The sequence below is a fragment of the Anarrhichthys ocellatus genome, unplaced genomic scaffold (assembly GCF_004355925.1).
Source record: "Anarrhichthys ocellatus isolate YVR2014 unplaced genomic scaffold, GSC_Weel_1.0 scaffold2, whole genome shotgun sequence".
Classification (NCBI taxonomy): Eukaryota; Metazoa; Chordata; class Actinopteri; order Perciformes; family Anarhichadidae; genus Anarrhichthys; species Anarrhichthys ocellatus.
In genome coordinates this window covers 1,785,166-1,838,175 of record NW_022280032.1, presented here as the reverse complement: position 1 = coordinate 1,838,175, position 53,010 = coordinate 1,785,166, and the positions used below count along the sequence as shown (strand labels likewise).

General features: G+C 41.1%; 1 protein-coding gene across 1 annotated transcript; it reads right to left on the bottom strand.

Annotated features, from left to right (window-relative positions):
* Window positions 1-1,121: 1,121 nt before the first annotated feature.
* Window positions 1,122-34,032, bottom strand: kitlga (kit ligand a). The gene is made up of 10 exons (XM_031861200.1): window positions 33,738-34,032; window positions 14,237-14,347; window positions 13,395-13,451; window positions 12,813-12,965; window positions 11,296-11,476; window positions 8,073-8,129; window positions 6,991-7,082; window positions 6,636-6,745; window positions 5,708-5,776; window positions 1,122-5,601 (listed from the first exon to the last, which is right to left on the bottom strand). The coding sequence occupies exons 1-9, from the start codon at window positions 33,750-33,752 to the stop codon at window positions 5,746-5,748; spliced, it is 807 nt and encodes a 268-aa protein (XP_031717060.1). The 5' UTR covers window positions 33,753-34,032; the 3' UTR covers window positions 1,122-5,601; window positions 5,708-5,745.
* Between the last annotated feature and the right edge of the window lie 18,978 nt (window positions 34,033-53,010).

Here is a 53,010-nt window from a genome sequence, read left to right as displayed (position 1 = left end):
ATATATACATATACATATATATATACATATACATATATATATACATACACATATATATATACATACACATATATATATACATACACATATATATATACATACACATATATATATACATACACATATATATATACATACACATACATATACATATACATATACATATACATATATATACATATACATACATATACATATACATACATACACATATATATACATACATATACATATACATACATACACATACACATATATATATATATATATATATATATACACACACATATATATACACACACATATATATACACACATATATAGTTATTCACATATATATTTATTTTTTTCCCAACACTACTAAGGCTTTCCTTTGTAGGGACTTCAACAGTTGATACTGTTGACGATCATGAGAAAAGGGAGATCTGTCAGTTTAGAACACTTTGGTTGTTATGTTGTTCAGACTGAACATGATGAAAGAAGGTCCATCATTACGCCCATTAGCTCTTTACGGACTTGTACAGAAACTTGCATTGCAATTGCATTTATGTAGTGCCTCTTTTGTGTTTTTCATGGACCCAGTTCAGACACACATTCACACATTGATGGCAGATAAGGTGCCAGCCTGCTGGTCAGGATCTAATCTCATCATTCACACACTCTCAGCCACACTCGTGCACAGTTTTCGGTTAAGTGTCTTGCTCAAGGACACTTCAACATGCGGACTGGAGGAGCCAGGGATCCAACTGCTGATCTTCCGCTCTACTTCCTCTACTCAAGAGAGCTTCATGAGAGTTCTGTGCAATGTGGCTCTACACCATCAAAGCAAGCAGTGTTGTTGATTTTTTCTAGTTTTTCTAAGAACGGCGTTGACAACCAAAGCCAGATGACAACTAAGATGCTGAAGCACAATTTACTCAGAATAAGATTTGGTGGATAGTTCAGATCGATTTAGAAAGTTTTATCAACGCACAAGCTATTTTTCTTAACTGCTTTGATACACGCTGCAGGCCGGTAGCTCCCGTGAATCACCACATTTGTTTTCATCTTTTTTCGTGTTTATCAGTAATGGCATATGACAGAATACATCCATCCACATCTGAAAACACAAAAACAATAAATAACAGTTGAATACGTGTACTTTATTCATATCTCATATATGTTTCTTTACATTTATACAAAAATACAGAAAACAGTAGAGTTTTCACCCAGAATACCAACCGGGCAATAATTACATTTGCTTTTTGTCACCCAGACGTATTTCCTGCCTAGAGCCATTTGATTCACCAACTGAAGTGGGACGGATCAGATCCCTTGAGCCCGAAAGCACTGTTCAGGATGTAGCTCTGCTCACTCTCAGACCACACAACAACCCACATAGGAACAGTATTTAAGGGCAGTCATTCTCTCGACTAATGCATGAAATTGCTTGGATTCTGGCTTCCATGCATCAGACATACGGACAGTTTGTGGCTCTCGCATAGACAGGAAAATGGGAGACCATGTCGTTTTTGTTTTTTGTTTTTTTGTTCACAGCTTAGACCTGTTGTAGCTCATGATATTCATATACTATGTATAAAAAAAGCAAATTTTGACCGAGTATACCTTTGTTTGTTAGTTAGTTTGGTTGTGGCTCGACTAGCCTGTGTTTCTGTCAGAATACTGGGGACTACGCGTAATAGTCTCCATGTAGAAAAGCCAAACCTAGAGCTGAACGAAGTGAAAGTCTCAGGTCTAGATTGCGATAGATAATATGTTCCAATATTGCTCAAAAATGCATTTTTGAATAGAAATAATTGTCTAAAAGCTTTTAAATTACAGTAAGTTACCACACCACTCATTTCAGAGATTCCTGCTAAAAGTGTCGTTGTGGACTATATTAACACCAATGTGGTATACTTTTTCTACCACAGAATCTAAACTGCCATAGAGAATATGGCACAGTTAATGTCGCCAATAGGGTGTTCCTCAAAAATGCATTTTTGATTGAATAAAATCATTTTGCAGTTCAAAACAACAAACAATACTTTACCTCATCAAAAACATCCCAGCTATTGATGCTGAAAGGTACTGTTGCTCTGAACTATATGAAAACCAATGTGGTATACTTTGTATCTTTTTCTTTTCAAACAGATTCAATTTTGCACAAAATACTCATCCTAAGACCCAAATACACATGAAACAAGCAGTTGAACTGTTTCCTAAAGGTTAAAAAGGGTAAAATGGAAAGAAATGTCACAACCACTGCAGTTTATTCTGCCGATAAGAGTTTTCACATATCCAAATCAGAACTGGGCACAGGTCAAGTCAACTAAACTGTTATGAGTTTTAAAAAGAAGAGAGAGAGAGAGAGAGAGAGATTGGGGAACATATCTGTTGGGGTATTTTAGTGAGATTATTCTAATCTGCCCTGTAATCACCTCACCACTTTCTGCTACCACACAGAAACAGAGGCTTTTTCTTTTACATCAACACACGGAGTCAATCACACTCAACAAGGCACAAAACCAAAAATGGATATGGTACAATGTAAGACCATAAACATGATAGAAATATTTAAACTAGATCTAGAAACAGATGTTTGTGTCCTGCCACTTTGTCGCGGTCATCTACCCGCAGCAGAGCGGCCTGATGGGAAAGGTCACAGCCAGCGTGCCCTGTACACACTCCTACCCCTTTACTGATCGTCACACGCCATATCTTAATACTTATACGCCATTGTTGGCCTACTTTACTTTGGGCATGGCTTTGTGGGAGTCAACCCGTTTGGTATGGCAAGCCGATTGAACATTTATTAGCTAGACTGGATGTTCATTGGTGATATCTGCAACGTCATTTTGCTTTGTCAAAGCTCTACTTCCAACACATCCTCGCACCAATGCCTCAAATAACGCAGCTTGGTCTGTGACACTGATCTTCAAACAACAATGTACATGCATTTTTCTTTTTTTGTTTTAATTAACTTTCGTCTTCACAGGAAGTTTAGGGTTAGGCAACAAAACCCCTTCGTTAAATCTAGGAACGAACAACTCTAACGGCTAATGAGTGACAATGACGGACGCGACATGTTAACTTTCATTTTAGTTTCGTAGGGGACTCTTAACAGCGCTCTCCTGAATGTAAGTCCTGTCTTTGTTGCAGACCTGCAACTGAATTTTGGAAGTATGTCCTGTTTTTTAAATCTTTTTATTTACTTGATTTGATTTGTATTACCCTGTGAAGCACATTGAATTGCCTCGTTGTATTTAATGTGTATACAAATAAAGTTGCCTTGCCAAGATGTAATTCAGATATCTACAATTTAATTCTGAGAAGTCATAATTCCAGTTTAAGACAACTTTAATTGCCCTCAATTCAGGGTATGTTATGTGATTGTAAGGGCTACTGAAGTGGAGATGCGTCGCTCAAAATCGGAGAAAAAACGAATTTATAGAAAATTGACTTTAAAGTTATGTATGCAAGATTCACAATGAGCCATTATCTAACTGTAACTTCAAGCGAATTTAGGATAAATCCACAGCGTGGATTTAAAATAAACACCTAAATGTGTATTTTCTATTTTTTTATTTCTACTACTCTAAAAGAAGAAGAAAAATAGCCCAAAACCTCAAATTTTACAAGTGCATGAAATGTGCAAAAATGTCTTTGCTCGTCTCCCTTTAAAAGCTGCCATGTTAAATCCGGAGACTCAAACTTAGATAATAAAAGTTTAAACGGCTTGCCATAGTTTCAATGTCTTTGAACCCGTTGCCTTTCACCTCACAGCTCTGATAAGATCTGTTATCACTGAGACAGAGAGCACCCTCAGATCTGAGAGTGCATAAAGCAACAGAGGCTGGGAGGGGCACATTGACTTCATATCGGAATGAGCCTGAAGGGTGTCTCAGTTCTTATCGCCAGATACTTGTGGATTGAACAACCTTACGGCAACGGTTTGGATTCGACTACCAGTCAGTTATTTCCTGCCCTTGGATCTCTGTGCACCGCAGAGAAACAGTGCACCTCCTTTAACAGTGTGTTATGGCGCAACTTTAAGGCAAAATTGATATTTAGGTCTGCACGGCATTCCCATGTGGGCGAGCTTTGTGGATTGTGAAAACAACTAAGGTTCATGTCTGTAACATTTCACAAACAGTGGTATCATCCTTCAGCACTTCATTAGCATTTGAATCTTGATGAATGCACTAACTAGCTTTGTCAGATTGTCTGTAATGTGTCATATTATGCAAGCACAACACTGATACTGGACAAAGGCAAAAGTAGTAAGAACAGATCAAACCAGACGAGTGAACAGTCCAAGCTAATGGGGTGGATTTGCGAGTATATTTGGTCATGGAGCGAACAGTCAGGAATTGATAGGTTTTAAAAATGTTATATTATATAGCATTTGTATAATCACTCTCATCACTCTTTTCGATTGAGTTTCTTTTTCTTTCATCGATGAATGGCCATCAAACATCTCTGTAACAGTTTTTTGCTTTGCAAGCATAAAAGGTGAGATAATTCAATAAAATAAAGGCATTATAGAGGTATCATTAACTATGGGAGGCCCGTCGTTGTCTTACATGCTTTCTGAAAAGAATGAAAAACAAATCCTGGATCCACAGAAGTCATCCCTGATACTCGTTAGCAGAATGTCATTGCAGATTTTAATGGTCTAAATGTAAGTTAGTCAAAGCAGCATATTTTCGTATATATGCGTTTGGTTCTCCATATTATCCATTCACACGACCTAAATCACCCGAGTCATATATACCATATATAACAGCAACAACATCGTACGAGGAAATGTAACTTGTTCAGGAATGTGGGGGGCTTTTTTGGGGGGGGAGGGGGGGTGGGGAATACGATGCGTTAGTATAAAGATTGTTCCTTAAATGTGACCCATTAGTAGAGGTGCTCTTAAATGATTGCTTGACACATCTCAGTTGTAATCAACAGCAGCAGCTCAGTGCTGCAACCAATAAATAAATACATCATACACCCCCGTGGGTACATGCCTAAACCAGACGACGTGAATGCAAGTTGGAACTACAATGTTTAACATTATATTCTTGAGGGGAAACCCCGGACTGAGAGGAAAGCGCAGAGCTGTTAAAGACCTGGGTCACTGGAGGTAGCAATTCATGCCTCAGTTCATACAGGAGATAACCAGTGTCAGTCACTCTCTGCACCGCTGGTTTGGAGATGAACCACAGCCCGACTGTTGCAAGGTGCTGAAGGAGTGTGTGGGTGGGGGTCCTCCCCCAAAGAGTTCATGGAGCAGCAGGTTCTGGTGGACGATTCTCAGGAGCCAGAGAGAGTCCAGTTGGGGAGTGGGGTGGGGGGGCGGGGGGGTTACGCTCTGCTTAAATCTTAGTCTTTGTCAGAAGCACGGGGTTAATGCAGTCTTACAAGAAAGGCAAGCTTATCCATATGGTAGCAGGCGTGGTTCCTCCAGATGAATCTTGGTCACGGCAACTGTGACCGTTAATCTGGAGAGCAGTCGAAAACAAGCCGTTTACCTTCTGCGTTCGCGCTATGGAATTCAGCTTCATTGTTTTTCTTTTGTGTTTTTCCTCATCACCCTCTGGACACCAACAGGGGGAAAAGAGTAGAGCCCTGTGAGAGAGAAACGTGTGTGGAGACAGGTTTCAGAGCTCAGCTGCCAGGTTAGGATTTAAGACAGATTTGCTTTTGATTTTCAAAATGGTACGTGAAATCTCACCAATTAACGCTGAAGGACATCAAAGGGTAGCAGCGTTATTACACTATTTCGATGACGTTCAACATGTTTCTGTAATTGGACAGAAAGAGAAATGTCAAGACAGTGAACTTCACTTCCCACACGGCTGATGAATCAGCAAAGACTCTTTAAAATCTCAGGGTCAGAAGCTCTCGTTTCTGTGCTTCATTGATCCGCTTGTGAATTCGTACAAAATAAAAGTTTAACTTGGCAAGGACACAATCAATAGAATGAAGAGTTCAGTTCTGTTCCTGCAGGTATCGATTAATCTCCAAAAACAGGTATATTATTATTATGTCAACAGCCAAAGCCAGAGTGATATATTGATACATTAAAGCCCCCGGCACTATAATGTGATGTGGGCCCCCTTTAAAGGGGTGCAACTGGAATTGAGTATGTAAGTTGCGGGAGTCAAAAGAGACAGAATACGAAAAAGGAGGGTCCAAATTGAAGCAGCAGAGGCCGAAATATCCTTAGTTCTGGTCCCTAGTATGGGTCAAGTTCGAAAGAAATGCAGGATTCATCAATTCCCATAATGCAGCCGAGTCCCATATTTCTTTAGGCTCCCTCCTGTCTGCTGAATGGCCTTTTCCCCCCAAATCTTCTCCTTTTTCTTTGTGGTGCAGTCTTTTTGTTAAAAATGTTATCAAGCTCAAATTTGATCAAGCCTCAAGCCCAAACACCCTGATGACATCCTCTGGGTTATTCTGGATATATCCACTGTTTGAAGAGTGCACAGTTTTACTGTTGAAATAAAGTCTACACTGCATATCCGTCATTTCATTCTTCTTCTGATCAAGCTGTCATGTGCTAGCTTTTAACTCCTGTTTTAATATTATTACATATTTATCTAAACATTAGTCTACAGGACCAATCGATCAATGTCAAAGAGAAAGAAAGAACAGCTCACTTTTCTGATATTTCAGCATCTAGTGGAGGTGCAGTCACTTCTGTTCCCGTGAAGAGTCCACCTTCTGCAGGATTCTGTTGCAGATCCTCCTCGTTCCTACATGATCGGACCTGTTTTAGGAAATAACTGTTAACGCCAAAGTTCCAAGTCTTGAAATCATTTCCGCTAAAATCAAGATAACTCGGCTCTACAAAGTCTGCACATCCTCGGCAGAAAGTTGAAAGGCTGACGCCGGCTCGTCATAAACTCAATGGAACAAAGCGGTATCTCCCGACAATAAAACAGGACACTAACAAACCAGGAGTGCCTCGGGAAAGGAAACGGCTTAGTGACGGGGGGTAAAAGGTCAGCTCACCTTCCACACAAGCAGGAATATCAGAGCTAGGAGTGGAATGAACAGTAAGGAGAGAAGGCTTCGCTCCACCACATCAGTCAGGGTTCCAGTATCTGGGACAAAAAAACAAAACAGGGGAAAAAAAACCATCACTTCCTCCCCTCCGACTCTTTAAACTGTTAGTAACAAATCATAATGCAAGAGACTTTGAAAATAGTTGTTATTCCTTCACAATAATTAGACCCAAACATGTAAGGTTGGAGATTTTGGGGTTGTTTTAACCTCATTCTAGTGTCACTTTCATTGTTCATCTAACTTTCAATGTCTATATTTCCACAATTGGTGTGAAGTTTTAATCAGCGGACTTTTCCACATCACAATTGTATAACGATTTTATTGTCAAGTATGTTAAACATACAGGGAAGCCAAATTCCTTGTACGTGTAACGCACTTGGCAATAAAACCGTTTCTGATTCCGATTGTGTTTCTATGAATCTCATGTTGGCATGATTGGCGTCAAAAAATGGTTCAGATGTCACAAAACCACGGCGGTGAGCACGCGTGTTAAGCTCAGATTTGGGTCGAGCGCGGAAAACCTTCAGCGCATCAACGTGAAAAAAGATTGTCAAGCTGTCAAAACCAAGTCACCAGACGGCCACAAAAAAATACAAGAATCATATCTTTCATCAGTCATCTTCCATTTCACGAGACAAAGTGCTCAGCTGAGCCACTAGTATGTTATTCTAACCGCTTCACAGTATTCTGAAATTTCATTAAGCATACAGTTTTTTGTTTCTATGTAAATAATTCACATTATTTAAAAGAAAAAATGTGGCAAATTGCAAGGGCCTCAACAAGGTGGGTCGAGGAAAGCCAGACAAGATAAGAAATGAGACATACAGTGATGAGGGATTGGCCCCGCAGAGCGCCATTACTCAAGTGACAGCAGCTCCGTGGGCAATGGGCTGACTTTGCTGTAGAATGTGGCAAAATACTGTCGCTGGCAAAAGCTGCCGCTTTGACACACCAGCTGGGCTGGCTTTGCCACCAGAACACAGACCTGACACTTGACTTGTCTGAAATGCTGAGAATTGCAAACTTACGTGATTTGCAGCTTGTTGTTTCACATTTTGTTTCTTCACTGCTGGACGGTGGTGATACTGGGGTGGGGGGGGAGAAAGAGATGGGTTAGTGATTGCCGTATGGTGAAAACATTTCATTGTCAGGTGCTAAAAAGTCGAGTCAACGCTGCCTTTTTAACCCCCCCCCCCCACCCCACACTCACTCACACACACACACAAAGCATCGAATCCGACCACTCGTTCCAAGCTCTTGGGAAGATTGCTCTGTAATCAACACGTACACAATCAGGTTTCGGCCCTTTTCTTCCCTCTTCACTTGCGCTACCTGGGGACACCTTCCCCTCAGTCCTGTGACTCAGCCGTGTCTCAATGGGCCGTCTAAGCACGGAGACCGTTTTCAGTTTTTATCTTGCAAAGTTCTTGTGAAGAGATAATGGTTCCTGTACTGAATGCTTCTCGGCGCGGCCACCAGAGATCTGTCCTAAATGGAGCCCGTTCACAATAGACCAAAGAGGGCGACGGGGTTTAACAGGGTGAGGTCAACTGGAATGTGGCTGGTTTGAATTTGTAGACCGGCTCATAAATAATGAGAGGGAAGTGTGACCTAAATAGTTAACTTGGACAATAAAACACTTGAAAGTTCCAGTGTGTAGAATTTAGCGGCAACTGGTGGTGGGGTTCCAACTGAACACACCTCCGCTCACTCCGTTAACGTGGTAACGCCGCGGCGTCTCTCAGGACTTTCACCTCGCCTACTTTAGACGCAATGCATTTCGGGGTGGCGGCTGGCGGCACCACGGTTTTGCATTCAGCAAACTCACGTTACCGCAGTTTCACAAGTGTGCCGGAGAACTGCTGCGGCCTTCGGGTAATGTAAATAAGCGTTTGGTTTGTCCATTCTGGGCTACTGTAGAAACATTGCGGTCCAACCAATGTCGATATAAACGGCTCATAACCAACGCAAACCCAACGATTCTTGGATTTGGATGATTATACACTAATGAAAACATATTACATTCCTACCAATAGTTCCCTCTTTGTCCTGCACGCTGGAACTTAAAACAATAAAATAGTTGGTTAACTCCAAAAAAACACATGTCATTAGCATCAGATTGCTGAGGTTTTGGCATATCCCCATCTGTCATGTGTCTCATCTCAGCTGTGTAAACACATTTTCTTGGAATGACTTTTCCAAAGAAAAGCTCCCTAAAAACCCGTTGACAGCGAGGTAATGGATACATAACTGTCAGCATAGACGCACCAATAATTAGTAACACAATGTGACAACATGTTACGCAAATGTTCCCAGAATTATTTATTTAACCTTTGCAGATCACATGTAGAATGTCTTGTTGGCAGCCATTCAAACGATCTCATCTTTCTCCTGACAGGTTCTTCATGGGCCAGTTCATTCCAACCCCATCTCAACTGTAAGTCACTGTCTCGCAGACATAGTCTTAGCAGATTGGTGAGATCATCATTTATGTGAAAAAAACACAGCAGTTCTTTCCCAAAACGGGGCTCCATCCCACTTATCGGCACCATGTAGATGCAATGTTGATGTTGAGTCTCCGCCCCTCCCATGCCACATGAGGAGAGAAATCCACACTCAAGAGTCTCTGCCAGAGAAAGCTTGGTCTGACTGTTATCTTTTACCAGTCTTGTTGTGTTATTGTAGCATCCCATGGCTTACATCAAACACCAGATGGGCTCAATGTACGGTTCATTGTGGGGATGAAACATGTCAAATAACTAGGTTAACGCCTGAGATTTGCCGGTTCGCAACAGGTTATGTCGGAGCTTTTCTCCGCAAGGGTCAGAAATCATAGCTGTGTCTTATTTTCTTTCTTTTAACCATAAGCTTGTCTCAGTCAACCTCCTCCCCTCCTTTGCTCAAATAAAACGTCTGAACAGTTTAGAGCTGACAATTTAAAACCAAAGGTGATCAAACGTGCAAACGAACGAGCATCTATAAATCCAAACTGGCAGGTTTTATAAATCACAGTTGGAAAATATGTATAAAAGTGCTGCGGTGTCCAAGTTACTTACTGCCCCTTTTATCTTTGCAAAGCACAACTGCTTGCTCAGCTTGACAGCTTCGACAGATTTTGCATCTAAACTAGCTACCGTACTATCTCTACACACGTCGGCTATCGGTCTGACGACGGGGTTCCGGTGTAGCCGGCGGATATCTGGGCCAAGACTTACTTTACCTGCATTCAACCAAAGCCTGCTAACATGTGATCGGTCAAAACTATACAGAAACCAAAATCTTTTCCACACACGAATGCAGAATCTGTTTATAGAGATAAGCTGCTGTTCATCGTATTGTCTCGTCACATGATCAAATAAGAGATTTGACATTGGACAACATCAACATACATATTACCCAGAAATCATCTTTGTGGTTGGGCGATATGGAGAAAATCAAAAATTACAATATCTTTCGATATTGTGGAGTTGACTACTATAAATAATAGGACAGCTAGAACAGGCTGGTAAATTAAGAATATTACATCCCTTTACTGTAGTGCAGCCTTTAAAACAAGGAAAAGACAACACTTATGTCATGTTACAATCCATATCCTAAAACATGATTTAAAAAAAGAAAAACTATGAGGGGGATAGGTCTGCCTTTTTGAGGCATTGATAGCAAATGGTGTAATTTTGAATTTGACGTGAGGTCTTTTTTGAAGACAGAGGTTTTTCTGAGTTGGTAATCCGAATCTCTCCCAAGGGCACTTTCTCTGTCCAGCACATTGTTGTGGGGCCCACTCTCTTTACAGGCCACCCACTCCAGGGGCTACCATTGCGGCACGTCTATATTTACTCCCCTGATTGATTATTTTACAATTTTTACAGTGAATATACCCAAAAGTATCTTGTCATAGTCATTAAAAGAAAAAATCATCATTTAATTCTCATGTTTCTTTCTTAAAAGTAACTGGATTGATTTATGACTAAATATTTGTTGTCTTGCATGCAGTGGCCAAATGGTAGAAAAAGCTGATTGCACAATGAAATTGAATATTAAATGATTGATCATCATTGATGTCATAACCAGATGCCTACCAAGAGACACACAAACCTGCTGTACTTCTTTGATGTCACACCTCAAGTTGAAGTTACTTTTTCTTTGTCAATTAAGTGCCACCGACATGCAAAGTCGCCAAACTACAAAGTCTGTTGACAAGCACAAAGAGCAGGCCAACTTATGTAAATACTGCATATAATAAACATTTACCAGTTAAATATCCTTCTGTTGTTGCTGTGTATGGTGTTGTGGGACAAGGAGAAGGATCACAGTCATCTGAATCTTCTTTATTCTGTGCAGCTATAAGGAAGTCTTTGACGAAGTCAAAGTACCGCACGGTCTGCCACCTCTCTTCCCTGTAGTGGCACTCAAAATCATACATGATCGGCTCCTGCAAAGACACAGGTCAAACAAAGAGACGTTTGAACATTAGTCACATCACCTACATATAATAACAAAAAATCAACAACAGGTTCTACAACTCTAGGGTCATCATTGTGTGTAAGGGCTGACATTATAGAAGTGTAAGGTATATGCAGGTATATAGGATAACAGTGTAACCAGCTATCAGCGAAAGAGCCTTTGGAATATACAGTATAGCAGACTATACTACTGGTAGTAGTAGTAGTACACTGACCTCACCAACAACCACTAAGCCAGCCATTTCTGTTACGCACTATGGGGAATGTTTGTCAGTCATGCTAGTTTCTCAGGCTCCATCAAAACTACTATGTTTCTGTTTTAAGATGCGTATCTTTTACTACATTTGTTCCTAGCATTCACTACTCCTGAATTAAAAAAAACAGAGGCATTTCAAAACGCTACCGACGCCGTGTTAGTTTGAAAACTCCGGGGTTGCGTCGTAGTGTGGACGGGCAGAAACGGGGACCTTTGAAAACGATGACGCCGACACCCGCGTTCGCTACTTGATTGGGTTTTAGCAGTCACGCCGTGTCCTTCCCTGATTCGTCACGCCGCCAGAAGAAAACAAACAGCCTTCATTACCGATCGACTACCAGTGCTTAATTCAACATGGACAACGGATTACAGGTGTTGTCGAGCTTGTTGTCTATACTAGCAGCTGTTGTGCAGTTATTATTGCATATTATAATGCTTTGCTTCTAGTGTCGACATGTGGAGGAAGTAAGCCATTAATGGCATGATTAGCGAGCAGTGTGTCTAGCGGTGTTATCAGCCCGACGGAGTGGACGTTTCAAGTCACGGTTTGCAGCTGTGAGAAGGGTGTTGGACACCAAACAGAGGACTTTCCTTTTCTTATAAATGCTTATTTTGTTCTGCACAACTATTGTGAAGTTCACACAGAAACTGTAAATGAACAAAAGCCTAAATGCTCTCACCTCAGAGCTACGAGTGAAAGGACAGACAACAACGAAACTGAGGAAACAAGTGAGAAACGTGTTGACCCATAATCTCGTAAAACTTTGATTCGTAGGAGTCTGTTTTAAAGTAAATTTGATGTGTGAGGGAGAAAGAGAGCAAACAGTAAGTCTGTGTGAGATATAGAGGGAGATTATAAGAGCTTAAGTATCAAGCACCACCTTTTATTATTAAAGAGTATACTATGAAAAGGACGACAATTTATGGATTTCAGCTTTTGATATTTTTCTCAAAGCACTCCAAATTTGTACTTTGCAACAACAAAAGACTATGTTTCCCCTCTGTTATTGGAGACGTTTAATAACGGTACGACCACAATATGAACTTACCACAGACCCCATGTTGAGCCGCAGTTCCTGGAACATTTGGATGAATATGCTAATATCTTTTCTGTTGGATGAAATGTTTCCAAACTTATGCGCTAAACCTTTCAAACTCTCTTCCAAGTAGAAGACGTTTAATTTTACCCAACACATCCCTCCCTGGAAGAAGAAGAGCAGAGATATTGCAATTATTGAGCAATTATTGTATCATCATTAAATACATACAGTGTGCTAATCAGGTTTACCAAAACACCAACAAGGAAGCTCTGAATAGACTGCATATCCAGCAAAGTCTAATAATCCTCCCAGTCACATGCTACTTTTACAGTTAAGACTCCACTTGGCAGATGACTCAATATTTACACTGTACATTCGTTATAAGGTCAGCCAGAGTTTGGCGTGAAGGTGTAGCTGAGGAAAAGGTAACCAGAGGTTTCTTGTGTGTAAAGTTTGTGTCAGCATGAATAATAAGGACATCTGCTCATTTGCAAATTCAAAGGTTTCTACTGTAAGTTAAAAAATTGGCAGTATGAAAATACTACATTTTGGAAATGTATTATTTCCCATGATTTACTGTGAGCGGATTACCTCTTCTTTTGGAACGTAGTGTACAGGAATTTTGTAATCTTTAGGAATATTTTGTCTCTGTAAAAAGAAAAAAAAAATAGAAAAACATTAAATTGCAGACAAATTGCATTTAATTTCTAAATAACAGCAGACCTGAGTTTGGAATTAAAAGAACTTCAAATAAATAATGATCTAAATTTAATACACCAGCAAGTCAATTGTGCAGCATGTGGACAAACAGTCACTTCTTCTTTGCCAGAACAGGACGAATACTTTAATTTGGAGAGCTAAATGCAAAGCAAGTTTGCTTCCCACTTTCTTGTTGGAGCTGTTTACATTTATTAAAAGGCAGAAGGATTAGGATTTTCCTAAAAAACAATGTATGAACTCACACAAAAATAATCCTTCTCGATCATCACTTATGACCCACTAGAAGTCCGGGACATTTCTGCACGCAACGACCTCTATACAAATAAAGCAAATAGGCGCCAGATTGTGAGCAAGTATCCAAGAGGAATCTACAAAAATCGCTCACACAGTGCCTCAGAAATGCAAAGCAGACAAAGCTAATTCCAATACGAGAGTAAATCTGGGGTTGGCAACCGACAAATCCTACTCAGTGTGCCTTTAAGTTGATTTTCTCTTCTTGTTGTCAAGATGTTTTTGAACTCCCTAACCTTTTGACCTTTATTCATGTAAACTTTGCCAATAAAGCAGATGGCAAGAATATGGATTTTAACATTAAATATCCTTCTAGATACAGAATTGATTTAATAGCAACAGACATGATTATGATCTGATAGTTACTCATTGTATGGTAAAGCGATAGTGAGTGTTATAATGAATTACAGCATTGTTCTTACCAAAACAGAGAGTCTAGAGATGTCATCTGTCACTGGGTTGACATCAAATTTACTTGAATGTACCCCAAGCGTGATGAACAGCAGTATATGGACACAGGCGCGTATCCAAATCTGCAGATTAAACACAAGACAAACACAAGATGTTTTGACAATTAGTCACATCCTCTATATAATAAAAACATATGACACGATTGCATCTCCTTTAGATGATAATCAACTCATTGTGCCGGCAATTCCTTTGAAGCAAGTTATCCAGCGTGCAAAGACAAAGCTATTCTTGCTTTTAGGGGCTCATTCTACACCATGTAGTCCGTCCTGACTGCAACGTAAACGCATACAGATCAATATGCTACACTCAGAGTAAGTGACAGAGTGTAAAAAGGGAGAAAGACAACTTATGGCGGGTGGGTCAAACAACACAGGACTTTCGACCGAGAGACATGTGTTCGTGTCCCAAAGTGTCAGTTTTTGGGACATGTTTCTTATGTTACGTTGTTTACATAGTTAGATTTAGGAAAAACATTAAAGTTGTGCTTAAAATAAGTTCGTAAACTATGTGCTTTTGTTGCCTTAACCCAACTGCAGCTGTTTCGCAGTAATGACGTGGCGTAAAATGACACGCGAAAAAGCATAAAATGCATTGTCATGACACTGGAAATTTCCCTAAAATGTCCTGCTACCTGTCCTGCTACCTGTACGCCTTTCTGATGAGATTAGGTCGAAATCACAGACAGAGCAGAAATTTGCAGATTTAGCAAGTGACGTTGCAACTCACCAACAGGTAAAACTCTCGACCACACCTAACAGCTTTTGGCCTTCCCAAACCACCTGACCACATTTACGGGATGACATTATACAGAATAGCAGCAGCGACTTGCACAGACATTATGAGGTGCTCTTGCACTAACCTGAAAAAAGAGGGAAACCATGTAATCTAGCATGATTCAACAGTCAAAACCTTAACGGTTGTAACTGAAGAGTTATCTTGCATGAAGCCTACTATGGTAAATGGACTTGTAGTGTAAAAGCGCTTTGAGTGGTCGGAAGGCGCTATACAAGTACATGTCATTCACACCCATTCATACACTGATGACAGGGGCGACCATGCAAGGTGCTACTGTCCATTAGGACTAACTGAGCACTCACACCCATTCACACACCATAGGCACAGCCCTCGGGGCAATTTTGGTGTCGAGTGTCTTGCCCAAGGACATGGACGAACCGTCGATGTATTTATTAAAGGATGACCCGCTCTATCACTAAGCCACAGTTAGCTGAGATTGATAGCATAATTTAAGGTAATATTGCACGACTTGATGCAAATGCAACAAACTTCTCATTGTTCTGAAGAATATGTGGAGATTTGTATTCATATCCCATTCATAGTTAATGATTTAAAAGGACTTTGAACGGAAAACGATAAAAGGATGTTATCGTGGTTGTGTTCCGCTGAGACATAACTTTTAAAGTAGCTTCGTTTGTCACGCAAGTCAGCAATAAACAGCAATTGTATAGCAACTTAGAGGAGTAGGCATTAAAAATAAATAAAAATAAAAGAAGCTCATTGTCTGATGAAGACACACTAGTATTTCACAAGCAAGCAGAATGTCATATCACACCAGCATTGTAAAAGAAGGCAAGTGACTTATTAGTATTGTCTTGGTATGGACTAACCTTCAGATCAGCGTCTGTCCTAAATTACTGTTAAAGATTAAAGGTCCTTAGCAAATAACAGACCATCTATCCATGTTTGTGCTCTCTTTTAGTGCATTGACACTTTAAACTGTAATGTGCACCAATGGAAGTTTTGAATGTGAAGACATAATAGCCTTTTTTTTCATTATTTGATTTTTACAGCAGACATTTTGACTTGACGGCAAGAAAAAAAAGCCAATTGTTACTATTAACATTAACAATAGCTTCATTGCACTCAAGTGTCCCAGTGAGGCAGCATGAACAACACCAGGATGCTGAAACGCAAGCAGCTAAATGGAATTCAGACATTATTTCTTGGATCAAACTTGTCCTTTGCTTGCTGTGACATGTCGAAATGCCCTCTGTTAAGGGCATTTGGTATTTTAAGTAGGAATTCTGAGCTGGGTAACAAATAGAGCTAAGTGCTTTTCCAGACTGGGTCTGTGAATAGACGGTATGAAGGCAGCTCCCATTCTGTTAAGTGGTCAGACCAGTAGTTTTTAAGCTGTGTTCAGCTGCTGTCATGCAGCTGGCTCCTCAGCAGACCTTTAGGCGTGAGAAAAGTAAACTTCAAATAACTGACATGTCATGTTGCAACACGGCGTTGTTGTGACACGCAAGTGATACAAAACTATTCAACTTCAAAAACACATTCAGGGACAGGTGGATGTTACTTGGAAAAATGATAAGATCAACATGATCTGGGTGTCACGGTCTGCATGTGCATTGTCGAGAAATCGGACACATTTGGCTCCACCGCCAGCACTGCCCGAAGACAGACGATGTAGTGATTTGTCTACAACTCATCAGATCTTAAGTCAAATCAGTTTGACAGTTACAGCATGATAACCCTTTTGTCATGTTACTAGTCGCCAGGTCTTAAAAGCGGTCAATAAGCAAATGAGTATTAAAGGAACAGTGAATTTCAGTTGGCATTTATAGACTTACAGGACTAAGGCCCGGTAGGTAGTGTGCTGTAATCCATCGCTGTGGTTACACTTGTCTTTTCAATGAGTCTTTTGTGCTTGGGTGCGTGTCCACGCTTGACACTTCAATGCAACCTGCCTGATCGGATATATTTCCTGGTCAAAGTAATGGCTGTAAAACCTTTTCCTATAAATTTTCACAATAAAACTCAGCATACTCTTCTTCCCTTCACTTGTTTTGTTGAACAACAGCCGCCAACAAAGCTCCGCTAATCCGGTAATAAACAAAGTTTCCGATCTTGTAAAGTGTAACCACGGCCTACGATAGTATCTTAGAGTGTCTTTGGTAGCCATCCTGTTCTGAAAGGTTAAAAGATGTGCAAGATGGATGGTACAGTTTTGAATGAAGCTGAATGAAAATGTTTAAAAAAAGAAAGTTATTCTGTGTAACCTTTGACCACTAGTAACACTATGAAGCAATGTTTTCACGAGTGGCAGTTGATGATGATGATGCAAATGTGGTAATGCACCAACAAAAGGCAGGGAGGAAGACTGCTGGATGTAAACAATGCACAGATTAAAAAGTGTTTTCAAAAATCAGCTTTGCCATCGTTCTATGAGGAAGAAAATGAAACTCAGCACAGTTAAATTTGTTGTACATAATGCCTTTAAAAGGAAACATGGAATGAAAACAAAACTTTTGTTTGTTCACGAGGAAACTGCAACTTTAAGATGAGGTATTTCACTGCCTAATGGGGCAGCATTGGCTTACCGTACATTAACAGGTGCCATTCAGTTGGCTGACCTCTTTCCTCTTCTCTGTCTGACCATATTACGCAATGGGACTGCAATTCTCCTCTAAATAGAGATTAGGGCCAGCCAGGGCCTGACCCAAAAACAATTCAGCAACCTTGAAAGTCAACCTCCTCGTTGGCGAACAAAGCTTTAGAGTGTTACACAAAGACGGATAACATGATAATAGTGAGCTGAGCCAGGTCTAAGCTTCAGGCACCTCAACCAGTCCAGCAGCATTTCATTCTGTAGTTTATTCAAGAAAGGTTTTATGACCATGCTTGTGCTTCTTGGAGCAGCTTGTTGCTTCTCATTCACAGTTACATTCCTACTTTATTTTTTAAGTCAACACTTTCCCTGCCAGTTTGGGCCATTTAGATCAGTCATTGTCAAATCTTCAAGGCAGTCTGCCACCCACCTTCCTCCTGCTACTGCACATTTGGTCAAACGAAGCCACAACAGGAAGAGAATGGAACAGTGATCCATCAACAGCAGGAAAAGGCCGAAGGAAAAAAGCGGCATTTAAAAGCACAGATGGGACGTAATTCAATTCCACCGAGCTTCTGCTGCTCACCAAAATGAATCGTCTCTCAATGGCAGACAGGGACAATGAGGGATTAGTAAAAGACAAATGCGTGGGGTATCTTGTAATTCATCAGATACGCGTCACCCTCCTGCATGTCATGAATCACATGAGTACAGGACACAATGGATAGAATCAGAGAAGCTCCAGATACAACAAGAGTAGGCCGCTTAAGGTCCAGGATATGTTATTAAGCAAAGCAAAACCACCAAAGATCTTTAACAAATTAGAACAGATTCCGGTACTTTGTCTGTTTTCAAAGAATAGGATATTTGTCTTCTCCAAAACATACTTTGAACTTATTGTAATTTAACGACTTCCAGACTCGAACAGTCACAAACAGTTCATGCCTCTTGATAGTTTCTCTGCCTCTGACCTGTTGTCGTGTCCTTTAAAGCCGACTGGTGCTTCCTCACTGCATCAGCAGTCAGGAACTGTGCAGTATCAAAGTGTCCAACATAGGGGAGCTTGTTACAGATCCATGGAAGCCTTATGGACAGATCTAATCCATGTGGTTTCTTCATGGGATCTCACACTCCAAATTTTCTGTCTCAATTCAGCGAGTTAAAATACTTTTTTTGTTTGCGTCTTAAGTTGGGTACAGGTTGACATTTTAGAAAAAGCCACCAGATAGAGACAAAGCACCAGACTGGATGCTTATTTCATAGCTAGAGTATCTGGTTTCACTGAATGGGAATTTCAATAAAACACTGGCATTACCTGGTTTCACCCCTGCAAAGTTTGTTTGAAGAATGATTCAGTCGGTGGTGGCCAACACAGACAACAAATTAAATGATATTCTATATAGACTGGCTGGAAAATCACTGCAAGAAAACAACAACAACCATGTAATTAGGTTTGGACAGAATCCAGTGCAGAAGGACTCCTGTGATCTTGAAACACGCCCAAACACCAACGAAGAAGAGCCGTAACTCAGAAAACCTGTTGTGTATGTGGTGAGCATCGCCACTCGCTTACAGTGTGATCCTGTTTACGACATTTCACGTGTGGGTCCCACACTGTCAGACATTGGTTCTCTTTCAATTTTATAGAAAACATGTTCAACAAAACCACATGTGCTGAGAGTATGGAGAGTAAAGCCAGTGAAGGGGGGTAACATGTTCTGCACACATGTGCACTCTTCATGCTGAGAGCAGCTGTAAGTAGCTAGTGCAGCTATTGGCGGCCATTATTCTTTTAAAACTCATGGTCATCCCTGTGGCTTTTCTTTTTTGAGAGAGCAAGTAGGGCCAAGTAAACACTGCAGTATACACAGCAGGACGTGATGTGTGAGTGACGACGGAGAGATCGGCCCACATTCCCCGGTTCTTTACTAGACAGATTCACAACCCATGAAACAAGCCAGCTGAACGCTACTAAAGTTAGAGGAGCTGCTGGTTCTGACGACAAGTCGGGGTGTTCAAAGTTCACCGGGGCTGTCAAGTTGTGAAGTGTCCTGTAACATGAAAAGATGTTCGGAAAATGTGGTGGGAAGATAGTTAGTTGGTTTAAAATCACATGATATTATGAAAGACCTGACTTCAAATGGATGAGAGGAAATGTTACGAACTGCATTATACCGGGTGCATCATTTTATGTTTTTCTACATTGTTGAATTTAACTATTAAAACACGCCAGGATGTATCATTTACACTTCACTGACGTAGTTGATTATGTCATTGATGCTGACCTAGGGTTATAGCTAAAAAATGTGTAATGGCAGGATTCCCAGATCTGGATTGCCAACACAGTATAATTAATGGTTTCTTTGCTCCAAGGCTGATTTGTACTCCAGGTTTTATGGAAATCCACTAATACATATCTGAGATGTTGACAGACGAACTGAGAGCCAGAACTATAAAGTGTTTATTGGATTTAACAAGTTATATTTACACTCAATGTACTCCTCAGAAAGTTGTTTGTCAATCTCCTTTAGTGTTTCTCACTGGAGGTTCAAGAGCAGACCTACCACCGAGGATCTTGCACTCAGCTGACTCAGCTCTTTCTTGCAAATAGACGGCTCGTGCTGGACTTCGCAAAACTTTTTTCTATCCTGTAAAACCACAGGCTGCATATAAGAAGCCGATGCAGTCACCGCAACATCACCCATATTGTTTTGTGGACTACAGATTTGAAACCTTGTGGTTGGTATTTTGGCCATCGCCATCTTGGTTTTTGGCTGGTGCTATTTTGGCTTTTTGCAAGAAGGTGGAGCCAAGTACGACCCAACATTGAACAGCCAGACAATACGTTAACTTTCATGATCTGAAAACGCACTGAAAGAATTAAAGTTGTAAGACGGAAACACGGACAACACCATGATAGCAAGCTGTCAATCACAAGATGGCCACAGCATACTAACATACTTTATAATCTATTTTGCTCCTTATTGGACCATCATTTACGAAATAAACATCATGCTGTTTCAAAGAAAACTTAAAGCTAGCGACTGAGACCATAAACTCATGTTCAACACAGTTTCCGCTTGTTATATGCATACAGTGTCTTTTCAAAATATACTTCTAATGTAGGCTTATGTAGTTTTTAGGTTTACTTACGCAACAAAAGGACTTGGTACGCTTGTTACGGAACTCGCGTAAATTACGTAGCAAAATTAAGGTAAAATAAACTGACTTGGTTTCACACGGGACACAAACAGCGGTCTCCTGGGTGAAAGTCTTGTGTTTGTTTGGTCTAGATAAAGATATGGACATTTTTTATGGTTCGTCATTGGATTATATTTGAATATTTCAAGGGAATAAACAATAGAAGCACATTGAGCTGTTAGTATTACAATCATATGCTTGCAATCGTTATTATATCCATCGAAATGTGTAGCTGTAAACTATTAGATTTGCATACCATGAATCCCTTCAGTCGTGGTTTTCGCAGAATATCCAATTAAATCAACTAAAGTGCGACTTTGCTTGTAATGATGGTGGTTTGCAAGCTACTGGAGGCATTTTGGTTTCTTGGCTAACATGCTACGAAGAAAGCAAATGTTCATGAGGAAATATTTGCCACCATGCATGACACTAAAAAACAGTACTCACGTATTATTGTATTCAATATATTTTCTGCTATTGTGCTAAGCTTAAAAGAAGAGTAAGAATATGTTAAAATGATGACATTGACGGCTTCAACAATTATATGTATGGATGTGTAGGAGTCTCTCCTACTCAGCAGTAAATGAAATTGGACACATTCTTAAAAATATCAATGTTTGTCACATACATATGTAGCTTGTAACTTATAGACCGTTTTTATTGTAGTAAATATTTCTTGAGGTTAACCCATATCCACACAACGCTTACAACATTATTACAATGTTCTGTGATGCAGTACGAAACCCAAGAACCCAACGAAAACCTAGATGCAAAATAGAGCAATAATTCCCATCTTATCGTGAGCCGCCTTATCTCAACAGGAATATATCGCTGTGAAATAATTCCTGTGCAAAAACAAACGGATCCAAAAAATGCTCATGAGCTCCCAACACACAACTTGGGCCAAACATATCAATAAACAGCAAGGCTCCAGTGTGAAAAGCGAGATGACTTCAACTCACTCATTTGAATGTTTCCCCCGACGCTCTCAAAGTGACCTTATGAGACTGAAGTCACAGCCGCACTGACAGGGAAAGAAATCATTTCCCATGCGGAAAAACGGGCCCCCAAAACAGGCCCCATCTGGAACACTGAAAGCGATGCTGCCCTCTGTGTCCTTAATAAAGCAAATCAACCATTTTTATGCTGCATTCACATGGAATCAGACGGAAGACAGACAACACCCTCTGGACAGCACAGAAAAAAAAACGTAAACGAGTGACGATATGTTGCCATGGCTATGGAATAAAATACATAAAGAAATATATATTTAGTGTCTACTATTTTATGGAATCATTCTGGAAATGCATGTCGCTATAAAATGCAGCAATCGCTTAATATTCTATTGCAAACTTGAACAACTCTCTGCAGTGAGGGGGAGCTGAGTAATATTCGGTTGTAAATGCAGTCTCTGCCGGACTCACCCTAACTTTCCCGTCCACCAACGTGATATCTGGTTTGCCTGTAGATGTAAATGCAGCATTATTCTTGCACCAGCTGATATCAAACCAAAAGAGTAGAACAATCAGGTGTAACCCTCCAAACGAAAGCCCTCTTATCCGTCATTGTCAGGTGCATTACAGCACTCAAGGCCGGCTCCCTCTCATCATATCGATGCTATGGATGATTACCGCCCCCCGGCCAATTTTCCTCCACACTCTGAGGCAGAGGTATCATTAGCTGAACAGGCTCTCCAGGCTGCAGGCCTCGTGGCCCTGTTAACCACATAATCTTATAAAAGCAGAACTCAGGTCCTTGCATGACATTAGTCCACAGCAGCATGCAGCCTGTTTTGTCAGAGATGGGTATTTTATCTAATCTTTTGCCGACATCATTGTTTTGAATTTGGCCATGTGACCTTAGTTCCCATGTGAGGATTAAAACGTGGCAGATGATAATGGCCGTGCGAATGAAATACCGGCTGGCTGTTGTCCAGATGTTCTAGAGTTGATCCACGCTAAGGTTAACCAAAGGTTTCAAATTCAGAGGTTTGTTTTTCATTGGGGTTTTTTTTTGGGGGCCAAAGTCTCTAAACATGACTTCGCTCTGCGCATAGAAGGATAAACCTTCAGTGTTTAGCATTCCCAGCCACACTATATCCCCCTGATTAATAAAATATTTACAATATTTATTGTGTATGACATTGTTTATATCATTCAGTCCTTTGTAAATGGTGCCAACATTAGATATTGCTTTATGCTGTTTACTGATTAGGAAAAAAAAAAAAAAAAAAAAAAAAAATCATGTTTCTCTCCCACACCGCACTGTAAAGACTCACCCGGTCACAGGCCATCAGGAAGAACCTTAGTCACATTCACATGTCAATATTTAACATCTTAATGGCTAAACTACACAGAAAAGAGGCCTCAGTATTCAAACATAAAGTGCATCATGGTGAGACTATAAAGACGGCTGCATTAGTGTTTCTCATCTTAATGTACTTTCAATCAGGGGAGACAAGTCAGATGAAGAAAAGATAATTGTTTATTATTAACAGAGGATATGTGATGATAAAGTCTTGACAGTCTTAGGCGCTTGGACTCTACAGGGAGATTTGTAATCAAGGGGCGTCTGCCCTGAGCAGCAGTAAGTAATCCACCCGTGGAGTCCAGACACTGGTGGTGGTGGTGGCTGATGAGGCTGATGGGTCTGCAAAGACTGGGCGAACATGGGGAGGTGGAGGGGCGCGTAACAGCAGCATGAACGTACTGAAGGTAGAGAGACAGTCATATTTAAAAGAGACAGCAGTAAGATGATAGGCTAGCGATGTAACTGTGTCGCTGTGCTATTGGATAGAAGAGACCAGCTGATCTCATGATTGACAGCCCCAAACAATGACAAGCAAGGAAGCAAGGAAATTATGAGTGAGCATGCGTGAGGAGGGAATGGCAGATGTACGCGAAATGAACTACAAATCCAAGCATACAAGAGTAGTCTTCTTGACTGAGCTTACGCTAGAGCTTCATTCTCTAGTTTAGCTTGCAATGACTCAGATTACTGGGGAACACCGACCTCGATAACGTATTAAAGTATGACTGGTTAAATGTCTTATCTTAGACCGCCAAACGACACAGCGAAGAGGCTACAACAGCAAAAGCCTCCACACAATAACTGGACTTATGCTGGATTTTCAAGCGACAGGAGCTCACTTACTTCACGCGTAAATCTAATTAGCATCTGAGAAACATTCAGGCTGCAGCTGCTGCCGTCTACCGAGGAAAGTACCGACAACAAGATGCACTTGAAGGTAATAGAGAGGAGCCTGATGTATCGGATCAAAGTGGTTGTGCAGCAGCTTAACAGGCACTTGTCTGACGAGTGCGGGGTGGTTCTTGGTTGTGAGGACTACTGCACACTGTGGTATTATCTCTGGATGAGGAACGCACAGCTCATTGCTAAATTTATATTTAAAAAAGTGGTGGTTTGTAGTAGTAATGGCGATTGCACACTTGTTTTCTCTGGATGAACATAGTGATTATTGCGTATTATAAAAACATGACATGACCTTTCAGATTGAGTCTGAAATTTAAAATTGACCCGTGAACGCTGATCACACTGACCAAAGAAATGTCTGTCAACATTAACAGCAATGCATGGCTGGAGACAACAAGCACTATTCAAAGGGGCTTTTGAGGAATATTTCCGATGGTTAAACTTGGCAGTCACTCTTTTTTTCTCTCCCAAGATCAAAACCCGATCCGGCAGATGGGATCGGTGCTTCCCGACTTGCGAAGAGCCAAATGCTTGAAGGACAGATGAGCAAAAAAGTGAATAAACATAATAAAAAACAGGGTGTGACTTTAATGAAAACTTTACTGAATGACGAATATAGCATCTTTTCAGAGGAAATATTAAAATACATAAAATGATGTCTCTGACCTCATGCGTCTGGAGAAAATATGTTACCAACAGCTGGACAGACGGAGGTAGAGATCCCGTGGGCTAAGCCCATAATGGCACCGGTCCCAAATGAGTAAGTGGCTTCACGTAGGCCACATAGCTATAACTAATTTGAAGGGATGTGATGGCTCAAACCTTTCCGATTGTCTAATGAGACCAGACGTCATTATGGCTTTGGTGGAAAAAGAGACAGAACACCTGTTGTGTTAAACACTGGTTTATATAGTTAAGTGTGTATCAAATGCTGTGCCCTTTTAACCAAATAACATCAACATGCTGAGAGAGCTGGAGAGGATTAGAGGCTTTAATTGTGAAAACTCAAATAAAATGGTGACGAAGGGTACGATGGGGTCAGAGATGAGAAACTGTCCAGTGATGCTTTTTTTGTGGACACACACAGACGAGATTCCCATTTGAACCAGTAAGTGTCCCTCGGCTCGGTGAGATTTTGTTATTCCACATTTCCTGAGAGGAAAATCTCCCCTGATATTTGTGCCGATGGCGGGGTGGCTTAATCAGATTACCGTCTCCCAGACTCGAGTCCCAATGTCTAATTGAATCACGTCAACTTTTTTCACTGGGAAATTTACTGTTTTTCAATAATATGAAAGTGCCGGTCACAATTTACCCAAATCAATTTGATTGTTTTTATTTGTGCGATTAATTTGCAGGTCGATATGGTTTTTAGGAACTGTTGTTTTTGTACTGAATACTTTCCTTGGAACGCATTCGGCCGAAACGCAATCTCGAATCCCACCGGCTATCGTCCGACGATGATTCTGATTTTTATTGTCCTAAAATGAGCTTGTAAAATGGCCACTTGTGAAACAATCCGTCAGTTCACGTCGTCTCTCAACTCCAACTTCTCATCGGATATTAAAAAAGAACGAGCAGTGGACAGAACAGGAAGTCTTGGCCCGAATAGCCGCTGGCTACACCGTAACCCCAGAAATATAGCCCCTTAGCTCCAGAGGATTATCTGTTGTCAGACCGATATATATTTATAAAACAACATGGAGGCTCTGTAGTCCGAAACCAAGATTGCAAACGTCATTACTCCTTTAAACCTTGAAAAAGGCAGCGCATACCAGATCCTCTCCATCTGCGCTTACCTTTCACAATAAAAACCCTCGACATGTATTTGCAGGCGAGTATTTCACACTTTTGTGTTCGTCCCGCCTAAAGGCCTTTGGTCTCCCCGCTGATGTCAAGCCGGAAATCTGATCTTGCTACTGAGAGCAAATTTAAAAAGGGGGAGGATGAAGATAAAGTGCATTTGACGACTGCATGTTCTCTCTTGTTTTCCTTGGAAAGGAAAAGGGATATTTTATAATCCCCTTATCGTCGCTTTATAATAGCCACATCTCTTACTATGTCAACAAATAACTGAGGACAGATCTGGTTAATATGTACAGAGGGGAATTTGGCTTGACAACAAGGAAGAAAGTTGAGTTGAGCAACCGTGCTCCCCCCCCCCCCCCCATCAGATTCATTTTGCGGATGTGACCTTCACAACTTGTCACCCACAGCTCAGCTCAATTTATACTGTTTTACTCCTGAATCATTAAATTGCTGAACTGTTAAAAAAAAAGTTCTACTCTCCAGATGTGCGTGACTGTGGTCGGTCATCACTGATGTTAACAAGCTCATCGTGGTTATTCAAATACACCATCTATTATGCTGTCTGCTTTTATCGCACAAGGCGCAAGAATAGTGACGCTGATCCGAAACATGTGCTCCACACTGTTAGAAGACAGGAAGCCAGGTTTTTTTTTGGTAATGAATGCAGCCATGACTGAGATGGGGATAAAGGAAGAAGGAAAATAATGTGCCAAACAAACATCAGACTGTAAGATTCAGTTGCAAGCTACCTTTTGGGACAAACTAAATAGTGTTCACACCAAAGTTGAGGGTTGAAAACTGTCAAGTTATAAAAACAGGTAGTGAATTCTTCCTCAAATATTTAATTCCATGAGACAACTCCTGATTTTTCCAATTATGGCTGCCACAGTTTAAGAGATAACTATTCACAAGATCAGTCATGCTACAACTGTCAAAAACAGCACTTAACTGGAACAGTGTAAGTTGACTGCACAAGATGTCAGCCTTAGAGCAATGTGGTCCTGACAAATGCATGCATGTGAAAATCCCGATTTCAAACCTCTGTATCAACTGTCCTTCGTGGCCCCTCATCCTCGCTCGAGGAACAACCGATCATGTGGAAAACCCATCCAACAGAGCCAGAGGCACACAGGGATAGCTCACTGCTTAAGATGACTTTGCGCTTGTAGAAGATATCCATTCACACAGACCCGAGGCATTTGAAAGAGCCAGAACACACACGTATTGTGAAACCAGAACAGGATGAATGTGCTTTTAAAATTGCATGTTTCTTTGCTCAAAGGACTGGGTAATCAAGCATTTGGAATTTGCTCCAGATGTCATTTACGTCACCAGACGACTTATAATGTGACAGCAGGGTGCTGCACAGAAGGGAAACCAAATCAACTAAAAAACACCATTTATGCTATATATTTATATTTTAAACACATTAAATCCTATTTAAGTAAATATACCTAAGCCTCTGGGGGACATTACATTCAGAAAGGGTGTGAGGGCTGAATCCACAGCTCCCTGAAAGATGAGGTTACTCTGCAAAACCCCAAAACGAAAACAGAGATCAACATTTCAAATCAGAATTACGAACAGATTTCTGTTGGCTGGGGAAGCAACAAACAGTAACTATTTTATTTTTACTTACAACTAAACAATTTAGTCTACAAAATGTCATAAAATAGTTGAAAATGTCCATTACAATTCCCAGGAGCACACAGTGACCATCAGACCATAGCGCTAAAACCCAAGGCTGTTCAATTAACGATGACAAACACAAAACAGAGCAACCAGACAATGGTTGGCTCTTTTGCTTTGTTTTAATGAATTCAATGTTGGCCACGGCTTTAAATCAGCGGCGCGATTTGGAAAAACACTGGGCACAGAAAAGTCTAGCTTGTTCAGTATTTACTACATTTAAGAAGGCACTGTATCCGCACTCACCATATACAAATATACAAGCCGCATCAGATCAACTTTAACACTGCCTTAAAAAGCTGCCAAGTCATCATACTATTCAAAACTAATAAATGACAGCTCCAGTTACACCAAATCTCCATTCTCCACAAAAAAAAAACAGTCTTAAAGCCTACCAGTGAGGGCCACCACCTGTTCCCTTGACTCCCCATTCATTACCTGCCATTTGCCCCACACATTACCACCACCATCATCAACTCCCCGTCAACTGGTATCCTTCCTTTCAAACTTAAAACTGCTGTTATCACTCCCATCCCGGAAATAATAGTAAGCGACGGCCTCCTGATGTCAGCTGACTCTGGAGCCTTCATGTTTTTTGATCCTCCTGGATTTAAGTGCAGCCTTCGACAGTCACTTATTGGAAAAGGTTCTGTAGGTATTGGGAACTGCTCGTTCACAATCTGTCATCATGGGGGCCAGTTGTTCCCACTTAGCGCCTGTAAAACATGGAGTCCCACAAGGTTCTGTTTTGAGCCTACTTTTATTCCTCATTTACATGCTTCCTCTCGGATACATAACAAGGAGAGATGGGCCAGATTTCCACTGTTATGTGAACGCAAGCCTTGTCTGACCCACTCCTCCCTGTCACTCTCTGACTGATTGCTTAAAATCAAAATGTAGCCCAACACTCCGGTACCTCCATCTTATCACCAAAGCCTTGGCGACATGTTTGACAACCAGCTCTAATGTGTTTCACATATAAATTTAGAGTTGTTCCAGAGATGCCTCCAGGCTAAAAACTCGGAATTGAGTATCAACGAGTTCACAAGACTATGCACCAAAGGAATGTCACATTATCATATAATGTATCAGCTCATTTACGCTACACAGGAACAACAACGTGTCACTTGCTACATGATCTATACATCCTGCCTGAGTATGTACAACTCTCATGGGAAAGAAGCAAGATGGCTCACTCGTTAGCTACTTTCCTCATCGACTCCGGAAGCAGCAATTGTTTTTTCCAGTGCTGAAGATGGACAAGTGAGCCATCTCGCTTCTTTCTAATCTGTGTTGAGACTGACAATGAGGCAGGTGCTAGCAGAGAGTGCGGAGTTAACCAAAGCTACACATCAACATATGACTCCAATCTTGCTAAACCTACACTGGCTTCCTGTTTAATTCCACATCGAGTACAGAATCCTCACGCTGACGTACAAAGCTGTTCAAGGCTCTGCACCCCATTATCTCCCGCCCACCTTGCCTTCCCATTCTCCAGCAAACAACGGCTGCAATAGTAAAACTATGGACGACAGATCATCTGTTGAAGACACTGATGAATCATGCAAGGCCCCAAGTAGAGCATGAATTCTGATCTTAAACTCAAGCAAGCATATGTTGCAAAATGTGCACCAAGTAGGAAATAGGGAGTCCCTTGAGACACAGCCTTGGAGTTCAGAGGAAGGAAAAAGAGAGGTTTTGCCATGTGAAGTGCTGGTAATTGCCTCTGAAGAAAGTTTCACTGTGGCTTCATGTTCACACTTCTTGCCAACCCACAGAACACACCCCACCAGCCTGGCTCTGGCCATGTACTGCATCCATATGACACCGATTTTCCCACTAATGTTCGCATTCACATGACACCCTCTCACGGCACTCTGTGTACGAAGACAAGCCCGAACCAACGTCTAATAAATTACTGAACCGATCCAACCAGTCATTTCAAACTGGAACGCCAGGTTGAAAAAAGGCCTGCAGGAGTTTTCTAACTGACAGACCTCAGCGTGTAGCAGTTAATGGTGCCGGGATCTAAGACACTGTTTCTAAACTCTCCCAGGGTGTATTTTCGGTCTCCTGCTTGATGGGTATATGTTCTAAAACCTATGTCACTCACTCATCTGACACATTTTCAGACGAGGACTTCAAGGAGCTCTTGGTGATCTTATCTGCTGAATACATTAACCCAAAGACACGCCTGCTTTAAGAAAGGGTTACAATAGCATTGGTATGCAGTCACTGTTTTTCTCTGCAACAGCACACTGATCATCATGCTGCTGCAGAAAAAAATATATGTCAAATGCACGAGGCCCGACCTCTGTGACAGAGGAAAATCCTGTAACCCAAACATGTCCGCATTGTTGCTTTTATGGATTTGGCATGCCATTTATTTCTGGAAAAGAAAAAAAACTGCAACATTTTAGGCTGCGACTCCACAAAGCAATGACACTCTGAAAAACCAGCTTGGGAACTCGTGAGTTTAGTAGATCGCATTTTCTGTTATGAAATTTTTGCTTAAACAAAGTTCTAAGAAACAACATTGCAAAAACAAAAAACACTTTGTTAGCTGGTCTCTGCTGATGCATCTGCTTAGCCACAATACGACACTCTCTTAAGTATCTAACTGAGATGGAAGAAGTGTATATTATCATGACTTACATAATCAATTCCTTTTCAATTTCATGAAACAAAAATAACACTGCTGCACAACCTTGGTTCTGGCAGTGTGTGGTGTCCAAAAACAAAACAAAACAAACCCCCCAAAAAGAGGCTCAGTTTATTTCAAGTATTGAGTTCCTCCCGCTCGGACCTGGACGCTGCAGATGAGGCCAGAGTCCTGCTTCTGAGATCAAACATCAGCTTTGTGTGCGAAGGACGGGGAGGCCCCTGCGCAGGGCACGATGCTGCCCTGCGCAGGCTTTGCATCCAAAACATCACCATTGGCTATTTTCATTTGAGACCGTCGACACGAGACCTTCAAATCTTTATTTTTTGAAATTATTGTTGTTGATAAGAATCTCTGCTGTTACACTTCGGATTTTAGCATTTGGTCGAGTTTTACAGCTTTTGTGGTCGTCCTCTAAGGTATTCCCAGTATCCTACAAATGAATGTGAAATAGAAAGTATTCAGACTTCCCACAAGGCACGGAAAGAAAATGACATAACCAAACCAAAAGAATTTAGTTTGACCAGCAACATGCGACTCTCCATATCAACGTGACTGAACCTCTTCAACCTCACACAACCTTTGAGAGAAAACAGCAGAACTGATCCACTGGTTAATGCCAGCATTGTTAAAAAATGAATACCCAAGATACCCACATGTTTTTAATGTTTAATTAAATGTTGCAGCCACAAAAAAAAAATAAAAAATTCTTGAAGTGGAAGGTTAGGAACATTGAGCCTAGTCATGCCGACACACAATAACGTGGCAGTGATGCATCTCGGTGAGTAAAGCACGAGTCACAGGGTCTGTTTGATGTGCGGCACTGACAAATGAGCCTTAATCCATGATATATCTGTTGACAATTAGAGGACGTTAGTAACTGAAAGTCTAGTGAAAAACGTCTTTATGTGGCTTTTAAATGAGGGGTCCACTTTGATAAAGGAAGTTATTATTTGATTCAGCAGCAGGATCACCATCATCGCCGCGAGCTCACAGTACACCAAGGCAGCATGTCAGCTCCATGCCTCCCTGCTGTAGACCTGATGCCATTACTAAGCTATGAGAACAAATCATTAACCCCTTAGCAGAGTCAAGTCCACATTACTTGCTTTTTTATAATCGAATTTGCCTTAAATGAACCCATTCAGCTGTGATTACTGGAGAGTGTAATTCTGACACAACGCCCACCTCCTGTTGTGTGACATAATCAATCTAATGATGCAGAGCGCTCCGTTATTTCATCGCCTTCTGGTCTGCACCTATACTTATCAAATCTGAAACAATGAAGATTTCCTGAAATAAATAAATAAATAAAAGCACTCTTCTCATGTTGCACGCTGGTGCCTAAGCAGATAAAGAGGGCACAACAAGAAAGCCGAGGTAAATCAAGCCGACATTATGTGAGCAGTTGGCCTGTGGATTTACAGCCCGTGTCAGAGGTCGACACCTCCGACTGGACAACACCCACCCCAGCTGCTCATCACCTTCAGCCAGCCACCTGGACAGATGGATGGAGGGGGGGAGGGGGGCATGTGACATCTCTGTAAACCTCCCAAAGCCCTGAGTGACTGGTCTCTCCCACACTGTGCAGGTGTCAGAAAACGAGCGCTCCCTACTGGTGACGAGATGTCCTGTGGCGGTCCAGACGTGCTCTCTCTCTCTCTCACACACACTTTCTCTTCCACTCACTCACACACACACACACACACACACACACACACACACACACACACACACACACACACACACACTCTCTCTCTCTCTCTCTCATACATTCACCTCGTGTGCCACAGCTCATCAGAGAATGCTTGTTTTAGTCGTCCCTTTCATTAAGAGTGGGTCTAAACCTTTAGATACCTGGGTTATTACAAAACACCAAAGACAGTCCTGCCATCAGTTTGAAAAAAAAAAACTGATGGCAGCCCCACGGATTTATGGGCTGTCAGAACAGATCAGGGAATCCCTGGTGCAGATTCACTACTTATTTGTTCTACGTGTGACTACGTGATGGTGGGGAAAGCAGGAGCTGTAGGCAAAGGACAGTAAATAAAAGATGAAAGGTGTCGACTGATGCAGCCAGGCACAACTTACTGTGGAACTTCATTAAAAAAACATAAAGGGAGACTCTGCTGCCAATATGATTAACAGCAGCAGGGATGCAGAGATGCCCACCCTTCCTCCAGGAAACTTCAAAGACTTATTTTTAGAGGCATGCACACACACACGCCGATAAATCATTATTATTATTATTATTATATTTAATGTTTTCACATGTTCTTATCTGATTAAGTCATCGAAAAGGTGCTTAAATTGTCATTCAGAGTGAGGCAGAGGTTATTTTCACATTGGATCCCAAACGTACATGTGCACAGGGTTTGTTAAAGGTAGAGAAATAAATATTTGTTCTCACTTAAGATACATTAAAAAGGCTCTTTCTTTTTAAGAGTAGTTGGTTGCCTTAAGGAGATCACCTGCTGGTATGGATCAAACCTTTCATGTAGAACTATACCAGTCATACAAATAAAATAAAAATAAAAAGGACAGCAGCTGTTAGAAATTAGAAATGTTAGCCATTTCTTTGATAATAATTAGAGCAGCTTTGAAAGAAGCCATTAGTCGACAATTTGTACATTTTTCGGGTCAGCCAAGATAATGTTGTCAATGCTGCTGGTCACAGAGCTCCCTCACAGAACAGACAGACCGCAAAAGCAGGCTGCCGGATGAAAAACGTATTTGACGTCTCCATATGGACAACGGTCTGTTCCACCTTACACATACGGGAATATATATATATCCAGAGACGCACATCCTGCCACCCTGACCTCGCAGTTCACCTGATTAACGCCAGCTTAATTTACGCACCAGTGAGTTGTGCCAGGCTGCAAAGGTGGATCAATCATGTCTGTTCTCCACAGTGAAACAGACACATCTTCAGATGTATAAATAAAATAGGTGTAACGTGAGTCTCTAGTCCTGTACCACAGCCCTTGTTACAAATCATTTCAAGAATAACTAACTGAATAAGTGACAGATGAGCAAACGGTGCCAGACTGGCGCCGTAAATATGATCATGTTGATCGGGGGGAGGCATCGGGAGTGCCGCTCTTTACAACGGAATAATGAAGGCGTGGACCCGCTGTATAAACTCTGGACAGGTGACAATTTTTAGTCTCTTTTCGAAAAGCTAAAAAATGTGTGAAGGAAAGCAGGTTTGACGGCTCGGTAATTAAGCCACTCCACGAGAAGGGAAGTTGAACAGCTTTGATCCCGCTGGCACTCAAATATCCAGTTCATTCCTACAAAACAGCTCGTGGAGCCCATCTCTCTGAAAGCCAATTCAAAACAGCCTGATACGAATTAAAATAGAAAGAAAGAAAGAAAAAGGCTAAACTATCGTTTGACAGGTTAAGTTTGATGGCTCGAGACCAGCAGCAGCGTGTCCTGCTGCCCTGCGTCACGCTGCAGCGCAAACGGTTTATTTCCTTAAGTAGAAAAAACAAACAAAGAAACAGAAACAATCACTTACTTTTGGCTTCTTCATATGGAACGACAGGAGTAAATCCAGTGTGTGCGAAAGCCTATTTTATTTTACTTCTACGGGGAGGAAAGGGGTTGTCATCATCCTGTGTGCACATATCCAATGCTTAAGTCAGCGCAGTATCCGAGCAGAGGAGAAACAAAGCCCCAAAGAGGAAGAAGAAGGAGGAGAAGGAAGAAGAACGGCAAATAATGTGAAATCAAACTTTCAACCTTTGCAACCTGCAGGCTAACGGCGTGTGGCATCTAGCCCATTTATCTACGACATAGACATCGCAGCGGTGGAGCGGGACAGCGCGGGGAGGGAGGGGGTTATGCTTTTATAATGATTGCGTAAAGAGCAGCCAAAGAGCCGCCCTCTGACGAGCCGCGGTGTGAAGAGGGTTCACTCCGAAACCACCGCTGCCAGTATAAACAGATCTAGATCACACATGAGAGCAGGTTCAGGACTCCTCCCGCTGCTTGACTTTAATTGTATAATACATGGTGGTTTTACCAGACATTTAACCCTTAAGTGCCCATAACGTTTGACATTTAGGCTAATCGCGTTTTTGTGGTTGTTGGTTTCTTCTCCAACTCGGAATGATCTCCTGTTCTCAAATTCAAATGCCTTTATTGGCGTGGAAGTCTTTCAAGAACCTTGTTGCCAAAGTAACAAAATACAAAAGTACACAATAAAAGTAATATGAAAATCAACACAACATGAGGATTGATGTGTATTTATGATGACACTCAGTATATCCTATGCATATATTTGGATATCATACATTTCAACACATCATATCACTCAGTGTGTGTGTCTGTGTGTGTGTTTCATATTCATCAGGTTGTGGCATGTTGATACATTTTTGGCAGCAAGCATGGATGGATTGCCGAACGGGCCTCTGGCCAAGGCACAGGGGCCCAATGTGTCAGGGGGACCCCCGGCCTTCACCTACAAAATGACGTCAGAATGCCGACAAAGAAACATACAACGATCACAAAAAGACTACAAAGGCACCAAAACAACTACAAAGACATACAAAACTGCTGCAGAGAGACACAAAGAGACTCACGACTACAAAAAGGGTCAAAACAACCACGAAGAAACACAAAACGATTACAAATAAACCCAAAACAACCACAGAGACACAATATGATCACAAATAAACAAAAAAAACGATGACAAAGAGACACAAAACAACTACAAAGAGACACCAATCAACTACAAAATGATGCAAAACAGCTGTAAGGAGACACAAAGAGACACAACAATTACGATAAGGGGCAAAACAACCACAAATACTATATACAGTAGCCTACTATAGATACTATAGATCATAGCTAATTATTGAGAATAATGTGTCATCTTTGCAGACGATACAAATGTATTTTCCTCTGGAAAAGTTTAAAGGACTTTTTTGTTTTCTGTCGAAAGGAAGCTGGAAATCATCAAAACTTCATTTGATATTATTAAATTGTCTCTTAATATAAAGAAGACTAAATGTATGTTTTTGGAAATCAAAAATAATTAGATGGGAATATTGAATAAAAAATCTGTGATGATAAAATTGAATGAGTTTTTGAGGCAAAATTCCTCCTATTGACCAGATTTATAGTGAAATTCTAAAGTCAAGAGCAGTACTGTATACATCTAGAGATGTATTAACTTCTTCGGCCTTGCATATCATTTATTGCTCACTTATACTTCCTTACATATCTTATTGTGTGGAGATCAACCTAACAAACACTGATGAATTCAACTGTCTTGTTACAAAAGCAAGCTATACGTATTAGCAATAAGGATGGTCTCATGTTATGATATTTAATGATCAGGTACATTACAAAGTACTGCAAACAATGTTCCGAGCTAAAACAAAGTTTTTGTCAATACACGAGTGTAAATATGATTTGAGAGATGTTTCATGATTCATTTGTCATTTGCTAGTCCCGGTAGTCTTTAGTCAGTGAAGTTCATACAAACCAACATTGTTTTGTTGCCTCAATGTTAACTTCCTGTCAAGACCCTTTGCTTGTCACGAGTGTGTGTGTGTTGACCACAAAGACACATCCATAACTGCTGCTAGAGGGATACGTAGTGCGTGATAATGTGAAGCTTAGAAGTACCGACTCTACCAGCGGTATGTGATGCATTGGGGCGATAATGTGTTGCCTGTGGCCAGGGGCCCATTTTCTCATTGTACTTTGTTATTATTTTAAATTACAGGGTTGAACTTGTGAAAGTGAATCTTCCTTACTTAATTGCAGGTTTTTTTATTGTAGGAGGGAGAGCATTTCTGGTTCAGCCTCACCTGTTGAACAGTGACCACATATTCTGTTTTCCTCTGGTTGCCATGAGTTTGTGTGCTTTCCCAGTTATATTGCCAGCTTGTGGTCACTGAGCCTATACTTGGCTAGGATCTGCCTCCGCCTCATCTCTTTGTTAATGACCTTGTCTCCTACAAAATGGCGTTCTCTTACAACTAGACTGCACTCTCAATTACGCTTCGAGGGAAATGTTGTTTTCTTCCCGGATAATGTGGTTAGCATGAATTGAAACAAAAGACAACAAAAAATGCCAACGAAACATCATGGTTTGGCTTAACAATTAATACAAATTGAAACATAACAAAAATGCAGCAATGTACTTGATTATGTTTAGGCATAAAATGTCCTTTGTTCACATGGGACACAAACAGCAGTCTCCTGCGAAAGCCTTGCGTTTTCTGACCCATCCACCACCCCGACCTCAACAGACTCCTTTGAAACTTAATTTGTGATATGTAAAAAGTAAAAGTGATCCACAACATCATATGTTTGCCTCTTAAAGGTAATGGTTGTGTTCCCCAATTAGGGTCCAGGGGATGAGGGGAGTAACAATAAAATAAACCCAGGGAAAGACAGTCAAGGGCAAAAGATGGATAAACAAAAAGTAGGCACTTATTAGCAGTTAAATGAAGAGCTCACAATGAAACCGACTGAAAACGACACTTTCTATGCGAAGGATGCGGCTTTGGTATATTTGAATGTACCAAGGCTACATGTACAGGTTACTATGTGCTCTGACTTTGTACCATATGAAGCGCCATCTCAAACCAAGTGGAAGTGGGTTGAATAAAACTTTCAACAACGAGTCTACATCGAGGCCGACTTAAGGAAGACGCTCCGTACAAATAGTTGGGAGTGGGAGCGGTGTCGGGCCGGATTGGAAACAGTAGTCCTGGAATGGCCTGCAGGCTATAGACTCATCTCTCTAACCTGTTTCAAACAGAAGTTACGACCACAAACCGTTGTTGCAAAATTCAAACAATTTTGTCATGTCTTCATGCCTTCTTGTCTGTTTGTGTTATATACTATATGTGTATATTTAACCTCCTCTGTTGATGCATGAGCATTCACTTTTACTCTGTAATGTATTGTTTTGTATTTTATTGTTTGTATGAAATCAACTTGCAGTTGACATGTAACTTTGCTGCCTTGTTTTTTTATTTGGTTAAATAACAGATGACAGATTTCTGTCAAATGAAACTGACATATTGCCTTTAAAAAAAAAAAAACTTAAACCATGAAATCGTGCCCTCATTTGTGTGTGTAACTTAGTGAATGACTAAGTGTGAGTCACAGTATCTATAAAAAAGATGGGTAATTTCACAACAAACTGACTAAATCCAGCACATTGTGAGCAACAACTATGAAAGTCAAAACCTTCATCGAGTTATATGGCATGACTGGTTTGTGCAGCGGTTTATATTTACCCAGAGCAAAGAAAAACAGCTTGATGAAGTCTGCCTCATATACACACTTATCTCATCCGTCTTTACCATTATTATCCAGAATGTCATATCTGTGTACTTAATACATAGCCTCTGTCAAACAGTAATTGGGCTTTTGAGATGAGATTAATTTGTTGCATATGATGTTTTCTACAAGAAAGCTCTGTGTCTGTGGTGCTCACTGTAATGACATGATGATGGGACTTATTTCATGGCTCTGTTATTTGTGATCATTGCTTAGTGTTGATTTCACAGTGGCCTAATTGTTTTCAATGGCATTCCCTGTTGCTGTTCTGTCTCTCGATCATTTCAACCCGTGGTAACAAGCTCGTGTTGCATGTGACATTGGTTTGTCAAAACATTGAGGAACTCGTTTTTATTTTAGCACAATTCCATTTCCAGTGTTAAAACATGTCTTCATTTTTTATTACATTTTTACAGCTTGAATAATGTCATCATCATACTTGTTACATATAATATTGCCTTATGATAAGATATATGACAGTCATATATAATATGATCCGTTTTGTAAATAACTATAAAAACACAGAGACAAAGTTAAGATTTGTGTCATAATTTTTCTGAGTCTCTTCTATTTTCTTGTGGAGGAGTAAAGGGGGTAGATTCTATTCGCCGTGCCTGAGGGGTAAACACCTCTATTGATGGGATTGCTACCGCAAACGTTTGTGCTTGAAGCAACAAACCCCAGATCACTTTCCCCTGAGTGCTCCTCTGCCTGTCCTGTCACCACCTGCATGCCAGGAGGCTTATCTGCCAAGAAGTTTCAAGTGATCTGCACATATTTGGAGCCCAGTTTTGGCAGGCTTTTTTTGTGGCGTGGATGCAAAATTTGCACAAGACTTTCAACGCATTGCAGAGAAATAATAGGCTTAACAATCAGAGGCATTGTTGTTCACCGAATGGGCAACTCCTAAACCTGAGACACGCTGCCCGCCCCACCTCTCTCGCAGAGCCGCTGTCTGATGGGCCTCCTTCCATAATCTGCTTATTTGGCAAATCTGTCTGTTAAATGCGACGCCTTCGCTGATATTTGTCAATGAATGTAATCTAGACCTGCAAGAAACAGGATTTCCTGTACTTACAATGCAAGTCCCCTGTGGAATGTCTGGAGAATCTGGCCCCTGAATCCATATTAAAGCTTCATTAATTGATTTTTAGCCACTATAGAGTTCAGAAGGAAAAAAAGCCCACAAGCTCCCCAGCATATTATCATCTTGTAAAGCTGACCATGACTGATTTGTTTGCAAACAGCAGCTTACTTACAAATCCAGCAGACACAGAGCAACGTCATCAGTCTGTTACCGTAGTTTTCTCACTAATGTTAATGATATGAGGTCCAGTTTTTATTCTGATATATAATATAGAAATATCACACAAGTTTTGATATTTACTTGAATTAATTAATTAATTGTTATAAAAAATAATAAAAACGTCAGTGTGTTCAAACTTATACTACTCAATGCCAGTAGCACTTACAGTGATTCTGACTGTTGGGAAAAGACTTCAGAGTGTTACCTTTCAAAAGAGACCAAAACCATGCACGTGGTAACAGGTTACTGGTTTACTTTTGAATATTGACTCCAGGACTCATTTTAATGAAGCATTTAAAAAAAAAAAATCATTTTGTAATTTAACTTTTTAAGTATTAATTCCACAGCAGCACACTTCCTTGCTCTTCATCATCATTACCTCCAAAAGGTAATCAAATACTGAGGCAATATCAGTTTTGAGTGATATATGGGCCCCCCAAGCTGTGCACATTCCTTCAAATTAGATGCTTGAATGCACATTTAAATGTCAGCATAAATAAAAAGCTTCAGTGCACAACACAGACGTCTACACCGGCGCTACAGCGTTTCTCTTTCAAGTTACATACTTGAAACTTTTGTGTTCAGTTGATCTTTCACGCTCAGTCATGTCTGTACTCCACTTTACTGTGACTTACTGTTATCCCAAAGTGGAGTTGGTTTCGTAGTTGTCTTATATCATCGTTTATCTGTCAAAGATGTTGCATGTTTTAATTTCTGTCTAAAGCTCACCTAATAACATGGAGTAAAGTGCAGCCCTCAGAGGGAGCTGATAGTGAAACCATCCAGACTCATGTTGGAAAGAGTCTGGCCAATTAGGATTTAGGCAATCCTTGGCAGCCACTAGCAACATACACACATGCACACAGATACACTGTATGCTAGTTTAAGCAAGTCTGAACCCCCCCCCACACACACACACACACTCCGACACTGAACTTCATTCATAGATAGAGGGTACACAGATACACTGTATGCTAGTTTAAGCAAGTCTGAACCCCCCTGTTTTGCTGTTTTGAAGAAAACTTGATACAAGTGATTGAGACCATAAACCTATGTTTATATTTACTGAGGTAATAAATCAAGAGAGAAGTAGAGTCATTTTCTCATAGACTTTTATACAATCTGAATTCTTTTTTTCAAAAGAGTCGCCCCCTGATGGCCATTAGAAAGAATGCAGATTTAAGGCACTTCAGCATTGACGTCACCTTTTTTTCATAGATTGCACGTTCCAGGTATGAGTCATTGCAGTTTCCATACCAGATAACAGATGAAACTAGTCATTACATTCTATGGTGCCTCAATTCAATTCAATTTATTTTTTTATAGCCCAAAATCACAAATTACAAATTTGCCTCAGAGGGCTTTACAATATGTACACATTTGACATCCTCTTGTTCCGGAACCCTCACATCGGAACAGGAAAAACTCCCCCAAAAAACCCCTTTAACGGGGAGAAAAGAGGAAGAAACCTTAGGGAGAGCAACAGAGGAGGGATCCCTCTCCCAGGATGGACAGAATGCAATAGATGTCATGTGTAGAACAGGATAACAACACATTCAATGTAATTACAACACATTCAATGTATGACAGAGCCACGGCAGGAGGCAAGACCTGGTCCAGGTATAACCCGGATACACAGGAACCTGTGAGGTGAGAAAGCACAGACACTCTGGTGAAGAAGCAGGTCAATAATGTGCATTAATGGTATCGGTAATATGAAATAGTAATGCGAGTAATGATAAAAGTGATATTAGCAGTTGGAGTCAGCAGGGCCATGGTAGGAGGAAGGACCAGGGTCCAGATGAAACCATGCTCCATGGAAACCTGTGAGGAGAGAAAGCACAAGGACTCCAGGGAAGAAGTAAAGTTAGTAACGAGCATTAATGGGACATCAATGCATACAGACAGAGGTGAAGAAGAGGAGGAGAGAGGTGCTCAGTGTATCCTAGGAAGACCCCCTGTAGTTTTTGCCTATACCAGTTTGTCTAAGGGTTGGTCCAAGGCAAACCAGAGCCAGCCCAAACTATAAGCACTATCAAAAAGGAAAGTCTTAAGCCTACTCTTAAATGTGGAGAGTGTGTCTGCCCCCCGGACTGAAACGGGAAGCTGGTTCCACAAAAGAGGAGCTTGATAACTGAAGGCTCTGGCTCCCATCCTACTTTTTAAGACTCGAGGAACCACAAGTAACCCTGAATTAATGGAGCGCAGCTCTCTAGTAGGGCAGTATGGTACTATAAGCTCTTTAAGATATGATGGTGCCTGACCAATTCGGGCTTTGTAGGTAAGTAAAAGGATTTTAAATTATATTCTAGATTTCACGGGAAGCCAGTGCAGAGAAGCTAATACAGGAGTAATCGATCTCTTTCCTTAGTTTTTGTTAGTACATGAGCTGATGTGATGAGGGGGATGTGCTCTCCTCATCCGTCGCAGGAAGTGCAAGTGCTGCTGGGCTCTCTTGGCTAGACATGTCTGTGATGTGCACCCCTCAGGACCCAATGCATTTCCAGACGGTTCCACGATGATCTCCGTCTCTGCTTTGTTGACATTCAAGGACAGATTGTTCGTGTTGCACCAGTCCATCAGTTGTTCCACCTCCTCCCTGTAAGACAGCTCCTGGTGTAACGCGCGACGGCCGCCGCACGCTTTCTAAAAATAAAAGTTAATTAATAAAAAATTGAATTGAATTATTTTTATTTTTTTTATTAAAAATAAAAATAAGAGGCCTTTTGTTTGAAACGAACAAAAGTGAAACGAGGATCCCTCAGTAGTGTGTGCGCGAACTGAGAGGACCTCGCCGGCGACGGGCAGACCCGAGCTGCCGCCGGGGTGACCACGGATCCACGGGACTCGTGCCCCGATGTCCGGTCGCCCCCCTGTGAGCGCCCCTGGTGCAGCAAGAGACTGCAAGAAGGGGGAGAGAGGCAGAGGATCAGTCCTCTCTCTATATGACTCACTCACCTGGCCTGAGGGAGAGTGGCTCCCGCGCACTTCTCCCTAATTTGCCTCGATAGCCTCCGCTTAAGAGAAACTTGTACCGGTAGCAAATTGCACCAAATAGTAATAAATCGCCAACACAAGCACAATCGATAGCTCGTTTGCTTTCTTCTCTGATATACTAAATAGTATACTCTGTCGCTCGAATAGCCGTCGGTTTTATAAAATCTTTAAAAATTTTATTTCCCTGCTCAGAGCCCAACAGTTATAAAGCTCTTTCAAACTCACGGTCGTTCTTTGGGACCGGTTTGAAGCTAGACTTCCCCGAGTCTCTCTTAACTATAGAAACGGATGTTAGTATGTATAAGTGTGTGTGCATAAAGTATGCGTCAGTCGTGTGCCGTGCTGGAGGTCCTTCAACTTACCACAGGGGCTGGGAGATCTCCCCCTTAGAGGAGACCTCTTCTCTCTGAGTTGCCAAAATAGACAGAAAAAAGTTAAAATGTTGCTTATTTATTTCTGTTCAATCCAAAGTATATTATTTTGGTTCTGTTTTCAAATGTCCGGAGATTTGTAAGAATTTAAAGTTTAACCCCACGCAGGTACAGGCCTGGTGGACTTCTCCTCAACTATCGCCTCGATCCTTTAAAATCGAGAATATTTATACTCCCCCCCCTTTATTGCTGCCTCTGTGGGTCATGACATGGGCATGGTAACCCCCCTTAAATTTAGTCATACAGTGATGAACATACTGTTCTCTAACACAATGACATCTACTGGTACTCAGGACGTATGACACACCTTGCGCACTGGTTGATAATAATATTCAGATACATATACATCAGCGTATGTTCCAACAGGTTACAGGGATATAGGATAATACAAACAATACATGATATAAAACATTATACACCTTTTTGCCCATCATAAGATTAATCCCAGGGTATTCTCATATATATGTACCCTTCTGCCTAAATTGCGCCTATGTCCTTAAGGGAGCCTTGCCCGTTAAGGGGCAAGAATGCGGACGCGATCCGATGCCTAAACTAAGGCTGTAGGAGACCCTAACCGAAGCTTAAAGTAAACATAAAAGATAATCAGTAAAAAATGTGTGTGCAGGTATGTGGTCATCTTTCTAGGCCAAGGTGAAAGTGTTGACAAGCGTCCAGGGCTAAATGCAGAATGCAAACATCTGTGTAAGGCTGTGAAAACATCATGTCAACTTCATCTGTCCCCCTGAAAGTGGGTCAAATCTGGGTCACGAAAGTAGGTCATAAACCCAGGCGATTACCTGGTCACCTGGAAAGCCCCTTCAAGCCCCGCGAATGTGAGTGTGTGTGTGTGTGTGTGTCTTATCTGCACATCCGTGCAGCAGGCGTCAGCATACAAGAGACACAGAGCCCTGTGCCTCCCGAGGTTACATTTTTGTTTTTCTAAATTTTTTATTCGTTGTTTTGCGGAGCAGCAGTACGGTGCTTCTTAACACCTAATAACCAGGGCATTCTGTGTAGAGGGCATTCACAATTTCGCAAAACACTCCAACATGTCTAACACTAGTCATCCCCGATGGGCTAATAGCATTGTGTCATCTGCAAACTTTATGATGCGGGTCATCAGAGTAAACAGTAGCAGACTCGGGACACATCGCTGCTCAGTGAGATGGTGTTGGAAGTGTTTTCACAGGGTCAATGCCAAGTAGAGATGCAAAGAGGCCAACTCTAGAGCAAGAAGCCACAGACTCAGGTAGAAGGTTAATGCTTACATGTCTATAATTACGCCGGATTATAACCTTTCTCTTGTCAACAGGAAAGTCGACCTGTCAGTGTAGCCAACACTAGTCGAGCAGCAGGATTAACTGCACAGAGATATATCATGCTATCTTCAGGGCAGAGCAGCAGGCTCTGACATGTTCTAACTCAACATCAATGTGCAAACCTATAATTGGCCCCCTGAGGGTCTTGCACTTAGGCACACAACCGACTCCCCCAAACTCAAAATAGAAGAGTGACCAAATAAACCAGTTTGGTGCGCCAGTGCCTGAATTAATACACTGCTGTTGTTGGTGCAAGAGGATTAGCTTGAATTACAGTGACTTAAACTAAAATAGTCACAATAGTTAATTGTGGCAATTATCTATTTATTGTGAAGCCAAAGTGGCTACATAGTGCTGACTCGGCGCTGCAATTAACACCTGTTTGACCTCCCCACCGCGAGGCAGGATAGAGAGGCACTGAAAGGTTGGCTATTTTGAATTCCTTGAATGGTTTTGGAAAAGCTTTTGTACTTCCTTCTTTTTGGTTCTCAGTTATTTCTGATAATTGTATAAACTATTTTGTGATAAATAAATGAAAGACGCTTCAAAGAAGCTTACCGTGAACTTTTTTATTTTCGCTTTATCTGATTCTGAGGTATTATGGCCAACATACAAAAGGCTGAATTCTTGAAATGAAATGCTTTGTCAAGTAAAAAGACATCTTCCTTTTTATGAAATAAGTCTAAAGTAGTGATTTGATTGAGCTGTAAACTACCAGTCTTTTGTCACTTTGATGTTTTTCTCCTCTTCAGCCTCAGTCTTGCCGCTCCTTTCGTTTCTCTATTTCGTGCCTCTTCGTCTCCTCGTTTCCACTCTCCTCGGTCCTCTATGCCTGTGACCCGAAAAATCGATCTCGACATCTTGATGGATGTCTCAATTCCTCAAACGTGTCTTGAGCAGAGAGAAGGAGGCTTGCTGGAAGAGCTATAAGTGAGCAAGCACACGTGTGTCCTCTGCGGAAAAACCTTTTGTCGGAGCCGTGACCCCGACAACATTGGACAGATGACGTTTGATCAACGTTGCTTTAAAATGATGGATGCCTTGACCGCTCTCTGCTGTATGTGGGTCTTCAAGTCTCATCTGTCTTCTAGCTGCCCTCCTTGAGTTTCTCCAGAGATCACCTGCCTGCTCAGCCGTCTCAGATTCCCTCATCCGCCTCCTCCAGGACACTTTAACAGTAGTAACGCAGAGGGCCGATGCCGACAAGCTGCTGTTAGTTGTCTGTATCTGCCTTGTTTCTGTTACCTGCCTGACACATGTTTCCCTGATGTCATGACTTGTTGCATTTCACCATTAATTTCCCCTAGAATGTCCACTAGTTATTAAATCTACATTTGAACGAGAGGAGATCTAGAGCATCCTTTTGACTTGACATTTTACGAATACCTTCTCCAGACGCTGTTGTGGCGCCACAGTCGCTTGTGGGCTTCACCAGTAAGATAACAAATTCCTTTTTATTCCCCCATCTCGCTTACTGCTGCTTTGCTGTGTTTTTATTTGGCTAATAAAAAGCACCCAGTGGAGCACTTGACACCATTTTCTCCAAAATATTTGTTTCTTGTAGTGTATAAAATTTAGGGGCTGATGCTCTCATCATAGAGGCTGAAAACGGTAACAAGTCACAAACATCTTCATCCAATGGGAAGAACAACAGTTGTCAAGTATCAGATGTGCGGCAGTACGGAACAATAAATCCATAATGGGTACTTGAAGAAGTATGGTATCTAGGAGGGAAGAGTTAAAACAACTTTTACGTTGAGATTTAGGAGAGCACCACAGGTGTTATTTTCACACCCACAATGCCAATCCCTTTATGGGGTTTCTAGTGGAGAAATATGCAGTATCATGACGTTATACCTTCCATAAACATCTCAATGCTGCTCATAACTGCTCTCACATCATGTTATTGATGCTCCCTGAGCTTGGCCACTTTTCTTCTCACACGTAAATGTTGGTTGTCCTCTGTGCAGGTGTTCATGGTACAGCGGGGTCTAGGTCTCCAGCTCTAAAGGTGTCACTATGCCAAAAGCTAAAACTAATTTATCAAGTGCAGTCTGAACATGTCTTCAGGCAAACGGCAAAAGTTCTGAGTGCCTAGTTCCCTTTTGTATGTAAACAGAGAAAAAACTGTACCAAAGCAATATTTCAATCTCGCCACAGACACCCCGTTTGTAAAACTGCAAAAATATAAATATTGCAATACTTTCATCAGTGAGCTCAAACATCATTGCGTGACCTCCTTCGGAGATTGACAGTAACTTAACAGACATTTACTTGAATTAAAATCTTGGGGATTTCCACTTTAAAAACCTTGGAAACTTGGTTTAAATTCTGAAGTCACTATTTATAACCTTAAAGGTTCTCTGTAGGTTATTCAGAGCATTAATAAAGCTGCAAACGTGAGAGAATGAAGCCGCTCTCCCTGTTTGCTTTAAAATAAAACTGAAATGAATTTACCTTAGTTTTTTTAACCAGGCAATGTTGTTTCAGTTTAGTTGTCCTTAGAGGATATCTTTTTTATTCCGTCTCAGTTTACTAAGAATATTTTTCACAGCTTGTTCTTGTTTAATTTTGGATTTAGTTTACTACAATAACCCTGGTCCATACTTTGATTTTATTATGTTTGGATTTCCACGTTTAGGGAGCTTTTCGATATCAGAAGGATTTCCCTGAATGGTCAAATCAGATGCTCAACATACCATGACTTACTTCCTGTAACGGTAATAGGGCTGTCGTGGTGAAGGAATTTCCCCTGCGGTGATGATTTGCTCAACAGCGCTGTATGCAGTATTATTGCCCCCCCCCCCCCCTTCATTCATCCTGATTCTAGTTCTGTATAATAAGTTTTATATTGTTTGGCTATTATTTGGTATGTTGCTGTTTTTTAAAATGATTAAGATGTTTTAAAACTAATTTGGGTCAACGAACGCCTCAGGGTTTCCCAGGAAGAGCTGGAAAGCGTTGCTGGGGAGAGAGAGGTGTAAGAGCCATCGGCTACTTAATAAGATGCGTTTGGTGATTTAGTAACAAAATGTCGAAATGCTCCTTTAGTTACACTACTGTCTACGTCACAGCCAATAGCCCTCAGTTGAGGTTAATCAGTCTGCGGAGCGAGACAGTTTTTTGACCGTTGTGCCAAGTTGAGCACAGAATGAATCTTGTAACTTTATTTTTTGTTGAGTAAACCTTTTTAATAAAGTTACTGCCTCTGAAGACTCATTTTGCATGAAGCTTATTGCCTGTAACAGTTAGTGGTTATGTGGATGACTGGACGGAGAGAAGATTGATGTATGGAATACCCTGCTGAGCCTGCTGCCCCAATAAGCAGAAGATAACGGATGGATGGATTTAAACATGCTTTAACCTTCGGCAACCAGAAACAACAACCACCAGCTGTGCAGCGCAGAGCGCACAACAGATGCTCAATGCCTCAGCATGCTGCTGGCATTTATTGCTTAGTGTAAATATGTGGCGCTCCCATTCCCAAGAATAAGAAAAATAAAAGAGAATAATAATAACTTTATTTATATAGCACCTTTAAAAACAGAGTTTACAACGTGCTTTAACTGACAAAGCAACAAAAGCAAGGAGATAAAACGACAGAAAGCTCAACAGTGATGCCCAATAAAGCAAGACAAACTAAGGTCAGAGTTAAACTCTGATAAAACAATAGATCAAAGAATAAAACCAATCCATACCATAAAAATTAAATAAATAAATAACATAGCGGTTGCTTTCCATTCCCTGCAGTTGGGTTGTTAATATTGCAATATTCAACGTATCCTCATACAAAGGTTGAAATGATACCCCACAAAAGTTATTGCTAAAGTTCCAGCTGACAATTCCTGCTCGTTCCGTGCAGACAGTCTTTTCAAAATAAACCTCTGTCTTAACAGGAAACAACTCAGTTAGGTTTAGGAAACACATATACCTGGTTCAATTGAGGAAAAGATCGTCTTTTGGGTTAAAATAACTACGGAAGTGGTGTTACTGAAGTAAGTGAGTTAAGTGACAAATAAATCAGCATTGACTTCTAGTTTCACAAGGTGAAAGTTCACTGTCGGACCCATCCACCTCCACTAACGCCCGCCCTGTGTGGGCTTCTGCGGTCTTATTACTTCCTGGTTCATGATTACGTGGCTGAGATACGAAATCATTTCGTGGAATATCTACGAATTACGGCGCATTATTTTCAAAAAAAATAAAAAAAAATAAAAAAAATTTCTCTGCATCCAACGGCACTACATTGAAGCATGATTGGGCGCCTCAGAGAGTGAGCGTGAGATGCCTACAAAATGGGATTCTATTACACAAACCCACGATCATCTAGTGTTGTTTTTTCCAATGCCACCCATTCTCTACATTCTTGTATGTTGCTCATCTTCTTTCCAGCTTAGTTGTCAACATTCCCCACGATGCAGCGTGATCCCATTTCACAGTTTCCAGTAACTCACTCAACAGGGAAGTTGCCCGTTTCAAATTTGCGAGCAAGTTGCAACACACATCCTTTAACACATCCTTTAAGGACACGGTGAAATGAATTATACATTTTTTTTATCATGTGACCTCGCATGAACTGTTGCTCTTTGTATCAGTCATAAAAATATACTGTATCTCTCTGTAAAACCTTCAAGTGGAACTATAATTAAAATGTGGTTTTTTTATACGTTGTATCATTAAATGCATTATTCTGTGATGGTAAGTCCATCTCATTTGAGTTACATTATTTCAACCGTAGTGCTTCCAAACTGAAATATGTCAACATGACACTCTGGTGGTTCTGTCTAAAAGTTCTGAGAAACTTTTAACTTATCTTAATTTAATACTGATGCCTCTGTATGACCTACATGAGTACACAAGGCCATCAGCTAGAAGATTGCCTATTTCTACGTAGTTATTCTTGATGCTTGTCATCGGTGCCATCGGGTTGGATTTCCTCGCAGAATCAGACAAAATGATGCAGGTTCACTAGAAACTCCTTCAGCTCAAACTCCAGCGGGTCCTTGACCTGCCTGCTGTGGACAGACCAAGATCCGGCTTCGCTGACACCTTGGTCCGGTGGAAGGTGGAGAGCTCTGCCCCCCCAGCAGCAGCGCCTCCTCCTCCTCCTCCTTCTCCTCTCTGCTCCTCCAGTCCCCGCTGAAAAACCAACACCAACACCACGCTGCTGGAGGACCCAGGCCGCATTGCTGGACCCCGCTGGAGGGAAGGGAGGCAAGGGAGAACCAGAACCAGGAATAAACCTCAAGGGGCTTTGCAATCTGCAAAGAATAAGACACCGTCTGTCCTTAGAGACCCTCGATTCAAATGTAAAAGATAAAACTCCCCCCCTCAAAAATGAACAAAAACAATAGTCAGGGCCTCTCAAACCATGTTCCTACTGGGCCTCTTACCCGTCACACCATGGTTCTGGGTGAAATGATTTTGAAGAAGTAGTGTGTTGTTATTAACGTCGACCACATTTGGTCCCTGCTGAAAGTCAACACCGACACCGCGCTGCTGGAGACCCGGGCTTATTACTGGGCCCTTTTGAGGGAAGGGAGGCATGGGAGAACCCGAACCAGGTCTGAGCATTTCAGACTGTCAGACACTGCTCCACATGTTGTTCTTTCTGTACACATGACATCTGTTGCACTTCTGTCCATGCTGGGAGAGGGATCCCTCCTCTGTTGCTCTCCCACAGGTCTCTCCCGCTTTCCTCCCCGTTAAAGGGGGAGTTTTTCCTGTTCCGATGTGAGGGTTCCAGGACAGAGGATGTGGCATGTGTACAGATTGTAAAGCCCTCTGAGGCAAATTTGTAATTTATGATTTTGGGCTTTACAAAAATAAATTGAATTGAATTAAAATAAGATGTTTTGTAAAGGGAATCTGGTGATTGGAAACACATCCGGTGTTGTACAAAATCAACACAAAAGTTCCTCGTAATCACATTAAGTGATAAGCTGATGGACGCGTGTAATGTATGCAATATATATTCAACCAGGATATGGTTGCAAGCTGGAGGAAAATAATTTCATATGACTGAAGAAAAATTGCATTCATATGAAATCGTGCTATGCTGTTAAACTTGAACTCGCTGCAGAGCGAGTGTCAAACTGTGATTGGTGCGCACGCTTGTCAACAGTCAAGTCTTTGATATCTATATAGCCCAATAAACTTGCCTCAAGGGGCTTTCAATCTGCAAAGAATAAGACAACATCTGTCCTTAGAGACCCTCGATTCAAAGGTAAAATGACAACATAAACAATCGGGGCCTCGCACACCATGTTCCCACTGGGCCTCTTACCCATCACGCCATGGTTCTGGGTAAAGTGATTTTGAAGTAGTGGCTTGGTATTACTGCCAACCACGTTGTGTGTCCTTGTGACTCTTTGGTTACCGGGGAGCTTGTTTACCCGCAGATGTGCTTCATTGTAACATGATATTAAGGCTTTAGCTGCAAGACACTGGCAGGATGTAAAGGGAGAGACAAAAGGGAACTTTAGTAGACTGTTTCTTTTCATAGTATCTTACTCGCACTGCTTTTGACATAGTCCAGCGTCGGTGGGGAATAACACTTCAGGCTAGAAGGTTTTCATTGCAACTGAGGTCACTCTGCACGCTCGAACACTTTATATTGTGGCTCTCCTTCAACTCACAGGCAACAGCGATACAAAATGTTCTCTTTCCATGCCTTGCAAAGGCACAATAGGACACAGATGTTTTTCAAACTTGCCGCATGTGCACACTTACACAGCGCATAATGGCGACCGCTCATATCTGACAGTGTTCAAATGCATGAACCCAGAGGACACATATTTGAAGATGTCCTTATCACGGTCTGGCGAACAGACAACAGGGGATGCACCCAAATGCAGACAAGCACGAGGAGCAGAATGATTTTAAAACCGTGATTTTAATAAAGAAATGTCCAAAACAACTGAAACCGACAACCGACAGACAAAAGACAGGACTATATATACACGAGAAACTAATCAGAGAGAGAAGAAGAGTCAAGGCTCTTTACACAGAAGCACTGAAGAAAGTAATGGGGCTGGAACACCCAATAACAAAGTGATTATAACGCACCAGAGAACCAGGACGAACTCAGGAAGACTCCTTGAGATGAGACACATGAAAGCAGACCAGACGCCCAAGCTGCTGGACGCAAACCGAAGTTGGACGAAACAGTGGAAACAAGCTACGGTGGAATGCAAGAAGCCTCACAACTGATAGCCAAGAATTCAAAAAGGTATATGTATAAATGAAGAAGTTCCAGATGTAGCGTGCGTGCGTGCAAGAAATGCTGTTTTGACCAGAGTTTAGGGTTTCTAGTCCTATTAGACATGGCAGAGCTAATAACCAAAAAGTCGGAGGAGGTGCTGCTTTTCTCGAAGATGGGTCGGCCTAAGGGAGTTCCTCTCTCCTGAGGGTTTACAATGTTTCATTGTTAACATTAACAGCTCGATGAAGGAAGGACATATTTAGTTGTAAATGTGTTAAATCTGTAAAACTGTTGACACGTTCAAGGAAAAGGTCAGGGGCGGTGCAGAGAAAGGAAACATGGCGTGGAGATTTTAAAGCCCCGCAGCATGATTATGGAGACGCAATGACCGAGACAGTAATGGGAATAAAGTAGGATGAACTGGTCTTCTGGGAGGACGGACATCGTGCAGGATTAGATATGAGTAGGGCGATGGCGTCATGCTTGATCTCACATTGGTGTGTAGTAGATATTCTACATTCATTCTTAGTAATGCGAATAGTTCAGAGCGGGTTAAAGGTGCATCATAGGTTCACATCAGAAGTATACAGTACAGGTAGTATTACTATGAAGTGTAAGTAAACAGATCTGGGGCGCTGTTCTTAAAGCCTATGGAGCAGAAGAAGAACTTAAATATGGATATTATATTTATTCTTACTTGTTCTTGCTGTGTATTTTTGTTTTACTTCTGCTGTTTTGTGTGTTATTTTTATTTGTTGACGACGATCCTGTATTTGATTGTTTGTGAAGCACTTTGTAACAGCTATATAAATAAAGTTATTATTATTAACAGTGCTACATGTTTGATCAACAGGTGGTTGTTGCCTGCTTTATCTATAGAGATTCCTCCAGTTTACACAAACTAAGATTTTCTACCCGCACTGAATTCCAAATATGGGCCACAGTCATGACAGGTTTTTAGAGAAACCAGATTTGACAGATAAACTTATAACCTTTGAGCCAGAGCTGCACCATCTGATACAAAGCCAAACATCATGGCCTTCATTTGAAGGAAATAATACAAAATAGTCATCTTGTTCAACAGGATGGATTAAAAAAGGCTTTTCAGTCACAGTATATAGTGTTTCACCATCCAGTAAGCATTGGCAAGATGGGTTGTGACTAATGCAACGACGTTATCCAGGTTGTTTAATTAAGTTGAACTGGAAATGGAAACGTGAGCAGCACAAACTGTCACGTTGCTGTCATTCTGTATGTAAAGAGCAAAACTGTCATCATTATTTTAGAGGTATCACACAAACAGTGTGGAACATATGGGACCAAAAACAACTTCCCTGAGTTTTACCCTCTTATCTGCGTGTGCCGGTTCTTCTATATTTCTCTCTTTGGCGTATCAAAACTCTGTCTTCTGCACCAGCACAAGCTGCACATACTCTTTTCCTCTCCGCTGTAAATATGTCAGCTTTTTTACCAGCAGGGTTTCATTCATCATTTATTGATGCAATGTTCACATCCTTTTTGCAAAATAATTAACACTTCATCACAACGTTTTTTTGTTTGTGAAAGAATAGAATTATATATTTTTTTAAGTTTTCTGAATCTGCTCTTTTGATATACAGAACATGATTTTACAGAGCAAACATTGCCAGAAGAATACATATTGTAGTTAAATAATTATTTAATTAAAGCAAGTTTTCTCTTTGAGCTTTTTGGTCAGTATCTATATTAATAATATTGCTCAAAATGATGTTAAATTGCTTAGTTTTAAGTTAAAAACAGTTATTCACTGTAGAAATTCTGAATGTGATAATAGTTGCTGATATAACGTGGCAACATGTGAATTAGGGGAGCACTGGCTACTTTGGTTGTGAGTAAATGCTGCTGGATATAACTTTGAATGGTTATGGTCAGCCTCAAAGCTGTATTGGCAAACATGTGCAGGAACAAATGATCATTTTGAGTCATTTATTTCTGGTGAAATTGATGAATCCAAGGCCACTTAGTTATTCACTCTCCTTAAAGCTCTGTTTCCATCTCCACCAACTCATGAAAGAATAAAAAAAAAATCGGACTTACCTGTTAAGACCTCGTCACACCAGCATTTCAAATGGCACAATTTCACAGCAAATTCATGCCATTCCACTGAAAAACTCTACAAACTGTAGATTTGCCTGTGAGGGCAAAGTACATGTGTGAGCAAAAGGGGGGGGGGGGGGGGGGGGGGGGAA

Excerpts from the sequence above, each read along its gene's own strand:
- kitlga (XM_031861200.1), bottom strand. Across the intron at positions 8,130-11,295 it reads AACAGAAGGATATTTAACTG|TATCACCACCGTCCAGCAGT; the intron begins GTAAATGTTTAT and ends CCCCCACCCCAG. Across the intron at positions 7,083-8,072 it reads AACAACAAGCTGCAAATCAC|ATACTGGAACCCTGACTGAT; the intron begins GTAAGTTTGCAA and ends TTTTTGTCCCAG.